General features: G+C 41.2%; 2 protein-coding genes across 2 annotated transcripts; one reads left to right on the forward strand and one right to left on the reverse strand.

The window, feature by feature from the left end:
* Positions 1-12,647: 12,647 nt before the first annotated feature.
* On the forward strand, positions 12,648-31,489 carry POU1F1 (POU class 1 homeobox 1). The gene is made up of 6 exons (XM_048494600.1): positions 12,648-12,789; positions 18,001-18,150; positions 22,271-22,516; positions 26,897-27,061; positions 28,710-28,770; positions 30,396-31,489. The coding sequence occupies exons 1-6, from the start codon at positions 12,648-12,650 to the stop codon at positions 30,604-30,606; spliced, it is 975 nt and encodes a 324-aa protein (XP_048350557.1). The 3' UTR covers positions 30,607-31,489.
* A 1,876-nt stretch (positions 31,490-33,365) lies between these two features.
* On the reverse strand, positions 33,366-55,203 carry CHMP2B (charged multivesicular body protein 2B). Its single transcript, XM_048494792.1, has 6 exons — positions 54,765-55,203; positions 40,325-40,416; positions 39,728-39,922; positions 38,757-38,859; positions 36,649-36,755; positions 33,366-36,453 (listed from the first exon to the last, which is right to left on the reverse strand). Exons 1-6 carry the CDS (start codon positions 55,186-55,188, stop codon positions 36,340-36,342), a joined length of 1,035 nt encoding a protein of 344 aa, XP_048350749.1. The 5' UTR covers positions 55,189-55,203; the 3' UTR covers positions 33,366-36,339.
* Positions 55,204-72,089: the final 16,886 nt, after the last annotated feature.

The raw sequence follows: 72,089 nt of genomic DNA on the forward strand, positions 1-72,089 counted from the left end.
AGCACTCATCCATTCAGGTACTGTTTTTGTCAGTTATGGACAAGGGGTATAACAGACATGTACTAGGTTTTTTCTGTAACACAATTCTTAGTAAGATATCTTTAGGTTCCTTGTAGCAGACATGAGGCTTGGTGATCTTAATAATCTTATAAAACATTCACTAGCTGCTTATTGCAGTCTCACAGTTGGGACTTTAATTCATGAAGTGGAATTGTTTGTCTATGTTTGACAGTCTGTCTGAGGATAAAGTAATAAACAATAATGTCAACTGCTAACCACATGAGGCTAGCCACGTAAAGGCACAGTGGTAAATCTAGCATGGATTTCCTTGTTTCCTTTGGGACTCTGATACCTACCTACCTGGTTTCTGGTTTCATAATGCAGAGACATAAATATCTTGGGTTTTTTTTCCATATACAGAAAAATAAATCTGTGTTTTAGGGTTTTTTTTAATAAAATGAAAATGGAGCATGAGCTTTCCATTTGTGGAAAAGCAGACATTTAACATTCATTTCAGTGGTAGTGAACTGCCTGCTCTGAGGGGCCTCTTAAGAACATTTATTAAAGTAGTGTATCCTAATATGAGGTTCAGATATGCAGTTTTCTTAATGGTCAAATTCATACTTATGATAAACAAAATTTATATGTAGTGAAAATCTAGTGGATGAAAAAGAAGAGTTTTGGATTTATGCTCTGCCTTTCTCTCCGGTAAGGAGTCTCAAAGCAGCTTATGAACTAATTCCCTTCTTCTCCCCACAACAGATACCTTGTGAGGTAGATTAGGCTAAGAGAGGTCTGAAGAACTGTGTGTAACCAAAGGTCACCCAGCAGTCTTCATGTGGAGGAGCAGGGAAACAAATCTAGTTCACCAGATTAGAGTCCACTGCTCTTAACCACTACACCACACTGGTTTCCAATAAAAACAGTATTTTGGGATGCTCAAAATATTTGATAGTTACCATTGTTACCATTATTACCATTATCTGTATATGAATTGCATACTGCAGGTTACAAGGAAGATGAAACACTCATATGGGGAATTTTCACAAATACATATTCAGACATGTTGATAGTTGTTATATCATCCAGTAACTGAAGCTGGATTTTCCAAAATATTACATGTCTATTGTAGAACATCAAAGTTATTAATTAGCTGTTGTAGGAATCTAACATTATCCAGATTCCAAGAAAGCTATGAAAATGATTGATTTTAATGTACTTTGAGATCACATGAAATTTTTTTGAGGAGTACCAAATATTATTTAGTGAGAACTCTGTCATAAATAAAATTCTGCAACATTATACAGTTTTCTTCTTTTCTGAAGCAGAAACACTTTCAAAGTTTAGAGTGTTGTTAGTGTGCCACTTTCTCTAGAGTGCCGCAGTGGGGATTTCTAGATCTCATTAGGAAGATAAATGGAAGGCAATATATCTCCCAGTTGGGTTTCTTACTGAGAATAACTTTCTTTCAATAATAGCTGCACTGACAGGTTTTAAATTATAACCTAAAGTCTTGCAACCAGCTTACTGTTCTGTCTCCCCAGTTCCCGTTTCTCCCCCCTGCTTATCTGTTTATTTGTCCACGCTTAATGATTCAAATATTCATTACATTGCCCCCAATTTACCAGAAAATATTATGTACAAACTTGGGATCCAGCTGTTGTACAAACTAGGGGCGAAAAGAAACTTACCTGGCTCTTTGCTTCTCTCTGCTTTTGTTCTCAATTTTTTTGTCATATCTTATGGATTGATAAGGATTATTGATAAAGAGCAATGATAAGACTTCTGAGTGAGAAAGAACTGCTGATTTAGGATCAAAGGTTATCTCAGACAACTTTATCATACCTGTCATTTGGGAAACTAATATATGTTGGTCAGTTTGTAAAAGTTGACTCAAAAATGATTTTTTTAAAAAAAAATGTGGTAAAAGGGGGAGAAAAATGGAGAAATGGAGAAAAAAAAATAAGGAGAAAATATTTCTGGAACCAAATGAAAGGGAGGCATGTGGCATTCAAAGAAACAAACATAGCATTTGCCAGCAAGATTTGTTGTAAACAACTCGTGTGAAAAAGACCAAAGTCATCTGCAGTTCTAAAATCTGGAAATAAATTTTAATATGTCAAATTTCAGTAGCATGTATTGATCATTCCAGTCTAAGAGTTTCTAGGAAGAATGTAAATTCTAATATTATCATGAAATGGGATGTTCTCATTTAAACCACTTCAGTTCTGGAAAATTATTCAGTGATTATTTCTATGGACTTAATGCTTCTGCAAAGCATCCTGTGTATTAAAGCCTATTAAAACCTAGAACTTGTATCCTTGTGCAGCTTCTGATAGATACACAGTGGAGGTCATTTCAGCAGGCAAAATTGTTCTTCCCCTTGCATGGCAATTCACACGACTAAAATTCTCTTTTCCATGCAAAGGGGCAGGTGTCCTGCTTGCTTTGTATCAGGTCATTCTAGAAACATGAATATAAATAATTGAAATTTGGTCCCATGTTGCCTGTTGTGATTAAAGGCAGTTCTTGAGTTAAGTAAGGTTGAAGACATCTGTCTTAGGTGACCAATGTGTATTATTCATCTGTTTCTTCACTGAACCCAGTGCAGATTATGATTATATAGAACAAGATGAGATCTTTGCATGGAAGACTTAATACATTGTTATTCTTTAATTCTGAAAAAAAGGTTTCTAAATTCAATTGCTATGAGTTGTAGAAATGTATAATGATTAGCATACTTTGATGGACTCCGCTAGTCCTTTTTTTAAAAAAAGAAAAAGATAGTCTTGTCTCCTCAGAATGAAAAAATAAAATATTACTGGATTAAACAAAACCGTTCTGTTTTAAAAGGTATCTGAATGACCTTCAGACTGAGATTATTTGGAGTCTGAATATGCTGATGAAATCATTTTGGTTGTGTGATGTTTTGTTTGATAATGAAATTCTAAACTACCAACCCTGCTGAACAGATGATGTTTGCTTCCTTGTACCCTAATATTCATGAAAGCAATGTGTAACCAAAGTTCAAATATGAATATAGATGACAACAAGATTTACAGAGTGCTTGTGTGATATTCTCTTTTAGGTTTTGATCCCTTTCATAACCACCCCCCCCCCCAAAAAAAAACCCATCATGACCTTTCTTTTCTACAGGGATTGGAAAAGAGGAATCACTATCATATCACTGTCATTTTAACAGCTTGGTTCTCTTCTGATTAAAGTCCATTTACTAAATTAAAACTTCTATTAGGGACTAGTTCTCAAAATGTTACTAATAATATTCAACTTGTTAGGTTACTGGCCCATCATGAAAGATTTCACTAAAGTTAAGTTTGAGCAGATATTCATCAAAGACTGGAAGCATCCAAATGCTACTTCTGGCTACCATGTTTTCCATTTTGTTCATGATGAATGAGTTACCAGATGCAACAAACCTGGACTTACCAGAGGGTGTTTGTAGCCATGGGCAAGGACGTAGGTAAGGGGGTTCTTGGGTTCAGACCCCCCCATTGCATGTCCGAAGCTCCGCCCCCCCCCCCCGTTTGTGAGTTTTTGTATTTTTAAAGGTTTTTTTGTTTTTGGCCTGCAGGGGGTGCAGTTTTTAGGCTAGCGTCAGGTGACACTCCTGATGATACCAGCCAAGTTTGGTGAAGTTTGGTTCAGGGGTCCAAAGTTATGGACCCCCAAAAGGGGTGCCCTATCCCCCATTGTTTCCAATGGGAGCTAATAGTAGATGGGTCTACCCATTTGAGGGTCCATATCTTTGGACTCCCTGAATCAAACTTCACTAAACCTAGGTGGTATCATCAGGATAGTCTGCTGCTGATACCACCCTGGTTTGGTGAAGGTTGGTCCAGGGGGTACTGTTATGGACTCCCAAAGCTGGTGTCTCCATCCCACATTGTTTCCAATGGAAGCTAATAGGAGATGGGGGCTACACCTTTGAGAGTCCATAATTTTGGACCTCCTGAACCAAACTTCACCAAACCTGGGTGGTATCATCAGGAGAGTCTCCCAAAGATACCCTGAAAGTTTGGTGCTGCTAGCTTAAAAATTGTACCTCTGACAGCAGGCACCCCCCAATTTTCCCAGATTCTCTTTTTAAATCCACCCCCTTCGGCATGAATTTAAAGGGAGAATCTGAGGTCCCCAGCTTAAACATTGAAAGTGATGTTTCAGGGTGGGGGATAATCCACCCCAAAACAGTATCACTTTCAATATTGTTTTATCTAGTGACCTCAGATACTCCCTTTAAGTTGGATTTAAAAGGAGAATCTGGGGTCCCTAGTTAAACATCATTGAAAGTGATACTGTTTGGGGGTGGATTCCAGCATCACAGCGGTCGCCCATGGGGGGGGGGTGCGCAAAACTCATATTTTGCACTGAGCTCCATTTTCCCTAGCTACCCTTCTGTCTGGAGGGGAGAGAGAAGGGACTGCCAGCTGCCAGCTGGGAGCCCAGCTGGTGGGGGAGGAGGGGTGGGCGGGTCACAGGAGTCTGCCATCCCTTGCCTCGGAGAGCTGCTTTTATAAGCACTTATGCTGGGGGTGGGGCTTGGGGAGGTGTGGCCACGCCCCAAATGCAGGTGGGGCATGGCCTCACCCCGAACCCCTCCCCATAAAAAATCTATACCTATGTCACTGGCCATGGGGGTCGGAGGAAAAGAAGGAAAGAGTTTTTGCTGGCTCCGAGGTGCCAGGTAGGCAGGCTTCTACAGCAGGTCTGAACTGGCCAGTTAGCTCCTCTGGCAGCTGGCTGGGGAAGGGTAGCACTCCAGGCTGACCTAGGTTTCAGAGGTGTCCCTCTGGTCTGCCCATTTGTTATTTGGTTGGGCTGCTCCTTGTTCCATATTGTCTCTGACTACCCATTTCTCCCTGTTTTGGATTTGTGGTTTGGCCTGGTTGCATCATGGTATAGTTTGTTGTATACTATTAATGGAGAGGTTTAGGCATTGAGCTGTATCCGTCTGAGGGGAGACCATTTTGGGGACTCCCTTAAAGGGTCCAGGATGTGGAGCCATAAAGTGACATGCCCAGTGCAGGCTGGCTTTCTCACCACCAGGTGGCAAGGGAAACATGCAGTGGCTTGTGCTCATGTGGGACCCTGGGATTACTAAACTCATTCAGCCTTGATTAGAATTATAGAATCATAGAATTGGAAGAGACCCCAAGGGCCATCAAGGCCAACCCTATGTAATGCAGGAACACGCAGGAACACGCAGGAACACTGGCCCATCCAGCCTCTCTTTAAAAACCTCCAAAGAAAATTTGAAGATTACCACAGATCAGGCATTGTGGATATCTCTACAAGAACATTGAATGTATTTCACCATTGCATTCCTATTTTCGAGTGTGTGTTTTGGTGTCTTCAAGTAGCTATCCTCTCATCATTACGATGTAGGGTTTTCTTTGCCTATCCCCTTCTTGTTTTAAATGAATTGAAGGCTTGCTCACTTCAAGCAGGTGGCCACCACAAACCACCAAACAAAACCAGCCATCCCACAAAAACTACTTGGTCACGTTCTTTTGGCTGTTATGGATTACCACAAAGATACACTTTTAATTTTAAAATGAAATGATAAATATAATTAATATTGACATATGAAAAGCATGTATATCGCTTCAGATGTCCATCAAAATTTCAACTGCCTAGGATTTATATTTTTGAATTAATTGGGTTTCAGAGGGTAGTGTTGCTCTGCAGTAGAATAATTGGATTTTAATCCAATAGCAATTTAATGACCACCAACAAGATTTTCATAGTATAAGTTTTCAAGACTCAAAGCTTATTTTGTCAGATATCTAATGAAGGGAGCTTTGCCTCTTGATAGCTTATGACCCAAAAAAATCATACTGGTCTCCTAGATGCTGCTGGATTCAAATCTATCTGTTCTGTTTATTTGGAGCAAACTAGAAACGGTAGAAATGCCACTGAAATTAATGGGATTAGCAGTAACGACCTGAACAGAGTTATACCCTGTCCTTTCTAAATGCTCTTGGTGGTAACGTGACTTAAGGTGGCCCTGTAAGGTTCAGAGGTGATTTGCCATTGTCTGCTACTGTGTAGCAATTCTGGACTTCATTGTTGTTCCCCCATCCAAGCACTAATAAGGGCTGACCAAGTTTAGCTTCCAAGATCTGATGAAATTAGGCTAGCCTGGGCCATCCAAATCAGTGTCCAATGGGCTTGGAAGTATATAACTGTGCTTAGGATGTATTTGAGGTCCTGAGCTTAACTGATCACTTAAATCCAATTGAATGGATCCAATTAACTATGAACAGAAGGAAGTCACAAAATGATTCTCTCCCTCCTCTTTTTCCCCAAACAGCACATGGAACCTCCAAAACACTGCTGTCAAGAGTCTGAAAACCTTCAGAAATAGAAGAGTGCAACTCATGGGCTCTTCATTTTAAAGGAAAATCATCAATTTTGGAGTTCTGTTAAGTCTTTGCGGGATTAAGGGGAAGGCCATTTCTGTCAAAGTTTCCCTCTTGTTTCCCTCTCTGATGCTCTACACTCTGTCCCAGAAGATATGTCAGTGCTAAGATAAGCTTTTAGGAAAATAGAGAAGAGTAAACAGGAATGTAGGGGCAAAAGGAAAGTCCCCTTATATGAATTCCTTTTCTCCAGTAAGGAAACAATTTTTCCGGTAAGGCACTTGGATATACTCCGGCTGAAATTAAAACTGAAGATAGCTGTTTCAGGAAGGCTCAGGGATATCCAAAATGAGTGTAGTGTACCAAGGGGTGTAGGGAAAAATGGTCTTGAGCTTTCAAAAGCACTTTGCAAAAAAAAATCCTAAAATTGTAATGAAGGTCTGGAAACATCAAGTAACAAAAAACTTGCCATCCCCAATATTCCAATCTAAAATTATTTGAATGAAACACCACTAATTGTTAGCAATGAGTATTGTGAAAAAAAATCTTGATTTTCTAGAGTATATGAGAGATCTAACAAATTTTTAAGAAGAGGGGAGAAGACAATATTAAAAATGGAAAAAAATCTGACTTTGTCAGATATTTTACAGACAATAGTTTCTTGAAATAACATTTCTTGTGCACATTCCTCAAACTCATGAGAAAACTGACCTTATAGACTCATCCCTTAATTCACCTGTGTTTTGAGAACCGTGGGAACCCTTTTTTCTGATCACATGAGATGCTCTCTGCTATATACATTCAGAGATTGTTTTTCAGAAATCTGGTACTAGGGCAGGTGTCCTGAAAACAAATTATCTTAATTTTTTATCCCTATCAAGTAGTCTCTTTCCCCCCACAATTCAGCTTGAAAGCTATTGTAGACCTTAATGAAGTTATACCTTTCTTAGTCCAAGCCCAATGAACCAGAGCTTGGCAACAAGAGATAATATGCCTTCTGTACGTTTTTAAAAGCCATCCACTCTGTGTTAGTCCATGGGAAAGTATCTTCCTCTAAAATCTCCTAATCCTTTTTTAAAATCAGTTTTCTTTGCTACGCTGACTATGTTTACATATGATACAAACAGTTCAGGGAATTGTTTTGTTTGTTTCAGAGGTGTCAAATATTAATTGCAGTTGGTTGTTATGGGTTTTCTGGGCTGTGTGGCTGTGGTCTGGTAGATCTTGTTCCTAACGTTTCGCATGCATTTGTGGCTGGCATCTTCAGAAGTGTTTCACAAAGGGAAGTCTGTTGCACACTGTGTCCAGACTTCCCTCTGTGATGCACCTCTGAAGATGACAGCCACAGATGCAGGCAAAACATTAGGAACAGGGTCTACCAGACCACAGCCACACAGCCCAGAAAACCCACTAGAACCAGTTGAATCCAGCTGTGAAAGCCTTCAACAATATATTAATTGCAGTATTTTACACATATAATAACTAAGGAATCTTACCTATAGTTTCTCCCCAAAAAATTAATGATATTTTCCAAACTTTACTATAAGTTGCTACCACTGTGCTCCAGAACTCTGCCTCCCAGTCCTTGGGGACCCAAAACAAGTTCACCTGTAAGCTCCCTAGCTATCATGACCCTAGTTTTGACCATTTTCTCATGCCCATTCTGATAACATTATTCTCTGCTAGCTTCATCCCAGGCATCCTGAGGGGTGGGGAGCTTCATCCCAGGCATCCTGAGGGGTCTTTTGTAAACCAAAAAATCGTACTGATATATTTTCTCTCAAGCAGCATTTTTAGACACTACTCCAAATATATAATTTGTAGGTCCACACAAATTTTGTTCTTCATGGCATAATAGTAAGTATTTACTAGAGCTCTCCAGCTAGTATGACGGTATCCAGTAGTGTGATTCAGCAGGTTCTCACAACTTCGGTAGAACCAGTTGTTAAAATGGTGCTTGTAAACAACCAGTTGTTAAGTTATTTGAATCCCACCACTGGAATCGGTTATTAAATTATTTGAATCCTACCACTGACAGTATCTCCATAGTTATGTTGTCCTCACAAATTCTGCAACATGTGGCTTAACGTTTTTAACATGCTTTTGTCAGACATGGTACATTCATCTCATACTATGAGTATAATCTTGTAAGATTGTAGCTTTTACTGTTTCTCTACCAATATTGCTAGCTAGTCAGCAGTTGACACATGTAACAGTAATTTGAATACTGAATGAGCAGTTCTGCTTCCTGTCCAAAGAATTTCAGCAATATCTAATGCAATAAAAGCAAGATCAATTGTCCTTTTTTTGGCAAACTTTAGCAAAAAATAGATTTATAAGAAATGTCTTTTGTGTTCCACCTGGAGCATCGATGAAAATGGCTCCAGCATTAATAATATATTTGAGCATGTTCCTTTGGTCCAATATAATGTATGGCTCATTTTTTTTTCATTTAAATTCTCTAAGCTATTCATGATTATATGTAATCTCCATTTCATATTCCTTCACACATGCATAAAATCATCTCATTGTAGTTCTTTCTGAATTTACAAAATATTTTAAAATGATTCTAACCTACCCAATTGTTAGAATACTAGCTTCAATCATTCAGTATTTGTTTTTTTAAATGCATTATTAGACGTCATTTGTACATCTGTGTTTTGTATTTTGGCTTGATGCAAAATATAGATATACATATATTTCCCTAGATGATAAGGATTTGAAATAGAACAAACCTGTAGCATAATAGCAAATATATTTCATAACATTCATAATATATTTGCAAAACTACTGCTTCATCTACAGAATTATTCCAATGAGCTTTATCCTCAAGATCTCTTAACTTGCAAGCTTGTCTGAAGATTAGTTTTGTAAGGGAGGGAATATATTTCACTGTCCCTATCTGTGCTGCATCCAACTACCTGACTTCTAGTGAGTAAACTCTTGCATCCATTGCAAATAGAAGACGAGGTTTTGGAGATAAGCTGGGCCAGAATGTGCCAGAATGTTTTGATTGCTTCATTTTTGGCACTGCAACTCCCAAATCATCCTGAAATTGGTGGCCAGTTTTGAAACTCATAGCTTTATTTTTGATGAGTTATGCCTGCTGCATACAGACATCATTGAATTATTACAGATTTACACAAGTTTTTAACCAAATTCAACATTAAGGGAAACTTTGCTTAGACTTTTCCCCCAATGCCTTCTCTATGTGGAATGACAAAAAAATTTTAAAGTTGCAAAGCTGAAATACTTTGTTACAAAATGAAGTCCCAGATTCAGAATCTTACTAAAGCATTGTCAATGTATGTTTAAAATAATTGTTTCTAGTAAGGTTCCCCATCAAAATCTTAATGAACAGATTCTTTACTCAGTAATTCATATATGGAATGAGAAATGCCAGATATTCAAGCTGCATCCAGAAAAGGAAGAGGCACTAGAGATCATATTGCAAATTTATCTTGGTTACTGGAGCATACAAAATTTTTTTAGAAGAAAATCAGATTGTGTTTCATAAATTACTGCAAAGGTTTTTTTACTAGAAAAAAACGGCACTAGAGTCAGCAAGGCCATAATTGCAATGGGCAGGGCACATGATGAGCTCCGGAGCAGTGAGCATGTGTGCCCTGGGTCGGCCGGGCAGTTGAGCCATACCTGGCCTGATGGCGTTGGTGCACGAGTGCAAAGGGCAGAGCATGGTCCCTGTTTATTAGGCAGCATGCGGTTGCTTCGGACTTCTTCGACGCCTGGAGCAAATAGACCCACCCTCCCTCCCTATTTGGGTAGGGTTTTTTGCTGCTCATTTTGTCGCAGCCTTAGCGGTTTGGGCAGAGGAGTGCATCCTTATGGGGAAGCCGAGCTTGCACACTGGACCTCCCCATGGTTGGGGGCCTCCATAAGAGGCTCAGGGTGGGGCGGACTCATGGCACATGCCGCAGAGGCCTCTGCAATCGAGCCTGACACCCCAGCAGGAAGGGGGCCACAATGGGCAGGCACCCAGGTGGCCAATACCTTCTCTGTTCTCCCCAATATGGATTGGGGTTGGTGCCGGGGTTCAGCCATGGGTACTGACCGGCTGCTGAGTGGATGTGTTCCTCTTGCTTGCCCAGCTTCTGCCTCAATAAAAAAGGCTGTGGCCCATTTTAATTCCAAGACGTGTCCTGTGGTTATTCACCAGATAAAACCTCTGCACATCTGGGCGCAAATGGGTGTTCCAGAATATTTGTTTCATTTTGATGTGCAACCTATACTCTAGAAGAAGACCATTAGGGCAGAATATTGAGAAAAAGAATGGTTTCCAATTGACAAGAGTATCTGACAAGGATGTAGTTTATTTTCCTTTGTGCTCAATCTATATGCAACACTTTATTTTTCCCACCCCATTGCCTATTCTCCCACCTTATGTCATGTCAGTTTCATTTCTGCTGAGCTTCCAACTGGTGTGATAACCTGCCTTTTCAGAAAAATTTCCCAAGCATGTTTTCTCCTCATGGTAGTGACTGTGAGTGCTATTTCACCCAAATGTGTACAGTAGCAAATTCACATCAAATGTGTACAGCAGCAGATTCACATTGTGAGCAATGGCCCCCTTTCCTTTCCTTTTTATTTTTTGGGTGCTCAGAACACATAGCTAAGCAGATGCACACTTTGGATGTGAATGGGACATATTGCTTTGCTCCCTTTTTGGACAGATTTTATTATTTTGTATATCACAATGTTAAGGGGGGGGAGTTTATATGTATCATGGTTTCAAAGCCCTAAACTTTTTTCCCACACTGGAGAAATGGGAGGGAAAGGTTCTGCTTGGGCTCCCATGGTTGCTAGTAGATTCTACAACAATCAGAAATGTTCGCTTAGGGCAGGAGTGGGCAGAAGGGGGACTGTGGTGATGGAAAAGCCAATCAGAATGCAGGAAAAATGGGATGTTTGCACCTGCGCAGCTCCATTTGCATTGTGAAAAAAAAGCAGGTTCATGCAAAGGGGCAGAAAGAAAATGGATTGTTTCCTTCAAGGAAAATAGGCACCTATGCAAGGACAAAATCAGAATAAAATAGACCTGGATTCAGAAATAACAGATGCAACCCATTATTATTATGCTGTGCGGAATCCACCTATCTCAACCTAACCTAACTTGCTGTGAGGATAAAATGGTGGAGAAGAAAACACTGTAAGCTACTTAGGCACCCTATCAAGGAGAAAGGCAGTGTACAAATAAATACAATAAAATAAATAAAAACCAGTTGATATAAGAAGTCACTTGACAGCACTTGCTTTTTTATCACTGAAACTCTGTTGAAACATCTAAAACAAACTGGAATTTGTTCTGAGCATGAGCCTATTTTTTGTGGGGAGGGGTTCTCATGTTTCCTGTCTTTTTCCTCCTTCCCTTCTTTGTATGCTGAAGATTCCTGGTTTAAGTTTTCCATGATGCTTTAATGAACTGGCATTATTTCTTTCTCAGTAGCTAGGATTCTAAATGGCATCAAACCATGATCTGAAATCCCAGTGACTGGGAAAGAAACAAACCCCACAATGCATCAGAATTAGACCAAGGACCTCCTAGAGTAATCTTCAGTCATTGTTCCACGTGCAAATGAAGGAAGACAGAGGTAGGAGCAAATTGTCCTAACTCTCTTTTGTTTGTGATATCTGAATGCAGCCTCAATAATATTTATTGCTTAATCTAATTTTGACTTAATATTTTAAAAATCAAATCACATCCATATAGTTCTTATGCTTACTTTTCTTACATATTTTTTACCTTGAAAGATGTTAGTTTTTCAGCCATTATCTCCTATGAAAAAAATTGCTGTGGAGACCTGCCTCCCCCTTCTTGTTTTAGACAGGTGTTACTAAGATAAATAACACTAGGTTTCTGCAACTACCTTGTGAGCAGAAACTGGGATAAAGGAACTGCTTCCAGCTACCTATCCAATGTTGTTACTATACAAAGGGTAGCTTTAAAAAATCTTCAAAATCACGTCTCTGGTTTCCCCTCATTAATTTGGTGTCCATTATGTTTGGGTGGGAAGGAAGGAGGTTCTAGAATGATCTAGCAATACAGCCCAGCAAAGCACATTAAAATGGATCAAAAGATTTTCACACAGTATAAATACCTGCACACGACCACCCTGTGCATCATAGTTCAGGTCATGTATATATGCAAGTGAGGGAGTTGCAGTAGGAGTTGAACTTCACTGAACCTCACAGGATAAACTTGGAAGAAAGCAAGGCACAACATCTCTTTATTGCTCCTTTTTGGTGGGAATGAGTTGTCAAGCCTTTCCTTCAGCTGACACTTTCATCCCTTTGAATGCTGAGTCGTCTCCCACTCTGCCTCTGATAATGCACCATAGTGCTGCAGAGTGTTTACCCGTCTCCAATCATGCCACTAATGTGGTATCTGCAGGTACTTATTATAATAACAATTCTGTTCTTGTCTATGTTTTATTTCACTATCTCAGCATTTTTCTCATGCCTGGAAAGTACTGTAAGAAAAAAGATATTCAGAATTTTTTTTAAAGTGCTCTTTAGGATACTGCAGATAATTATAATACAAGATTTAATAATTATATAAATAAATGGTTCCAGGAAAAACTTTTAAAAAATGACTGTGCTAGGTTTGTAGTTATTTATGCAATATAAATAAGTTTTGGACTTTTCATTGTCATGTACACCTTCTGTTAATTTTTTCCTATCAATCACCCCGAACAATCAATTTTATTCCATGCTGGAAAAGCTATTGTGTCCACTGAAAAGTAATTTTCATCAGTATAAAACTGATTTCTTTTTTTAAAAATCTGTGTAAAAATCCTGGGGAAGGAGAAAAAAAAATATGTTTTCTGTTTTATGAAGTAGAGGCTTCAAAATTTAAACATATGCAAAGCTGCATGGCATTCAAGACCAAATTTCTGAGAAATCAATTTCCTTTGATTTCAATGGCTGGTTATTTTATTTTAATTTTCGTTGGCCAAAAATCCAAGTGCCATGAAATATTTGTATTTAACTAGTACATGGCTTTATTGGCGTGTCTTAATTCAAACAATTGCAAGTCAAAGAAAATAGAACAGAATATTATCTTCATTTATGCTCATTGTGTCAAAGACTTTGATAGAGTCAGAAAGCAACAAGTACCGGTACTGCAATTTTGGAAGAGAAACGTGTTCATTAAGAGAGAGAAAAAACTAATTTTAAAAATTAGTATTTTTAAAAGATAGTTGTGTTGCTCCATTAAGTCAAAACAATAGTAATGTGATACCTTTTTCACAGTGTAAACCAAAATATCTCAGAATAGTATGCAGACTTTTATCTAGATAATCAATATACCAAAAAAGAAAGAAAGAAAAAGGATAGGGAAGGGAAGAGAAGAATAGGTTTTGGGCATGAGGCAGAAGCCCTTTATCATCAGAAGTTCTTCTGCATCATGACAGAAAAGAAAGCAGACTTCCTATGAGTGTAAGTTAAAAGAACAATCTGGATTGAGTTTTCAAACTGAAACAAAATTTAAAGTCTTAATAATGATAGAATGAGACATGTTTAAAATCCTAAGGATATATAACCATTAAACTTTAGGAAAGAAATATAAAAACATGCTGACAAATATTTTCTGGAAAATGCTATTTGGTCTGTATATTTTTAAAAATGGTAGCCTTTTTTATCCTAGGATTTTATTTTTCACTACCGCCAGAGGCAGTCTGTGTGTAGCTTCACATTGTTATATTGCAGTTAATGGTTTCAGTAACAACTGGGAGGTATAGCTTTGTAACATTTGCATAGAGTTTTTATGTGCACTTATACAGAAAGACATTCCACTGAAACCTATTTCTAGGGAACAGTGTTCACTATAAGGGTGCTAAAATATAAACATCATTAAGAATAAGAATTATCCTTTTGTAATTAGGTAAACCTTCATTGTCTCCTAATTTATTGCTGTCTAGTGGAACAAGGTTGCACCTAAAACATGTCTGACAAAAAGTCAAATGTATTTATGGTGGTGTGCTTTTTAGGAGCAGAGACTATACCATCAGATATACCACCAGCTAGTGTATGTTCGTGTGTGTTACCAACACATGGCGACCCTGTGAATCAATATCCTCCAAAATGTTCTATTAGTCACAGCCTTGTTCAGATCTTGCAAGCTGAAGACCATGGCTTACTTTGTAGAGTACCTGGAGGTACCATCTTCCAACACTATATTCATGTACAAAATGTCAACAGGCAAGGAGATTTTATTTTACAAAGAGGGACAAGAAGGTCACTGACATGAATATTTAAAAATGTTGGTTGAGGTTCCTATATCTCCCTTCATGTTGAATCAATTAAATAACATAAAATATTATCATAATATCATTTCCCTCTATGTCGTAGCTGCTCCATTAAAAAAAACACTCAAAGATTAAAGGTGCCCTGTTTTCATAATAGTTCAATCACACAATCCTCAAGGCTGAAATGTGAGCTGAATTAATTTGGTCTGGTGATGCTCACACAGCAGCTTCGTTGCATGCTTGTAGTCCTAATGTGTTGGTGTATCATGCCACAGTGTATCACTGCAAAGATGCTATGGAATTGCTCACAGTAGCAGGGCAAAAAATCAGCCCCATGCTAAGCATTCTTTGCTTAACTCACTTTTCTGTTTGTCTGCAATCTGTCACAGAATTGGATTTTGTCTGCAATCTGTCACAGAATTGGTCATGCAATCTGTCACAGAATTGGATTTTTAAAAATAAGTTTTCAAAAGAAGGCAAGTTGGTTGATTACCAGAGGTTTCTTTCCATGAAGATCAATGGACAACAAAACTCATGACAATTACTTGAGCTGAGCACCATCTTAGCAGTTTTTATTTGAAGCACTGCATAATTTGGATTTCTCTGAGTATTCCATGAAAAGACTCGATCAAATGGAACCTCACTGACAGAAAATTTTACTATGTTTGGATCCTATAGTCTACCGGTGAGGCTACCCCCTCCCCCCCCCCACTATAGTTGTTTGTACTCCATTAAATAGTAAGGGTCTCCAGAGCCACAGTAATAACACTGAGCATGATGTTGGGGTTTGCAATAGGACAACCAGTGAAAATTGCCCCCATTCTCCATTGGGATGTGCCATTGCACCAGCAGAAATAGGCTATAGGATCCTATGAGGTTCTTCTGCTTTCTATTTACTCAAGGAATAAGAGGGGAAGTCCTCCTATGGATTAAAAACTGGTTGAGAAACAGGAAGCAAAGAGTGGGTGTAAATGGGAAGTTCTCACAATATAGAGATGTAGGGAGTGGTGTCCCCAGGGATCCGTTTTGGGACCAGTGCTCTTTAACCTATTCATAAATGACCTGGAAGTAGGGGTGGGTAGCATGGTGGCCAAGTTTGCAGATGATACCAAATTATGTAGGGTGGTGAGAACCACAAAGGATTGCGAAGAGCTCCAAGCGGACCTTGATCAATTAGGTAGAATATGGGCCTAGAAATGGCAAATGCAGTTCCAATGTAGCAAAATGCAAAAGTGTTGCACTTTATAGGGGCAAAACATCCAAACTTCACATACAAGCTACACGGGTCAGTGCTATCAGTCACAGACCAGGAAAGGGATTTGGGCGTCTTAGTTGATAGTTCCATGGGAATGTCAACTCAATGCATGGCAGCTGTGAAAAAGGCAAACTCTATGCTGGGGATCATTAGGAAAGGAATTGAGAATAAAACTGCAAAGATTGTCATGCCCTTACCTATAAAAGCAGTGAAGTGCGACCGCACTTGCCAGAGTACTGTGTCCAGTTCTGGTAGCCGCGATCTCAAAAAAAGGGATATTGAGGGAGATAGAAAAAAAAAGAAGAAGAGATTGCAGAGAAAGGGGCAACAAGGATGATTGAGGGAACTGGGAGCACCTTTCCCTATGAGGAGAAGGCTGCAAGCATTTGGGACTCTTTAGTTTTGGATAGAGGAGACTGCTGAGGGAATATGATTTGAAGTCTATAAAATTATGCATGGGGTAGAAAATGTTGACAGAGAGAATTTTTTTCTCTCTTTCTCACAATACTAGAACCAGGGGGCATTCATTGAAAATGCTGGGGGGAAGAATTAGGACTAATAAAAGGAAACACTTCTTCATATGCGACGTGTGATTGGTGTTTGGAATATGCTGCCACAGGAGGTGGTGCATGGCCACCTAACCTGGATAGCTTTAAAAGGGGCTTGGACAGATTTATGGAGAGAGTCGATTTATGGCTACCAATCTTAGATCCCTCTTTGCTCTGGAGATGGTGCAAATGCCTTAACAGACCAGGTGCTCGGGAGCAACAGCCGCAGAAGGCCATTGCTTTCACATCCTGCATGTGAGCTCCCAAAGGCACCTGGTGGGCCACTGCGAGTAGCAGAGAGCTGGACTAGATGGACTCTGGTCTGATCCAGCTGGCTTGTTCTTATGTTCTTATGTTCTTAGATGATTACACCATGGATACATGAAAGTCAGTGACAAAGAACTACAACTGTCTTTTCCAGATTTTGTACCAGTATATATTTGTTGTTTTAATTTTAGAGTCATATCAGGACATATCATATGACAAGGAAAGTATATTATTTTATGTACAACTCTTAACTGCTTCCAAAACCGTTAACCTTTGGGCATTGTGGTAGACCCTGATTTATGAATTCCATAGAATTGAAACAACTAGTGCTGAGTTATTAATTAAATGTGAAATAGAATATTTCCAATAAGTGTATCTATTTTAATGATTTGAAAAAAAGCCTGAAAGAATGGAAAAACTGAAACTGGTCTGGATCTACCAAAGCATTCCCATGGGTGGAAATATTTTGAACTGTAGAGTGCAGTTTTCATATTTCTCCCCATATTTTTGCAGTCCAAAATGCTCTGTGCTGCTTGCGAAAGTTCTCATCTTCCAGGAGCACTGTCTGAAGGGAATTTTGGGCTGCAATTATGGGGAGGGGCAGAAAGTTACACTTCACATGCAGAAATATTTCTGTCCACAGAAACACTCTGGTGGATCTAAATTGCTATTGCAGATTTTTCCCCCCTACCAGGGTTCTTTTGTTTTGCACTAGCATCACTAGCATTTTTAATGTATTTATTCTACTGACTTGACTTGTTTTTTACATGATTTGTTTTGCTGGCTTATTGCTATCAATTTTATTTTGATTTCATTGTGAACTTCCTGGAGTACTTCTGGAGATGCCACAAACAGATTTCCTAAATAAATAATAAATATTGAGTATGAAAGAGATAGGGGAAAAATAATTATAGTCCAGATGATGAATTTGATTGTGGAAGCCATGTGGGGCTACCTTGCTTGATATAAACGATATGTGAGAATGAAGGATGAATTGATACATTCAAAATTCAACATTTATAAAGGTGTTTGTTTGATTGCTTCACTATGTATCCAACCCACATTTATTGTACGTTTTTTCCAACAGCAGGTTTCTTTTGTCCTGATTTGCAAATGTAATCTAACTTAAAAACTGAGTCTATATAGCCATACATTTGGATCTCTACTTTACCATATTTCTGGTTGTGAGAACAGATTCTTTGGTGGGTTGACTCAGACAGATCCAAAATGTCAAGACAGTAGTCTACCTTTTGACTGAAAAGATGTATCTTGAATTTTTTTGCCAGTCTCATCTGTTTTGTTTCTGTTCCCAACTCCTAAATGTTCCCACTTATACTTCTTCCTGGAAATTTTGGGAGTTACTCTATCAGGTTTGCATTATTCCGTCCCTTCTTGTCATTATGGAAACCAGCAGACTACATATGGGGTGATGGCAGGTAAGAAATTCTTTCTTAAACATATATATTTTTAAAAAATGGATCTATAAGCTCCCTCCCCTGTTGCCGCCTTCAGTCTGAAAACACAACAAAAGATTCTTCCTATCAATCACATACTTAACTTTATCTGAGTTTTTTTTAAAGAACCCCAAATTTACCAAGCACAAGATGTGTTGTTGTGGGCTTTCCAGGCTGTGTGGCTGTGGTCTGGCAGATCTTGTTCCTTGTTTTGCCTACATCTGTGGCTGTCATCTTCAGAGGTGAATCACAGAGAGAAGTTTGTTACACACTGTGTAACACACTTCTCTTTGTGATACACCTCTGAAGATACACCTCTGGAGATGCCAGCCACAGATGCAGATGAAACATTAGGAACAAGATCTACCAGACCATGGCCACACAGCCCGGAAAGCCCACAACAACCAGTTGAGTCCAGCTGCAAAAGCCTTTGAAAATAAAAGATATTGTGCACATCCCTATCCTTCCTATTCCTTGATGGTGTCCCATCCAAATAGTAGCTGTGGTTGACACTACTTACATTTCAGGATCTGATAAGATCCAGCTAGCCTGGGCTGTACAGATGAGAGCAATATCACAAAACTGTGCACTGTCAGTTTTTCAAGTTATACAGTATTTTGTGAGGTGGTTAGTAAAATATGGTTTTGGGTCTGCACATATTGGCAATTCATATTCAAATTTGTATTCAGAATTCCTGCTTTTTCTGTCAAGCAGCTGGTTTCCACTGGCATGTGCGTTTATGTGTTTGCAGTATTCCATTTTTCAACCAAAGTTGGCACCTAAGAATAATTTTAAAAGTAAAATTCAGTACAATGTTTCTGGGAGGTGGGTCTCATCTGGAGTTGAACTAATTAAAGAGGTGCCTGGATATTTCTGCCCTCTTTCCACCTAAGCAATGCCAATGTGATTTGGAATTTATGCTCCAGCAAACCAGCATGTTGTAGTGGTTAAGATTGGCAGATTCTAATCTGGAGATCCAGGTTTGATTCCCTACTTTTCCACATGAAGCTTGCTGGATGAAATTAAGCCAGTTATAGTTCTCTCAGAACTTTCTTGCTTGTTGTGGGGGTGAAGGAAAGGCAATTGTAAGCCACCATAAGACTCCTTAGGAGAGAGAAAAGCAGGGTGTAAAAACCAACTCAGCTTTTTCACACTAAGGCCCCTTCTGCACAGGCCGGGGAGGCAGGGTCACACTGGGGCACTTGACTCTGGTGGAGCTCCGGAATGATTCACACATGCTCGTGCTAGCGGCCTCGCAGCTACCGAGGGCTACACATGCGCCTTCGCATGGAGGCGCATCCATGGTTCACTTCCCTGTCACCTCCCATCTCATCCCTGCTTGCCTGAGAAGCTGTGCTGACCCCCTGGGCCATAGGACGGCCCCTTTTCTCCCTGGTGGCTCTGTGAATGGGAGCCAGAGAGGGGTAATACGAGAATTGCTCAATGAGCTATCCGTCTGTTTAAAGCGACTGACAGCGGCTAATTCTTGTATAACCCAGGTTGGGGGCAGTTTAGAGTCGTGTTCAGGACAGGAACCGTGTGAAGTTCTCACCCAAAATGGTGTTTTTACCACCCCCAACCCGACTTTATTGGCCAGTAGGGAGTGGGCCTGAGTTTCAGTTGACAATCCTTCAAGGTTATATTGTGATATTAAGCACAGAGCAATACAGCTTAAAGTGCTTATGCAAAGAATTCTACACGAATTTAATTTTAAAAAATAAGGTTTCCTAATGTATCAAAATTAAAGTTTGTATGAAGTAATTTGGAATGCCAAAAGATGAAGTAATTGGGAAAGCTAAAATCCAGGGAGAATTTTTCTATTTATTTTCCAGTTATGTTCTGTTTATATAGACATTTATTAATATTTGTTTTAACAACTGTCTATCTTACCTTTCTCCTGAAAAGAACTCAAGGCAGCTTTACATCCTCTTCTTTTGTTTCCTCCCCCCACCTGCTTCTATCAATAGGCATCAAGCCTGCAGCTTCTGATATGTTAGCAGCTAGTCTCTCTCAAAGTCGCATTTTGCAGACCTGCACTATGTCTCATCCCAATGTTATGAATGGAGTTGGTGGATTACAAGGCAAGTCCACCCATTTTTGTGCAATCTTGCTTGTTTGAGTATGGATTCATGAGATGTTATATATTTTTTTCAATATGTGATACTTTGTGCAATAGGAGAAGCGTCCTTTTGTGGAAGACAAACTTTAAAATTTAGAGTTAGACTTGTTTGAGAATCAAATAAAGGGACCTGATGCCAGCGTGGTGTAGTGGTTAAGAGTAGGTGGACTCTAATCTGGAGAATCAGGTTTAATTCTCCACTCCTACATTCCTGCTGGGTGATCTTGGGCTAGTGACTAGTCACAGTACTCTTCGAACTCCTTCACCCCCATCTGCCTCAAAAGGCATCTGTTATGGGGAGAGGAAGGGAAAGGACTTTGTAGGCTGCCTAGAGTCACCCTACAGGAGAGAAAGGCAGGGTAGAAATTCAAATTCTTAAACTCTTATATTCTGCAGTTATTTTTCACAGCACAGAAAGATAAAACATCTCAGACTGTTCTTTATAAGAAGTCAGCACAGAGATAAGTGCCAATAAATTTTTGTATTTATATATGTGACTATTGTTAAAAAATCTTGGAAAAATCTTCTATAAAATAAAATATAAACTTTTCAAATATATTAAACTTCCATTAAAACCAGCTTAAGGAAAAAAGTCAACACATTTACATTTTATTTATTGCTTTTGTTTAAAACATTTTTATGTTGACTTTCCACCCAAATAGGATCTCCAGAGCAGACATGCAGCTGCCTTATACTGAATCAGTCTTTTGGTTTGTCAAAGTCAGGACTGCTTACTCTGACAGAGGCTCTCCAAGGTCTCAAGCATAGAGATTTTTCGCAACACTACCAGATCATGTAACAGGAGATGCAGGGGACTGAGCATAGGCATACAAGCAGATACTGTACCACTGGGCCATACTCTAACAACTATGCATTTGACTTGTCTTTCTTGTTTTCTGAAGTATTTGCTAAGTAAATGCAAATCAGGAAGAAAAGGGCAAGAGGTGAAATCAAGAGAAGGTTTTGTTGAAATGAATGACACTCCTATGCATAACACAAACTGTTCTCTCCACAGTGGTGAGTGTAATAGAACAGTGTAAGTAGAGAATAAAAACAGAAAGGGCCCAACCACAATTTTAATGTAACCTTAGTGTGAACTGAAATTAAATTGATTATCTTAGGCTGTTTCCACACGGCCCAAAAACAGCGCCCTAGGGATGGAAAAAAACACCGTCCCTGGGGTGCTGTTGGCACAGGAGGGGCTGCTGCATCGTAGCAGTGCCATCCTCGCCCCCCCTCCCCCAAGCGGATCTATCTATGTTGGTTTCAGTAGAACTGATGATCTGGTTGTAGGTCATTGGACGTTACAACTGCCCATGTGAGCGAATTACTAGCATGGGCACAGGGATGTCAGAAAGACTAAATTTGTGAAAAACATTGTTTTGTGAATTGCTTATATAAAAACAAACGCTAGTATGAATAATTAAAATATTTAAAAGATCTAAATTTACCACAGCTGCAATTTTCTATGGGAGGGAAGTTGTGATTCTCAACCTCCATCAAAACAGTCCATATATTATCATAACCCTGGTCTTGGTAAAAGCAAGAAAATACTGGGTTTCGTTTCAATTTTTTGATCAGACCAAATTTCCAGAATTCATTCATGGATCTGTACTATGCAGAATAATTGACAGCTGCGGTAAAATCTTCACTCTATCCTATTTTACACAGAGGAATGGCCGCATAAACAAATGAAGCTGCCTTATATTTACTTAGATCACTGGTCTATTCAGGTCAGTATTGTCTATTCTGACTGGCAGCAGTTCTCCAAAGTTTCATTTTTAACTAGACATGCCAAAGACTGAACCAGGGACATTCTGGATGCAAAACATGTGCTCTGTCACTGAACCATGATTCTACTCCACATGGCCTATTATAAAGAATGTTCTGATGATAATTTGTCTAGCCAAGAATAGTCCACTGAAAATGGTTTGAAATAGTGGTATTTGATTCCAACCCCCTCTTTTTTCTGGTTTCTCACAGGTGGCCTTACCCCTTGCCTTTATAAGTTCCCTGACCACACACTAAGTGCCAGTTCATGTGCTCTAGGGCACACCTTTACCTCCATGCATGCCTCCATTCTTGGAGAGGACCCTTCCACTGTTGATTTTAAGCAGGAGTTCCGCAAGAAAAACAAGTCAATTGAAGAACCAATAGACATGGATTCTCCTGAAATCAGAGAACTGGAAAAATTTGCCAACGAGTTCAAACTGAGAAGAATTAAGCTGGGTATGTTAATTATCTTCCTTTCATTTTGCTTCTGTTACACTACATGGCTCAGTGACAAAATATTAATAAGCATTATCCAGTCTTGCAGTCTTCTAGCTGAATTAAAGAAAAATGTCTATTAGATTGAGTGACTGAGTTCATACAGTACACCAAAATGAGCTGGGACCCTATTTAAAATACATATATGCTGTAAAGGGCCATCTGAAGCTCAGAGGTCTGAATATCTCTGGCTACATTCCTGAATGTACCTTGAGACGGGATCTTCAGATGTTACTAGTGTAGTGCTATTCTTCACTGGAAAAATATATGCTTTTCATTCAGGAGTTCCTAGATTCAACCTTGGCAACATTAGGTAGAGGACCTCAGGAAACATCATTGGATCCCAACCTGAGACCAACACCAGTCAAGGAAATAAAATTTAGTATGATAGACTAATGATATAGTTTAATACAAGGCAACTTCCGTATACAGATATGCAATTATATATGTATATCTAATTTATGGAAAGGAATAACACCCAGGAAAAAAACCCACTCTGTAGCATTCCTCCATGAGCAGTTTCTGAATATTCTCAGAAAATGGTTTTTCAGAATTATACATTTACTTTCTCTTTCAGCGCTGCATGTCCACGGAGTGCTGACACTGGAAAAGCATTTTTAACTTTGCATTCTAATCTGTGAAGATCTAACCACCAAGGGTTAGAGAGAATATTGTTAATCCAGGAGTAAATGTCCTGTTTTGATCAACATGATCCATGTGGCGATTCCCCTCCCCCTCCTGTGGCCGCGGCTGACAAGCCGTCCCACCGTCCCTTTCCGAGGTGATGGACTCCTCGTCTGTGGCCCCGGTCTTTGGGGCTCTCAATGCGGTCAGCTGCCTAAACCACAGGGTGCTCCTCGAGGGGTGAGGGCAGCCCTCACTCCCTGGGGTTTCTTCCTACTGGTGTTTGGGAGTGGCTGCCCCCCTACTGGGGTCTGCTGCCCTCTTCCCAGCCAGCTGCTCTCCCCTCCTTGGACTCCTCTCTTCCCTCACCAAGGCACCTCCACACTCCCCTTCGCGCTCTCTCGCTCCTCCCCCTCCTGCTTCTCCACTCTCTCTCACTCCTCCTCCTTCTGCTCCTCCACTCTCTCTCACTCCTCCTCTTTCTGCTCCTCCTCTCTCTCTCACTCCTCCTCCTTCTGCTCCCCCACTCTCTCTCACTCCTCTTTCCTCTGCTTCGTCGCTCTTTCTCTTTCTGGTCCACCTCCCTTCCCCCACGATGCTTTCTTCGACCTCCCTGGGCTCCCGCACAACCCTCCCACGCCCTGCTGCGGCCAAGCCTCGCTCTCCCGGCGGTTCTCACCTTTTGAAGGCTTCCCGGGTCTTCGGGGGCGTTCCCAGCCGCACCATCGTCCCGGCCGCGCCCCGGTGATTGCGAGAGGCACGGCAGCTGCCGGCTAAGCCGCAGCTGCTCCTCGTCTTGCCCGTCGTCCGCCGGCTCCACCCCCCGCTGGCGCTTCTGCCGCGGGTTGGGGCGTTGCGCCAGCCGGCTGTCGTCGCGCTGGCGGCCCCGCCCCCAGGCCATCGAAGTCCGGGGCGAGCCGGCGCGGCGACCCCCGGACAATCCATGTTCTGCTAGTTGCTCAGACTGCTGATGAGAAAGTAACAGCACTAATTATCCATGTGCCACTCCAAGTACTCTATAAACATTATCTGAGTAATTCCTACACCAAAATTCCCATAGATATTACTTCATTGCAACATCATATTACAGATTGATAGCTGAGACCCCTGAAATAAGATGTTTGATAAGGTTATATTTGAACCAGGGACCTCTGGATTACTGCAAAAACTCCATTGCACTATAATAACTCTTAGTGGTAGGCATGGACCCTGATTATCCTCCATGTTATTATCCTTAAATGTTTAAAAGGTGCTATACTATTTCTACCGTACTATATTTTTTTTGCTTACAATCTTGCACTTGAATCTAAGGCTCATTCCGCACATGCAGAATAATGCACTTTCAAACTGCTTTCAGTGCTCTTTGAAGCTGTTGGGAATAGCAAAATCCACTTGCAAACAGTTGTGAAAGTGGTTTGAAAACGCATTATTTTGCGTCTGCGGAAGGGGCCTAACAGTAAATCCTGCCATAGAAAGCATTCTGTCCTGGCCTGCTAGGCTCACAGAGAGTCAGGTTCCAGTGATAGCAGGCACAGATGTGAGAGAGGGAGAAAGCAGTCTTACTCTGAGTCCAGAGAAAGAGTCCAACAGGTCTGGTAAGAAGGAGTCAGGGGTCTAAGAGAGATCAGGTCAGGCAATCCGGTCAGAGTTCCAAGGAATCAGTCTTCAAGCGGGTACGGCAGAAACCTGTCAGTGTTTCAACAACGTTGCCCCTGCAACTTCCACTTTCTAAAACAGTCTCTTATAAGCCTGTGCTGTGGCTCAGTCTTCATCCTGAGCATTCTCTGCGCTGCCTTAGGGATTCCAATCGTGCACTGCACCCTTTAAAGTGCATTTTCTGCCAGGTGTAAATCCTCAGCAGCCTTACAGGCTCAGGTGAACTGGGTGGACTGCTAGGCTGACCCTCAGTGGCTGGAAGTGTTTCTGCAAACACTCTGACTCCTAACTCTTGACTTCGGCCAGCTCTGCCTGCATCTTGTGAAGTTTCTGGCTGTGCTTGAGGTTCAGTTGACTTGGGTTCCAGCACAGTGGGGTCATCCTGTCAGTGCTCCTCATTAGAGAACTTCTGGCTGACTGATTCAGAAGTAATGACAAGCAATTATTTTGTTCCAGTGACCTCTGGTTTGTGCACTACATCCTCCTTTCTGTGTTCCCCTCACTCAAGACCAACTTATTGAAGGTTTACAGTTTTATGGCAAATCACAATTTGTTGTTATGTTAAAATGATAAACTGTGGTTTGTATCCCATGATAATTTCCACAGATGGAAAGAGAAAGATTTTCACTAATTCTCCCCTCCTGTTACAGACCTCCAACTTCTCTAGACTATTCTTGGGCATGTCCCCAGCAGCAGCATTTCAGGGGATATTTTGAGCAGTAATGGGAGGTAGAAATCATCCCCTCTGGATGGAAATTCCTTTTGTCCACAGAAATCCTCTGCTAGATTCAATATATCAGTTTGTTGTCTCCCTATAAGTACTGAATAGAATTTAAAATCCTGGTTGAAAGGAAAAGAAAAATCATACATTGTGGTTCAGAAGTAACATTACATTGTAGTTTGGCACAAATATGGACATCTTTCATTGGGTGCTCATCACATGCAAGTAGAGAAGAGATCAGAAGGAATGAAGGCCAACATTTCCCCAAACTTGGCTGCTTTGAGACCAAAGATTTTCTGCGTTTCAGCCAGATGACTTGTTCATGATTGAGCATGATGCCATCTTCTGTCCATGTACAGACCATTAACAGATCGTTCCTTCTGCTTTATTTTAGTGAAACTCTGTTTTATTTTAAACCTTTGGAAAATGGGTTTCCCAACGCGGTGCACTATGAGCATGAGCAGTTTCATGAGTCTGAAAAGGAAACAGCTCATTTGAATTACCTCTGTGAAGGGCTTCTCAATTGCAACAATTAGTGTAAACGATGGGAATTGCCTAACCTGTTTTTTGGTGCAAGGAGGGAAGAAATTGTGGAGATTAAAAGGTTTTTAATGCTATTGCATTGTTTCTATGCAATGTTTTCCATACTCCTGATTTTTAAAAATAAAACAAAACAGAGTGCAGGAGACTCCTGGTGGTTATAAGTGAACACAGCATGGAGAGAGCTTCAATGCAAAGCAAGTATGGAAAGAAAGCAATGGTTGTCAGTTGAAAGTAAATAGATTATTCTCTGATGTCTAGGATCCCTATTGGAAGGGCAATTTAATACCAGATTGCATTAGCAACCTGAGTACCACAGAAAAACATCCTGGTATTAAAAAAACCTGCTGTTTACACATGGACAACTCATAGTAATACCTGAATCAAGCCATTCATATTTTAAATTTCAGTGAAGTGATATAGAATGGCCATATTTAAAAAAATATAAATATGAATGTGTGCTTTCTTCATCACAAGTAATGTATATTTCAAATTTATTTCAAACATGGTAATGCGGATATGATGCCAAGTCTCCAGGAAATAGTTCATTTTTTAAAGTTTACTTCTATTCTACAATCTGTTTGATCACTGAGTAAGAAAGTAAGAATATAAATCGGTTTTCTTCTGTGCATTTGGCTAACTGGTTTACAATTAGAATGAGATGAGTACTAATGCAGGAAAAATATCAGAAGAGTTTCAAAATAATTGGTATGAGCAAAAATGAAGGGAAATGTGCTTCAGACATTAACACGGTCATTACCTCTTTGGTTGAAACTTGTAGTTTTGTTTTCTTTCGGCAGGTTACACACAAACAAATGTTGGAGAAGCTCTGGCTGCTGTGCATGGCTCTGAATTCAGCCAAACTACTATTTGCCGCTTTGAAAACTTGCAGCTAAGTTTCAAGAACGCTTGCAAACTAAAATCAATCCTGACAAAGTGGCTGGAGGAGGCAGAACAAGTTGGAGGTACAGCAAAAATCTAGTCAATTTTTTTCAGGAAGTTTCTAATTAACGTATGTATAGATCACCATAAAGTAGTAAAGACTTGTGAAAAGTATACAAATATCAGAACTGTCTCCATGTATCATCTCTCTTTGCTATGTTAACCCTTGATAGACATAATGCCTAGTCTACACAGTTCCGCAACAGTATTAGAAATACATGACTTGCCTGTACATAAAAGCTTTTACTTAAAAAAAAATCAGTCCAGACATAATGGTGCTTCCACAAGAGCAATCTGAGACCATATAGACCACAGATTCAGTCTGGCGTTTATTTTGTAGAGACATTATTTGGGAAAGCCACTGACTCATTACAGATGCTGTACATATTGCAGTGGCTCACATTATGACAGTCTCACCCCAAATCACCTGGGAAACTGTGCAGTAGTATCTCAGATTCTTGTCCAAGGAGCTAATCAGTACAAAGCATTAAATTATTATACTATTATAGTGACAAGCAGGGACCTGCAAGAAACTCACAAAGGGAGAACCTTGGTGATATTAGTGCCCTTCTGCTGCCGATTTGCTCACTCGCTCTTCCCCTCTGCTTTCTGCCAACCCTCTACTTGGTCCACCTACCTGCTCTCTGCTGCTGCTTATCAATGTTGCTGGTAAGGGGAACACAAGTTCTCAAGCCTCTCATTCCTCTTCCCCGATGCACTTGCAATATCACTGTCTCTGTGACAGGAGGAAGCAGTAGCTTCCCATTCCATCACTACCACCCATCCATCTGCAGCATCACTGCCCTTTCCTCTTTCTCCTCCACCTGCCTTGCCTGCTTGCTGCAGTGTTTTCCCTATAGCCTGCTTTCTTCTCTGTTTGGTCTTTCCCTTCTCTAGCATCCCCATATTGTCACCTTTCCTTATTTCCTTCTCTCCTTCCTACCCATCACACAAACTTCCCTCTATTTACCCTTTCTATCTTGCACTGTGCCTTTCCCCTCAACTAGGCTCAATGCTGCTCACATCATTCTCACTTCAATGCTGCTCACATCATTTACTTGCCTTTAACCTGACAAGTTTGAAAGTTTGGCAATTTACCAAACTTTATCTATGCTTTATTAATCAGATTGTAATACATTATCAGTTTTATTTTTTTTACAGTTTTATTTATCTTTTTACAGTAACTATTTGCAGTAAAACCATATTAAGAGGTTAAAGAGAAACAAAGCATTATAAAAGAACAGCTTGAGGCTTCTTCTGTAGTTTATAATTTACCATCAGATTAATTTCTAATTTCTTCTGTCCATCTTCAGAAAATAATGAGCAGCTGTGAAAAATATCTGCTGAGATCTGGCTTCATTTCTAACTTTATGTATTTTATTTAATCTATGAGGAATCATTATCAGAAAGATTCTCTCTTTATAATGATTCTTTCTCATATGCTGCATCAGCTGATCCTTGTTGTGAATATGGTGTTTTATACCAGTCAGTTGCTGTAATTTATTCTTGTTAAATTGCTAGCATAGAATGTGATTGCATTCTTTTAGGCATGTAAGCACAGAATACAAGGGCAAATATAGAAGGCTACTACTAACACACAGGTAGCACTTGCTCCAATTTTTTTCATTAGCCACTGAAAGTAACTTTCTCTCAACATTGCCCTTTATACAGCTTTATACAATGAAAAGGTTGGCATGAATGAACGGAAAAGAAAGCGTAGAACAACTATAAGGTAATAACTATTGCTGCTGGATTGGAATTTTCAGCCCCAGAAAATTCACATTAAGCATCCATTTAAATGTATATTTTTTTGCGTTGGACCAGGGTTCTAAGTTTTTGTACACTGAATGCCTCAGCACTAGAGATCCAATAAAAAACCTAATCTTTCAACTAAGTATCCCCACTCATTTTAATAGACATACTTTTGGGGGGAAAAACAACTATGGAGTTTACATAAACAAAAGTCATGCAAGTAAACCAAGAACAACATTTTTTATTTTCACTTTTATACAAAGTGAAACATCATTTACCTGTTAGAGGCAAAATGTGACTGATTCTTTAAAAAGAGCCTGCAAATCCAGACTCCTCACTTCTTTTTCATCAAAAGGAGAATTTCCAGATGCTGCAGATGAATACCCTTTCAATAGCCAATGCTACTTTTGGGGCAAGCATAAGGCAAACTACTGCCCTCTTGAGGTCAAAACTAAAACTAACTACAGATGCCAGTACATCCACTTCTCAAAAGCAAATCTGAATAGTTTTTCTTTAGTTTAGAAGAGTTTTTAAAAAGCACACAAATGTTTAGAAACAATTTCAACTTTAAAAACATAATTTTTCTGTATGCAACACAGATTTTAATAACCAGGAATGAGGAAGAGGAAGCTGCACTATTTGTGCAGATTTTCAGCGGCAACAAGAAGTGCTCCTCTTTTACTTGTTTTTTTTGGGGGGAGGGGGGGTTGGAAAAGGGACAAAAGTGTCAGTCCTATCATAGTTGAGCCAATGCTGATTCAAGAAGCATTGCTCTAAAAGTTAGCTTCACTGTCACTTGGCAATGACATCATCTGATTGGCTAAATACAGTAATGATATCAAGTGACAGTCTATTGCAATCAGTCATGTATAACAGAAAAATGCGGTGCAAGCCGAATTCAAACTGCAGACAATATGGATAAGTGATGAATGATGATCTTTCACAAAAAAATTGTGCTTTTCTACCCAACAGAACTATTTCTGCCTGTTAAAATGTGTGACTCTTCAGCATAGTGGTAATCTCAGCATAGAACCATCTAAGCGCAATCAGCGTGATCCCACTAAAACCTCTGATGTGGATTCTTGTTCTTTGAACCCAGCCACATTATCTCAGGATACTAGCATAACTCTGACACCACATACAGGATCAAGTGAATGAGCACTGCTAATACTGTTTAGCAGCTGATACTATTTTGTTTGCACACAGTGTTAATGTAGTATTTATTTGCTCCGTAGAATATATTGAGATGTGTCCAATCAGGCTGTTTTTCATTTGAAGACTAAAGATTTATACCTGGTAGAAAAGGAAGCGGGAGTCACAGAAAAGTTTGGTCAAGAGATAGTGAAATCAGTGCTTTTCCAGAAGTACCGGTACCCATTTGTCTAAAACAATAAAGAGGGGCAGTAGTTTTTTTTTTTTTGTAGTGTAGTATCTTGATGATATTGCATAACTCTTCTTTTCCTGTCCACATGTATGATACCACATGTATCACAGCTAGCAGATATTTCTGTATCGCTTTCCTACATGAACATGCCATTCACATATAAAAAACACCTGATATCCTGAGATACTGTTATGATAGGACTGTTACATTCTTCTTTCTAGTATCGCTGCTAAAGAAGCTCTAGAAAGTCATTTTGCTGAACAAAGCAAGCCGTCTTCTCAAGAGATCATGAGGATGGCCGAGGGACTTAATCTGGAAAAAGAAGTTGTGAGAGTTTGGTTCTGCAATCGAAGGCAAAGAGAAAAGAGAGTGAAGACCAGTTTACATCAGAACACCTTTCATTCCATTAAGGACCATCCAGAGTGCCAGTAATTTTTTTCCTACAGACTCTTCCAGAATTATTCTTCAGTACTTTTAATATTTTTTTCTCCATGAAAGAAAAAGAAATATGGTTGATGAACTAAAATCAGGGCCTGTGATGTTTGTCACTGTTGCAAGCCCAGTGCAGTCAAGCGATCATCTTCAGTCATCATTTGTGATGCTGCATGAAGCACTTCCTCCTCCAAGGGGCTCAGTGCTTTTGCCAGTGAAAGCTGCTTGCACTTGTCACTTAGCATATGAATTTAATACTAGACATGAGGAAAGTCATCAAAGGAGCTTTCTCTAGACAGTTTGATACAAGGTGGAATTGCAGGGTGGAAAGGTGGAATTGGCCAGTGGTCACTGGGTATTTGGCAGAAATTAGATGGGCATCTAACCTTCTTAAAACTGACACGTATCCATACAATACCTTTATTTTATGTATTTACTCATCAGTACTTGTGCTTCTAGCAAATCATCTTTTGTTATTTTGATACAGACACCAGCTCTTAAACATTGTTGAGACTCAAAAGCTGCTTTACAGTGTCGTTAACTTTAAATAAAGGTCACAACCCAACTTTGTAATATGACTGAGCAATTCACAAACACACTGGTCCAGTGGACCCTAAAGGATTCCCTACAAAGCCACCACTATTCAGAATACCAGTAGCACAGTATGCGTATCACTCTGCAACCAGCACGTTTAGGGATAACAAAACCATGAGAACTTAACTTACAGCAGCCTGGAGGCTCACTGGTGGCCAGGAGCAATCAGGGCCACATCTCTGCTGGAGCTTCAGAGCCACTTGCCTTCGATCCTTCCGTGCCAAGGAAGATTAGTGTCAGCTCACCAACTGCCTCCTTGCCTCCCCCTTCAGTTGCCAGTTTGTGGGATGTGGTGATGAGTGAGTGCTGGCATTCAAATGACTCCGGCAGCACTGGATTGTAGCGTTGCAGGGACCGCTCAAATTGGCTTATCTCCAGGGCCATTTGAACTTCTCAGCCAACCCATGCAGTGAGTTACTATTGCACATTACTGGATAGGGTGACAGGGCATGGACATCCTGTGTGGAAAGCATAGTATCATTGTGTCTGTAGTATTCAGTGACCAGCACAAGCTAGAAGTACCAAGATATGCATGAGATACTGTACCTTGTCCTTGTGCTTGTCTTGTTTGCCTGTTTGCCAGTCTCAGTGTTTGTGTCTCTCTCTTGCAACCTGCATTTATGAAGATCCAGGGATGCTTTTAGTGTCAACTGGTCTTCTTGAGACTCATAGATGGTTAAATCCTGTGTAACTCATAATGTCTTTCTAACCACCGCATGCCTGTTCTGGAAAGGTATATTGCAATATCGGCAAAAGCGCCGCGAAAAATTGCTGATTTCTAAGGAATGGAGTCCTGCCAAAATCCAACTGCTCTATTAGCAGCATGGAGACTAAATCAACAAGCTAAATAACTTAAGCATGGAGTCTTTTCAAGACTGTGAACAGACTACAAGTATTAAGAGATTTTAGAGTGGAAAAATGGAAAATCTGTCAACTCGCACAGTGACTGAGTTTATCTGACAGTTGATGAGAATACCCTTCCTTGACAAGATCCTCCATGCAAAAGCAGCTTAAATTGGGGGCAGCCTAATGAGGAGCAAACTTTAGAAACAGTGAGTGTCCCTGCTGGTTAAAATATTGGCAACAGCTTTAACATGGGAAAGGCTTATAGGGAAGACGTTAACAGGGTTCCTTCAACTCACATTTAAGCTACTTTAGTCTATCTCTGCCTTTTTCTGTTTAATGCTACTTAGAAAAGCCCTCTGAGGATTAAAAGATTGCTGTTACCAAAGGAACCTGGCCTAGTGAGAGATACTGCTTAACCTACTTTGTGCTATACTTCAGCATCAAAGGAGCAATTACCACTACGACAGTTTACTTAGGGAAATCACAGATACCTCAACTCAAATGCAAGGATGAACAAAATGTAGTATATAGAGAGGTCTTTTGCAAAAAATCAGCAAGCCCTTCTTAATAAAATAAGAATAATGAGCCTGAAAGCAGATGACCCACTTTGAGAAGCTAGTCACGGCAGCAAAAGGAAAGAGGTACAGCACTTGGCATAAACTGGACTTTTAATACACTGGTATGGTTCCATGGGCAACAGCTAGCCATGCTTTGTCATTCTGTGAATGGGGCTGAAGGATTCTGGAGCTCCTTCATTCCTCCCTCATCTCACTATTTTGGTGAAAAAAGAAACTGAGGCGGTGGTGGTGGGGCAGACATGCACTAACAAAAACCATGTGGGTCAGGGAAGGGAATAAGTAAATGAAAGGTGACTGGATCCAACATAACATGCCATTTTCACTTTTGCAACTAATCTTTCTTTTGTCATTAACTCCAAACCAGCAAACTTCAATTTTCATTTTTCCTGTAAAGCAGCCCTCCCAATAATCCTGGTTTGGAAGAAGACAAACCATTGTTTGCTAGTTATAACAGAAAACTGTGCTTTACCCCAAAAGCAGAAATATTTCAGTAGCTGGTCACATGTAAGGAGAGAAGGAAACATGCAATCCACAGAGCAACCTAGACTTGTTCATGAAACAGTAATCAGCTTGTCACTAGGCTGGAAGAATGCCACTGTTACCAAAGTTGTACTTCCCGGATCTGCTGAGTGGATGAAGTCAGTTTAAAAAGCATCATCAAAAACCAAAGGAATGAGATAGTACCTGAAAGATGTGCATTTATTGGGTGTAGTTTTTTGTGTGATATACTAGGCATTTTAAAACATGGTAGACTGACTTTATTTATTGGTTTAAGTTATTCAACAATGTTCAAACCTAAAAATACATTTTTGGGTGGGGGCCGCCCAAGAGAATAGGGGATAGAGAGAAAGAGTTGTATTACACATATATTTGTTCTTATTTTATTGTGCTATTTTTATTTAGTTTCAAAATGCAGCTACTATTCAATGAATTCTTTATATGGTCTGGGCTGTGTTTTGTGGTACCATATGTAGTCCAAGGAGCACAAAATCAAGCAACCACATACAAAAGCCATGATTCTGCCATTACTTTTCACAGCAGGTCTCCTGTGTCCACTTTGGTGTCTGTTCAGGAAACCATGTTTTTCTGTGGAATGGCATGACGCCACAGCAAGCTCTTCCACCTGAAAAATGTCTGACTTGTACCAGTTACTAAAAAGAACAGCAGGTCTGGAACAACAATAAAATGAGCTGGGAACACCATTCACAAGTAAAAAAATTTTTTTCTTAAGGCTCATTCCGCACATGCAGAATAATGCACTTTCAAACTGCTTTCAGTGCTCTTTGAAGCTGTGCGGAATAGCAAAATCCACTTGCAAACAGTTGTGAAAGTGGTTTGAAAACGCATTATTTTGCGTGTGCGGAAGGGGCCTAAGATTCAACAGATGAGAGAGGTAGATTCTAATAAGGCTGCAATGCTGTGCTTATTTACTTGAGAGTAAATGTATATTTAACTCTTTGTATATGACTGGGTTTTAAATATATCCTTAACAGAAAAGATGGTTGTCTAGCTGACTGATTTCCTCCCCTTTCAAGAGCAGCAGCTTGCCTTCTTCATGCTTGCCACACTACTTTGCTTACACGGATACCTTCATTTCCTTCCCTGTATCATAGACAAGAGCTCAGGAAACATTAATACCAATTCAATATTGTTTAATGAATGAACAGCTCCATTAGCTATGGTTCCTGATATGTCAGTGCAACTTAGTATCCATCAGGGGCAAACTTGCTTTCATGTTTTGGTTGAATCACTAGTCTTGAATAAAATGTGAACAGATGCTGCAGCTAGTTTAACTTATATAAGTATAAGGCAACCATTTTGACTCTGTGGCGCCTTTGAAATTCAGACACAGGGTGGTTGGTGCAACCACAGAATTTCTGTCACGAGAGGAAAAGCAAACTGCAAACTGGTTGCCATAAGAGGTGAGAACCACACTCAAAAAGGAAGCCCAAGTGTTGAGAGAAGATAAATAATTTAATAAATACTCTGAAAAAAAATTAGGCCAACACTGTGTTGGCAGCTGCTACCATAACCATGTTATTTTAATCTGCCCAGTCAATCAGAAGCCCTGCTGGGAAAGTGCCCCACCCTCTAGTTAAAAACACCTGATGGGTCCCAGAAAAGGAGTCAGAGCTCACAGGCACCATGTTGGATACGCACTCTAGGCAAACTATAAAATAATATCTTGCAAGTGGCAATAACATTGGAGGAACTAAAAGCTTTTATTTATTTGATATTTATAAAGTCCATAAAAAGAAAGGGTCACCCAGGTAGCCTTACTGCCACCTGTCCTGTAAAATGATAAACCCCAATTAAATGTGTAACGCAGATTGCTCTGACCTTATGTTTATCCAGCCAAGAATTGGAGCTCCAGGCTCTCAAAACTGTTGCTGATGCCCTACTTTAATGCAGTATATGGCCAGAACCACAGTAGTTGCTTTCCTGTCCTTTTCTTCAAGGACAATCAGCAGATGCATTTCCAAAGTCTAGATTATTTCCACAAGGCAGCGAAAAGAAGCATAACTCCTTTTCACTTCCCACTGTAAATACTGATATAGAGTCCCAGTATACCCCATTTCCTATAATATGTCAAGATATCCAGTCTTTTATTTAAGTTGTGATTTTAAACTCCCAAGTAAATCCATTAACTTTAAATAGACAGACATAATTATTTCTGTTAATGTGCAAGAAATCAGTTCAACATAAACTTACTACATCAGACAATTTCTCCCCCAAAGATAGCACTTTTTGCTGGAAAAAATGATGCATCACAATATGTACACAAGAAAAAGTGTTTTCTCCAGACATTAAATTAACATACTTTGCAGCAGTTGCTGTTGAGTCTGTGTAACTCTTTCAGTGCTGTATAAGTTGAGAGAATGGCTTTAACATTAATTTTCCACAATTCAAAAGCTTAATAAGAAAGTATGGGCTATGTACACAAAGGCACACAATTCTCTTCAAGTTAGCTAAGTTACAGTACAATGGAGTTTGTTTAGTACTTTCCTTACAGACAATCTGCTACACCAAAATACCGATGGCACACAAGCTTGCTTTCAGGAAGGTTCCACTCACTATAGCAGAACTGCACTCAGATCTTGGGATAATCGGAAATGCATGTATCATTCCAAAACAAGGCTGAATGAACAACAATGTGCTAGAAAGGCGCTTATAAAAAGGCCCTCTGAACAGTTAAAACACATCCTTCACCTGAAGAAAATAAATGCCACCTCCCATTTGAAAGAAACAACAGTCTCATTTAAAATGTAATATATTACATCAAGAAACCTCACTCTTTGCTTGCAGGATACTTAGTTTACCTTTTCTGCCTCCAGACAGGGCTGCCAGCAATAACTTCAGAAAATTTACAAATGTGAAAGAAAATGAATGCTGGTCAAGCAAGGCATTTTGGGAGAAACAGATAACTATAACCAATTCAAATTAAGATTCCCACATAACGGAAGCTCTTACATGCCTACCAAATTGGGCTGTACAGAAACAGCGTCTGCATTATGCATGATGCTTTGTACATAATCATTTTGTATTGTTCTCTTGCAATAGATTCCATCTGATTTCTCCAACTGCCTCTAGAATTCGTTATCACCAGAGATAGCTGTGGCAAGATAGATAAGAGGAATTTGGCTTTTATTGAAACCTGCGATGAAAGTTCATATGCATGCCTGCACTGGAGTAACTGCAGAAGGCAGGCAGCAAATTAATCTACTCCCAGGGCTTTGAGCTGCCGCTCGATCTCTTCATCTGAAATTGTTGCACTTTGGGATGTTGATGCAGATGGCATGCCTCTGGCAGCGGAAGGAGCCTTGGCCATCTATTAAAAAGGAGGGAAAAATTGAGAAGCTTCGTTTAGGCAAGCAAAGCAACACTTGGTGGCTGAGACAACAATCAGAATGCAGACAAAAGAGAGCTACTGCAAAAGGTGTTCAAAATTATCAGAGCAAAGAGAGATTCGTTTTTGTCATGCTTCTTCTGCCCGCCACATTTTTGAAAAGCAATTTTCTCATACCTTTCCAGATATTTCAATTCCAATTTCATCAAGGACTTGATTCACAATATCCTGACTTTCTTCTTCTTCCTCAGAATCATTGAAAATGTCATCCAAAGTATCATTAACTTGGAACAGAAAGAAAGACCCAAATTAGAACCATCGAAGCAAAAGTTGCATTCCTATTCCGCAACTTGTATTTTCCACATATAGCAGGTAGTTTCTTGGTTTCCCAATCTACCAATATATTAACTTCAAAGAGAAAGCAATTTCAGCAACATAATATACCTCCAAAGGGCTCATAATTGTGTAGAACTGAATGTTAGCACCCTGTAGCTAGGAATTGTCTTTTACTTGATCCTGAGGACTCATTAATTTTCTGATCCAAACTAAAATGGGCAGAATGGTGACAAAGTTACTGTGAAAATGAACTATGCAAGAACCGTGAAGCACCTGTAGGAGTTGGGAAAATATGATAATATTTTCAGATATTAAGAAACAGACAACAAAAATGGACCTGAATCATTCTGCAAAGAATTATCTGTCCTGTATAATTTTTAGATTTCTAAATAAGATTTCAAATTATCATAGCATTATTTGTTTCCATAAAAATGAGCAGCCTAATCCAGAGAGGGGTGAACTCGCCCTACCAGGCAGTGCAGCCCTTCACTGATGCATTTGCCTCCTCTGCCAGCACAAGAGGCAAATACACCAGCAGAGAGAGGAGATATGTGGGCAGATGCCTCTCAGCCCCACAACCGCAAAAACTGGAAGTCACGGCAGTGGTGAAGCTGTGCTGCCATCTGGAGCAGCTGCTAGCATGGGAGGGCGGGTGGGCTGTTCCTAAGGGCAGAGCCAACATTAGTTGGCTCCCATCACAGTTTTGCGGCCAGTTGTGAGGACTTGGACTTATACCACCCTTTTGAGTAGTGTAAATCCTCTGGCCCCAATGGAGGGCTTTCTGGCAGCAAGGAGGATTTTCACTGTTCTCTCCCTCCCTGTGCCTCTGGAAAGCCCTCTGGAGGTGGCAGGGTTGTACGGCAGCAGTGCTGTCCCCCTCCACTTTCTGGATTGCACTGTTTATCTTTGTGAAATGTTATGACTGGAAGGTTATACACATTCTGAAGTAAAACTATTCATTCTGTTCTTTAAAAATAGCAAGGAATTTACTCTGAAGAGAATATAATATCATGTGCCACTCCTTTTTAGATCAAGCATTAAAAACTTAACTTTTAAAAGTCACTTTTATTTAATTCCACACACACACACACCATGTCTTTGTTGCGAGTAAGGCATGCTTGAAAACTGGCCTTTGCACTTCATGAACAAAGTCAAGACACACAATTAAAATTTAGAGCCAAGAAGAACTTCAACATATTGGCTTGGGTTCTTTGAATGAGTTCCTTGTATACTAGTTGGAAAAGAAGTGTGGTCTGTGGCAGAGACTAGCTAGAGGCCAGCTAGGATGCTCAGAACTTGTTCAAAGGATCTATGTCACAGTAATTAAAACTAACTGGTGTAAGTACCACCAACCCCCCCATGAAGCAATTATTCACTTGTTGGTAACAAAGCAGAAAAAACAATCAGAATGTACAGGCAGCCTCACCCCACAAAGCTGATGTTTTAATGACACTGAATACTGATGCTGAAAGAATTGCCGGCAGAGGCAAGAACCTTTGTAGCTATTTGGTCAGGCCCAGTTATAAATCTACAACACAGTCTGTTCATGGCCTCTTGTATTGAAGGCTCCAACAGGGTTCAGGTGCAACCAAGGTAAAGATTTGGTGCTATATGAACAAAGACTAGTAACCATAATTTACTTCCAGGCATATGACAAAGTATGCATCTAAACTGGTAAATAGCAGCATATGTTTGCCACACAAACCAGAAAAAAACTATGCTAATGGAAGGATCTTCCAGACTTACCCTTCTGTCTACAGCCCCAAATATTGCCCCATGTTTTCCCCATGGGACAGAGGACATTCCAAAATGTTGCTGCAAACTGCAGATACACTCCAAACTAAAGATATTACGCAAACAGCAAAATCAAACTATACTCAGTTCTGTTAGTAATGAACAGTAATGAACAAAGGAATGTTTGGGGTGTAATGTGAACAGTTTAAACTTACTCATTTCTTCAGTCATTTCCATTTTCATGTTTTCTTTCTGGAAATTCTGCATTGTTTGCAATGTCTTCTGTGGATCCATCTTTTTATTAACAGCTTGCATTGTCTAAAAATAGAAAATATAATATTATGATTTTGGAAAGGTATCCAAGACAGCAGAGTTGGCATGGGCTTAACTGACAATATAGCACTATTTGCTGAGTTTGCCCTTTCCTTTAACTTCGCAGTAGGAGGAAGTGGATGTCCAAACCCCACTCGGCTGATGCAAGGGGGATAAACTGGTGGTGGAAGCTGATGCAGCTCAGGGTGACAGGGAAGCATCAGAGGAGAGCTGGGTCTGCAGCTGGCCATCTGCAGAGCTTTACAGCAGCCGGGCACCAGCGCAAGTGCCCTTCCACTGGTTTAAGTGCCCCATGGAGGGGACTTACACCAGTGTAAGCCCATGCAGCATCCAGAGAGGGATTTGCCCGCCTCGCCCCACCCCCAGATTGGGTTGCCTGTGGCAAAATGGTATTCCTCAACTCCCAGCCTTACACCTATCATTATAAAAAAAGAATCATCCCCTTCTGAAACCTTTAATGCTTGGAGCAGCTAGGAGATAGCTCCTACAATTACATGGTGGTTGCTTGTACACAAAGCCTCTTCCCACCTACTGTTAAAGAGTTAAGAAGGAAAACAGTTGTTCATATGCACGTATAACAACCTATGTTTACAGAACTAAGTGATACTGAGGGATTAAGGTCAGAAGAGGAAACACTTCAGGAGTGTACAGCACTCTTGAAACACTTACTTCAAAAGCCATACAAACATACACATTACACTCTCTTTGCATAGCAATGTATTAGACAGTTACATAAACTGGATTTAATTTTCTCAAAGAAATAGTGACCAATTGTTGCCAAGATAGTTATCTTACACATCTTACATTACCATCAATTAAGAATATGAACTACATCTAGCATATTGTGGATTACCTTTGCTGTTGTTGACATTGCTCCTGCCATCTTCATCTGAGAGTTCATCAGTTTTGTTTGAGTAGACATGGATGTAACTTTTGAACTAACGGCATACGTTCGAGTTTTCTGTTTCCTTAGCTGCACAAGTTGTTTGGCTAGAACCTTACAGGCTTCTTTGTTTCCTGTTTTAGCCATTTTCTTTATTTCCAATTCCTATTTATTAAAAAGAGATCTACTTTTAGTTTGCCTATATATATCTCACCCTTTAGCATGATTTACTTATTTAAGTAAAATAAGCAACAAAGGAAAAAAAACACACACATCCAGTGACTCTGAGAATCAAGTAATATTAAACAACTGAGCCTGCTTTCAATGGCTTGTGTGAGGGTAGATTGGATCCAAAAGGTTCCATTCTGTTGCTGGTGGAACCTTTCCTCGGATGCAAGGAGGCTTGAGCTGGCCACAGAAAATAATTTTTAGATTCAGTCCAATGTTCCAAAAAATCTAGTGGTAAAGAAGGACAGCAGGCATGTTCTGATAGCAGGCATGATATTTACCACAATCAATTTGGCCACCTACTGTGAAAGGTGAACTAAAATTATGTGATCTACTTACCAGTTGCTTTTCCTGTTTTTCCAAAGCTGCTCGATCTCTGACTATGGCCCTCTGTGTACCTCGCAATTCTCGATTCTGTTCTTTAATTATATCTGTGATGGAAGACAGCATATTTTCAGTTAGCATCATTGGTATAGGACCGTGGTGGCGAACCTTTGGCACTCCAGATATTATGACTACAATTGGCCATGCTAGCTGGGGCTGATGGGAATTGTAGTCCAGCCGCTTTCTCCCTGGGGCAAAGGGGGTTCCCTGCACAGAGCAGGGTGCCGCCGCCGCCATTCCCCTTCTGCCCCAGGGAGAACGCAGCTGCCTTTTCTCTGGAGCAGAGAGGGTTCCCTGCTCAGCGCCCCCCGCCCCCACCGTGCCCCCCACAGTTACTTTAACAACAGAGCAGGCTTAAGAAGAGGCCTTCTGCCTGTGTTCCCTTCCAGGAAGTCGTTTGGACTTGGTGGAAACTACATTTCCCAGGGTCTCCTGGGAAATGTAGTTCCCAGCAGGCCATTTCAGCCTGGAAGGGAACACAGGCAAGGCCTCTTCTCAAGCCTGCTGCGTTTGTTAAAGTAAGTATGGGGGGGGGGGGTGCGCCGTGGTGGTGGGAAATCACTGACTCACGTATAAGTCGAGGGGGGCATTTTTCAGCCTTAAAAAAGGGCTGAAAAACTTGACTTATCTGCGAGTATATATGGTATATTAATTTTTGCTCCAAAAGATGTGTTAGGGTTCATTTTCAGTGGATGTCTTATTTTTTTCCTATGATTTTGTTCCCCCTACATGACCAGACCACCTGCACCAGGGAATATGTAACTAGGGCTTATTTTTGGAGTAGGGCTTATATTTCAAGCATCCCCCAAAAGCCAAAAAAAAAACATGCTATGTCTTATTTTCGGGGTAGGTCTTATTTTTGGGAAAACAGTACGTTAGCACTCCGCTACAACACACATTGTATTATAACCCCTCTTTAGTTAAATTGACTCAAAAGCAACACTGGCTCATTGGTATTGGTTTTGGACACCCAGAAAAACAACAACAAAAAATATTGTGATAGTATGTAGGAAATACTCTAATATATGCCATTTTTTCAAAATGATATACAGCAGTAGTCTATTGTGGAGCAAGGTAGCTTACAGTTAATGACCATAATTTTGACTCACATATACACAAACAAAATAAAAGGAAAATTGTCATGTGCAGCTTTCTCAACCACTTTACCACACTAATAGCAGAAGCCACTATCTCATGACATTTTCCCTTCTATGCCTCCTTTAAAGATACAGAAGCCTGCCAAGGACCATCACAGCAATTCTTACCAAAAGACTGTCAAAGACTGATCATCTATATCTAGGTCTTGAGACCAGAGATCTCCACTACAATAGGATGGCGGAACATACACACAAGGTACAATCAACTTTCATTCACCACACATCTAAGCACCAACACACTTTCATCTCACTCTTGCTCTGAGGGGCTCACCGTAAGGTTGTTGCCCCCAGTTTTATCCTTACAAATCTTCCTGTGATCTGTATTAGAGAGACAAAGAAAGAGGTATCTCTAGTCAAATTTCAGCCTTCTTGTTCATCAATCCTAGTTATGTTCAGATACCCTGAATGGAGTAAGCACTTAAAAAGAACATTCTGACAAATTGGGAAAGGGTGGCAACTAATACATATTGTTTACTCTTTAGACATAAATTACTATGTCAATGCACAGAGGCATTCAATGATGACAGTGTGTCTGTGTGTATACATACACACGCACATATATACGAACCTATGGTTATTATTTGAACTATTTATATTATCCTCATAATTACTCAAGCACAGCTTGTCCCACTAGCTCACAAAAATACAGGCACCCCTTAAACCACTGACCCATGGGGTGATATCACATCATGATGTTTATTAAGCAGTTTGCTTATGAGGTGGTTTGCTATCGCCTTCCCCAGTCACCTTCACTTTACCCCCAGCAGGCAGGGTTTTACCAACCCTGGAAGGATGAAAGGCTGAGTCAACTTTGAGCTGGGTACCTGAACCCGACAACTGTTGGGATCAAACTCAGGTCAGGAGCAGAGCTTTGCTGCAGTACTGCAGCTCGCCTCTTTGCACCACAGGGCTCCATACCCCCAATCTTACGGGAACAATACCTTTTCAATAGCATCTATTCTCAAAATCTCAGTTCAAACTATTATTGATTCTCCTGTAATTTATTGCAGAAAGGTTGCTCCCTAAACCATTAGCCTTTTGAGTAAGTGTTACGCTTTACATTAGTACATATCCCCCACTCTGATGATATACCAACAAACTTTCAGTGAGCTATGGGGAGAAAAAAACTGGTCTACTGCCAACCTTTCCTGCCCAAAACATTTAGTTATACTTGCAGCAGAAGCTTGCCACTGCCAAACAGATGAGTAGAAGAATATTAAATCTAGTGCATCCATGGGAGAGCCAGCGTGGTATAGTGGTTAAGAGCAGGTGTACTCTAATCTCTGCCACTTGAGCTGTGGAGGCTTATCTGGTGAACCAGATTAGCTTGTGCACTCCAACACATGCCAACTGGGTGACCTTGGGCTAGTCACAGTTCTTTGGAGCTCTCTCAGCTCCACCCACCTCACAGGGTATTCATTGCGAGGGAGGAAGGAAAAGGCGTTTGTAACCCCTTTGAGTCTCCTTACAGGAGAGAAAGGGGGATATAAATCCAACTCTTCTTCTACTCTTCTGTAAGCAAACTGCATTAGCCAAATATACCTCATTGTAATATTTCGATATTGATTATTTCAGAGGCCTATTTGTGAGCTTATCTGTGGTTGGCAGTAACATTTCTAAACTAATTGGGAGACATAATTGTACAGTCGTTCAGATATGGTTAGTTTTGTAAGTTTCAAATTGGGTTGGCATGTTTCATCCAATAAGAATACATGCAATTAGTAATTTGAAAGGATGCTTTAAAAATGATCAGAAATACTGAATAATTTAGGATGGAAACTTACCACTCCAAGAGAAACAAACAATATTTTCCTGTACTACAGATGGCACTATGGCTTTTGAATGGCAATGAAGTTTTTAAATTATGGGATTGACAGACAAAAATAGATAAGATGTATCTATTCCTTCATAATCACAAGGTACAGTTTATGTTTTGACTCCTGGGGTCATTTCGAAGCAGCACACAAGAAGGCCAAATAATTTATTTGGGTTGTTCAGAATACGGCTCCCCCCTCCCCACCCCCGCTTATACGCAGAAATCTTATTCTATTAAAAATCCCATTTCTTTTCAGAATGAAACATTTTCAAAAGTAAGTTTCCATCTTGGCTTCACAATCTGAAGGAACAGAGAAACCATAATAAATAGAATGCTTCCGCTTTTCACAGTCTAGACTGCAAAAATGAATAAGACATGAAATGGTGCCAGAGATTTATTTTAATGCTTATAGTAATCTTCTTCAAAGATTCGTATATCTACACAGTTCCAAGTAATACCAGAATAAAATTATTTCAGAGGCATAAGGGGTTTAAACAGATGGTGTTTTAATAAGAGAGATGGGAAAAACCTTTTAATCTATACATCTAATTTTAAAGTGTGCCCCCTGCCCGAGGATATTAAATTCCAGGATAGGAATTACACTCACCCCAAACAAATGTTTCTGTAGACTTGGGAAACCTCCTAGGTTTGCAGAAAAAAAATGAAATTTAAAATAGGAGTTAATTCCCCCTAATTAAAAAATTACTGATAAGGTGAGAAGGACATGGCAGCCTCACTAGTCCCAGGATCATTGGTGGTGATGGGGGAGTGGGGAGGAAGCCAGAGCAGACTCACCAGGAGAGGCTAGGAGCCTAGCTGGACCCTGAACTCTGGCAGCAGCAATGGGAGAGGAGGAAGGAAGCGGGGGTGGGGGGTGGGGGGAGAGACAGACATCATAGCAGGCTGAGCAGCAGAGGCTGGGAGCCTCTCTGGGCCAGTAATCATTGTCAGGGATGATGGGAGAATATGGGATTCTCCCCCTCAAGGGGAATATGGGATCCCCTTCATGAGTTTCATAAGTTCTCACTTCTTATCTATAAATGTTTTAAAGATAGTCAGCTGCCCTGAGAAAAACTGAACGAATGTTTCATGACCTGGTCTGAGCACTCAAATTAGTGCAACATTAATCAGCAGCAAAATTATGAGATGAACAACAGTGGAATTCACAAACTACAGAAATCAGCAAAAGGACACTTTGTGTGGCCCTATGATCCTAATGAACTAAGTTTAACAAAACCTACCTCCAAGTAAAGACGTTTTCATATGTAATATGAATAACCTGATCCAAATGTTTTTTAGCAAAAACGTATGCAAAAGTCACTTCAAACTAGCCCTCAAAATTATCCCTCATCCAGTAATGTTTCTGCACGGGGAAAAGGCTTGGGAGTGGGGATACAGGAGCCCTTTCTCCCCCAGTTGTGGTGTTCTGAGCCTAAGCCAAAAGTGGGGACCTGTAATATTCATGGGAATGCCTTCTTCCTCTTAACTTTAACCCCTCTGCTCAGTACCAGGTAAGAGATAGAAGAGATCCCTTCAGGAGTACTGTGGCCTCCTCTGCTGCAGCCTGGTGGGGCTCCCAGTCTCTGCCATGGGCCACCACACCCCTCAACTGCCCCACTAACAAAGTGGCTAGTAAGTCCAAGCCTGCACTGCGGGACCCACTGTGGGTCCCAAAGTACTCAATCACAGCTTCTGCTGGTAAGCTAATGTGGCTGCTCCCTCCCCAACATCAATGTTGGTGAGTCCTACCATCACTGCTGAGACTCAACTGAGGTAGGTGTGCTGTCAGCACATGCAAAGACAACAATTTTGTTTGAGGGGGGATTGAAAGCCCTCCAGTTTTATTTTATTTTCGTTTTCAGATTTTTCCACATTTGCAGAAAATCTCCTTTTTCTCAATATGAGCCAGACTGTGGATTAAGACATCTGCAGATCTGCTCACACTTAAGAAAAAGATATATAGATTCCCCATAGCTGTTGTACAGTGGTGGGAGTACAGTGGTGTTGTACAGTGAACTCAACTCTTAAAAACTTTACCATGTAATTTGGCCCTCAGTATCTGTAACTTTTCAAATACTGTCTGTGCATAATTTCATATATCATTTAAGCAATCAATATATCTAATTCTTGGCACAATCAAACAAGGGATATTTAAATCCAGAGACTGGCACTATATGAACATAAGAACAAGCCAGCTGGATCAGACCAGAGTCCATCTAGTCCAGCTCTCTGCTACTCGCAGTGGCCCACCAGGTGCCTTTGGGAGTTCACATGTAGGATGTGAAAGCAATGGCCTTCTGCGGCTGTTGCTCCCGAGCACCTGGACTGTTAAGGCATTTGCAATCTCAGATCAAAGAGGATCAAGATTGGTAGCCATAAATTGACTTCTCCTCCATAAATCTGTCCAAGCCCCTTTTAAAGCTATCCAGGTTAGTGGCCATCACCACCTCCTGTGGCAGCATATTCCAAACACCAAATCACACGTTGTGTGAAGAAGTGTTTCCTTTTATTAGTTCTAATTCTTCCCCCCAGCATTTTCAATGAATGCCCCCTGGTTCTAGTATTGTGAGAAAGAGAGAACAATTTCTCTCTGTCAACATTTTCTACCCCATGCATAATTTTATAGACTTCAATCATATCCCCCCTCAGACGTCTCCTCTCCAAACTTCAGAGTCCCAAGCGCTGCAGCCTTTCCTCATAAGGAAGGTGCTCCAGTCCCTCAATCATCCTCAGGTGCTTCCTTCTCTGCACTTCTTTCTATCTCTTCAATATCCTTTTGAGATGGTGGTGACCAGAACTGAACACAGTACTCAAGTGTGGTGCACCACGGCTTTATATAAAGAGACATGACATCTTTGCAGTTTTATTATAAAATCCTTCTTTCTAGTTTATCCCAGCATAGAGTTTGCCTTTTTTCACAGCTGCCATACATTGAGTTGACATTCCCATGGAAATATCGATTTAAGGCGTAAAGAATCCTTTCCTGGTCTGGCTTGTGCTGAAGCCCTGGCGATAATAATGTGAAGTTTGGATTTTTTTACTTCTATATTGCATCACTTTACATTTTGCTACATTGAACTGCATTTTGCCATTTCTTAGCCCACTCACCCTGAATTTATCAAGGTCGGCTTGGAGCTCCTAGCAATCCTTTGTGGTTCTCACCACCCTACATGGTGGTATCATCTGCAGAGAGCTTGGCCTGCACGCTACCCACCCCTACTTCCAGGTCATTTTATGAATGGAGTTAAAGAGCACTGGATTATCCCAATTTGGATCAGCAAGGGGACACCACTCCCCACATCTCTCCATTGTGAGAATTTCCCATTTACACCCACTCTTTGCTTCCTGTTTCCTCAGCCAGTTTTTTAATCCATGGGAGGACTTCCCCTCTTATTCCTTCATTGCTGAGTTTTCTCAATAGTCTCTGGTGAGGAACTTTGTCAAAAGCCTTTTGGAAATCCAAGTAGAACCAATGTCCACTGGTTCCCCCTTATCCACATGCATACTGCAGCACATCCTCAAAGAACTCTAAAATGAAGTTTGTAAGACAGGATTTGCCTCTGCAAAAGCCATGCTGACTCTTTCTCAGCGAGTTTTTTTTTTTTGCTTTTGTACATGTGTTATAATGTTATCTTTAGTGACAGCTTCTACTAGTTTAGCAGGAACAGATGTCAAACTGACTGGCCTGTAATTTCCCGGAGTCCCCCCTAGATCCTTTCTTAAAGGTGGTGTGATTTTAATATCTTCCAGTCTTCAGGGATGGAGCCTGATTTCAAGGATAAGTTGCATATTAAAGTGAGAACATCAGCAATTTCATGCTTGAGCTCTTTAAGAACTCTTGGGTGAATGCAATCTGGGCCAGGGGATTTGGTAGCATTTAGTTTATCAATGGCTGCCAGAACTTCTTCCTTGTCTACCACTATCTTCGTTAGTTCCTCGGATTCGCCTCCTAAGAAGCTTGGTTCAGGTGCAGGAATTTTCCTCACCTCCTCTTGGGTGAAGACAGATGCAAAGAATTCATTCAGCTTTTCTGCAATCTCCCTGTCATCTTGGCCAGTCTCAGCCCAGCGACGGCCTGCCACAGCTGCTGGAGGCGGTGGCTGAGTGGGCGTTGCGATTCCCTCAACTTATTGTCTTGGGAGACTTCAACGTCCATGTGGACGCCGCCTCATGTTCAGCAGCAGTGGACCTGGTGTCATCCATGGCGACGCTGGGACTCTCCCTATTAAACACCGGCGCCACTCATGAGGCTGGTCACACTTTGGATCTGGTCTTTGGGGCAGGAGTGAATATGGTTGTATCCTCTGTTAGCAGAGTGCCATGGTCAGACTATTTTGCCTTGAAGGTCCGGGTGGATTCGCCGCGCCAACCTTGTCTAGGCGACGGACCTATTTATGTCCACCTGCGGAGACTTATGGAACCGGTTGGGTTCCTGAATGCTCTGCGGGACCCTGAGCCTCCTGGCACCCTCAATGAGCAGGTGACAGACTGGAACTCCAGACTTTCCGATGCCATTGAGGAAATTGCTCCCAAGCGCCCTCTGCGCCCCCGCTCACGGCGGGCTCCTTGGTATACCGGGGAGCTACACCAAATGAAACGGGAACTCAGACGGCTAGAGCGAGGGTGGAGGAAGTCTCGCGACGAAGTGGCGCGAACAACTTTTAGGACGTTTATGAAGGCCTATGAGTTGGCGATACGGAGGCTGAAGAATGTCCATTTCTCGTCCTCCCTCGCATCTGCTAACTTTCGCCCAGCACAACTATTTCAGATTGTTCGATCCCTCACCTCTTTGGTGGAGGGGTCTACAAATTCTCAATTGGCCATTGGCTGTGAGGCATTTCAGAGCTTTTTTGTAGATAAAATCGCGTCACTCCGCCAGGAGCTTCCAGCCACACTTGATACAGTAAGGGAACTCGAGGCTCCTTCGCCATCTTCGGGTCCAAGCTTGGACCGGTTTTCCCTACTCTGCGAGTCCGATGTTGACAGGGTCCTAGCTGCTCTTAGACCTACTACCTGTCCTCTGGATCCGTGCCCCTCCTGGCTGATAAAAGCTTGCCGGGAGGAGTTACGACCCCACCTGTTGAATATAGTCAATATAGTTGAATATAGTCCCTTGAGCAAGGAGTGTTTCCAGGTGGGTTGAAGGAGGCAGTGGTCCGCACACTCTTGAAAAGACCATCTTTAGATCCTGGTGATCTGGCCAATTACCGCCCCATTTCGAATTTGTCGTTCCTGGGGAAGGTAATTGAGAGAGTGGTATTGGAGCAGCTTCAGGGCTTCCTGGAGGACGCATCGGTGCTTGATCCCTTCCAGTCCGGCTTCCGTGCTGGGCATGGGACGGAGACCATCCTCATTGCCATCACAGACATACTCCGCATGCAGCTAGACCGAGGCGGATCGGTGCTGCTGGTGTTACTTGATCTCACAGCAGCGTTTGATATGGTTGATCACGACCTTTTGATCCACTGCCTGGCTGCCTCTGGAATGCAGGGCACTGACCTTCAATGGATTGCTTCATTTCTCCAGAGTCGTGGTCAGCAGCTATGGTGCGGGGATGAGGCCTCCCATAGAGCCCCACTTAGTTGTGGGTTCCTCAGGGGGCCTTGCTTTCCCCGCTCTTATTTAATATCTGCATGCGACCCCTTGCTCAGCTGGTGCGGAGTTTTGGGCTGGTCTGTCACCAATATGCAGATGAAAACCCAGCTCATTCTGTTGATGGAGAGGGGGGCGGCCTCTGCCCCTGCAGCTCTACAGCACTGTTTGGAGTCGGTCGCTGGCTGGTTGAGGCAGAGTAGGTTAAAACTTAATCCAACGAAGACGGAGGTCTTTTGGCTGGGCTGGGGGGAGATACCGGGGGAATTTCAGCCGCCTATTTTGGAGGGGGTTGCGTTGGCCCCGACATCCCTGGCTCGCAGCCTGGGGGTCCGCCTGGACTCTTCATTATCAATGGAGGGCTAGGTGGCCCATGTCACCCAGATTGCGTTTTTTCATCTTCGCCAGGCACGGCAGCTGGCTCCCTATCTCTCCCAGTCTGACCTGGCTACTGTGATCCCTGCGACGGTCACCTCAAGGTTGGATTACTGCAACTCGCTCTATGCAGTCCTTCCCTTGCGACTGATCCGGAAGCTGAAGCTGATCCAGAATGCAGCGGCCCGGCTTCTGACAGGTGGTGATTATTCAGATCATATCACCCCTGTGCTACGCCATCTGCACTGGCTCCCAGTGGAGTTCTGGATCGTTTTCAAGGTGTTGGTATTGACCTTTAAGGCCTTATGCGGCATGGGGCTCTCATACCTATGGGATTGCATCACCCCTTATGTCCCACATAGGCCGCTGCGTTCGGCGACGGCAGAACTGCTGATGACCCCTGGCCCTGCGACGATACGGCTGGCCTCGACCCGGGCCAGGGCCTTTACAGCTCTGGCCCCTGCCTGGGGAAATGCTCTACCTCCAACTGTCCGGTCCCTGCGGGACCTTGGTGAGCTCCACAGGGCTTGTAAGATGGAGCTATTCCACCGAGCTTTCGGAGGGGCTGGCCGCGGTTCTACTGCCCCCCACTGAAACTGAGGCTGCCTGTTTTCCATCTTGGTTGGGCCTGATTCCCTAATTCCATTGCGGGCCCTGCCTACTCCCTCCCTTTCTTTTGGCCTTTAGATCGGGCGCCTGTTTTAAACAACTTCTGTTTTAAACAACTTTTGTTATTTTAATCTATATCTGTTGTTCGTAACTGCTGTGTAAGTTTTAATGGGCTTAAGTTATGTTGTTGTGATTTGCTGTCTTGGAGAACAGCCATACTGTGAGCCGCTTCGAGCCCTTTGGGGATGAGGCGGCCTATAAGTTTAATAAATAAATAAACATAAATACAGATTCATCAAAACACATGAAAAACTCAGTGGGATTAACATCCCGCCCCCAGTGATAGAAACGGCTTCTTAAGAAACAAAACCCGACAGGCTATGGTTAGAAACTGTATTTCCAGCCTTCAAACCTTAGTTTCTTTCAGTAAAAAGTGCACGTGGAGGGGTGTGGGGGAGAAGGGGCAAAGCTCATTCCAGCATCGTTTTGGCCTCTGAGGGAGGACTCACTGGGACCAGGCCTCACAGCAACCGCTAGGATACCTGCTACCACTCACATTACTTTCCCGGGTCTGCTAGCTTGCTACTGTTCAACAGCAGTCATGCCATGAAAGCCAGCATGGGATAGCGGTTAAAGTTTCAGACTAGCATATGGGAGAACCAGGTTGGATTCCCTGCTATGCCTTCAAAGCTCACTGGGTCACCCTGGGCCAATTACTCCTCCTCAAGATGGTAGTGAGAAGTAAGTGGAGGAGAGAAGAATGATGTACACTGTACTGGATACCCACTGTAGAGAGATACAGATATAAATGAAGTAAATAAATAATAAACATAGACCATTTCCCCACTGAGAAATTAAATCCAGATACAACCAAGTATCAAAAGAAATGACACCTTTTCATCGCGGTTTCACCCTCCCCACTGCAGCGTGTGTGTGATGAGGACATCGATGTCTATCACACTTTCAAACAGTGCAGAAATCCCCACGATGACGAACTCGAACACGCAATCTGCTCAACGGCTCTTTCTTCCTCGTTCTGATTGGCTGTTGCGCTGTATTGGGATGGGAATTTTTTTAACCTTTTTTGCGCAGCTACGTCACCACATGCATGCGTAGATTAGATGGTAGCTGTTTTTTGTGCTAAGCTATGTTTATGCGCAGCTTCGGCACTCATTACCCACGCAGCTGCGCTGGCACAAAAGTCTAGTGTACAATTGGCACAGAAATCACGGTCCGCGTAGCCACGTTTCAACGAACCCTCTGCCGGCGCGAAATTAAAAAGGGGGCTATGTGCGCTTTGCGCACAGCCCACTGCGCTCTGATTGGCTGGAAGGCTCCGCATCACTCCCTATGGTGGGAAAATAAATGTAGATTCAACCCCCAAACCTCCCCACTGATCTGGGTTTGGTGCATGTTTTTTAAAAAGGTGCACTTCCATGCTGGTTCTTAAAAAACACGTGATAAGGAGGAGCAGGAGTGAAAGAACCAGGATGAATCCGTGTTCGGCAGTTGAACAGTAGGGAATTCTTGCTGAAACCTGGATATTTCGCATGAGTATCACGTGATAGTTATGTTAGATGGTGAGTGAAAAGGAGAGAAGGAAACAGAAAAAGGTAAAGTTATGGGGGTTGCTGGGAGGAAAGAAGGGAAAGTAGTATAGATAAAGGAATTCAAGGCAAAATAATGTGTCCTCACTAGTCCTTTTGAGCTTCCTGCTTATTATAACTAAATTATATCTACTGCCATAGTTATCATTGTTCTTAGGGCTGGTACTATAACTGTTGTTTAGAACTCTTACTCATTCAAGTTGGTCAGTTCTCAGAGAATAGAAGGAAGGGGTAAAGTAAGGAATTTACCTAGTGAAAATCTATATTTATCTATTATATTTTTAGCCTAGTCTTCCTACAACGAACTCAGGACAGCATCCACCTAAGCATCTTATCCTCATTTTATTATTCTCCGTTCATTTTATCCTCATAACAACCTGGTTAGGTAGGTTAGGGAGACAGTGAATGCCCCAAGGACACACAGTGAACTTTGGGCTGTCATGCCACAGATATTCTGGCATAATAAATGCTGGGCAGTTCCATCCAAGCAGCTGGGCGCCCAGACATGGCACTGCAGCCACCCCACCCCACCATTTCCAAAGGGTTTTCTGGTAGCTTGGGGAAGCCAGAAACAGAAAAAGTCTCCCTGCTGCTGGAAAGTCCCCATTGGGCTTAATGGACTTAAGCCACCAAAAAGTGGAGGAAGTTGACAGCTGTGGTTGCTGGAAGTTGACAGCTCTGGCTGGGAAGAAGTAGAGTAGTGTTGGCTCCTCCCCAGACCACACCTCTAGACCGTCCCTCCTACGCTGACAGCGGGGTGGGGGCACAGGGATGGTGGCATGGTATTCCACTGTCCTAGAGGACTGCAGCAGTCACCCGCAGGCAGATCCAACCCCCACCCCCCTGGAAAAGAGCTCCAGGGAGAGCAAATCTGCCCACATGGCTCCAGGTCATCCCCAGCAGCAGATCTCTCCCTTGCACAATTGTGAAGCTGTCAATCATAACTGTGTACCTAGTTGAGCAACAGCTATTTTTATCAGTTCTATAGACGCAAGATTTCCTCAAAAAAACAGCATCTTAAAACAGGCACCAATTTCTATTATAACCCGCAGCATTTTTTACAATGTATTGTTAGAATGCACATGCATACTAACCATGCAATGTGATAAAATGGTAAAGAACCAATAAATATAAACAGTGCACGCAGAAAACAAATTAAGCTTCTGAAAGAAATATATTCATCACTCAATGACAAACAGCTATCACAGTTGCAACTACTGTGCATCCAATAGTAAAGTGGGTGGCTCATATTAATTATTAATATTTTTTAATTTTTTAAATAATTAATTATTAAAGAAAAACCTGGCCAGTCACAATACGGCAGTATTTTCTGAACACTCAAGGGATTCCCTTGGACATCAAAAATTATGACTTTGTGCAGAACAACTCTCCTCCCCAAACACCCTGATAAGAACGAAACCTCTAGGGGGCACACAATGTAGAGACCAGTGAAAGGCTCTTTGCTATGCCAAGTGATTCCTCATAGACACTGACTTGTGACATATATAAGTGGAACATGACTTACTATTTTATAAATTCACCACGCAGAAGAATGCATCTAAAAAACCTAACATTACTACTATGCACTTATACAGATTAACAAGCAACAACCTGAGTAAACCAGCACTGCCATTACAATTTTGCACTCAATTTTTTTTTCAGACAAGAAATGGGGGGATGGATTGTCAAGTGCTTAAACTCTTGCCGTGCAATGCAATTAGTGGAATTTTCCTCCATGATATATTTGAATAAAATAACATAACCAACAATAATGTTTCAAAGAGGGAACAGATAAACAATACAGATTCTGTACAATTCTTCCAAAAAAAAATCTCACACAAAAATCACCAAAAAGTCTCGATAGTATGATACTATACTTCAGAGGTATGCAAGTAAACAAATCGCTCCAACAGAATTAATGTTTCAAATGAATCACAACACAAAGTTTTGCCTGGGAATGTTCTTTTAAAAATTTGTTATAAATTAAAATGCAAGGCCCCCACACACCAATCCCCCAAGACAATAATAAAACATTTTATACCAGTAAAAGTAAAAAAATAACATCATTTAGAACAGAACACTAACAGCCTTTGTTAAATCTGGGAACCAGACCTCAATGCCAATGCTGAGCAGCCCATCTGTTCCAAACAGAAAAGAAAGTATTTCCTTGGTATGTATGTTTAAACTTTATAAATTGTTTTCAAATAATTTCTAACCATTTCTAAAATCAGCGGACGAAAGAACCATTTCTTACGACCTCTGACATATTTTTAAAACAGTGAACTTGCTCTGGTTTTAATCACCAAGTATATAATTGTCATAGTGCATCAGTTCCTTATGGTGCTTTGGTATGTGTGTGACAGTATCCTATCTAGCCCTCATAGGATATGGATGAGTCATGGTCATTTTCTCTCTTCCTTTCTTGCATAATAGTCACCTTAACCAAAGCAGATCTCATATGAAAACACACATATGCACACATATTTAGAAGAGGTTTGGAATTGATTTATACCCCCCCTTTCTCTCTGGTAAGAAGCCTCAAAGTGGCTTATCTCCTTCCTCTCCCCACAACAGACACCTTGTGAGGTAGGTGGGGTTGAAAGAGTTCTGAGAAAACTGTGACTAGCTCTGAGTGTAGGAGTGGGAAAACAAATCCAGTGCACCAGAAAAGAGTCCGGTTCTCCAGATTAGAGCACACCACTGCCAACTACTGCACCACGGTGCCTTATTTCCCCACTCGATGCACCATTGCATGGGGAAACTAGCGAAAGCAGTCCTTGGAAAACGTAGACTTGAGTGTGGGGAAAGGGCGAGCTACAGACAGAAACTTTTTGTGGGGGATGCTGAAAACTAACCACGGGAAAGAGAAGGTATCTGGGGGAAACCGAGGCGTGTAATAAATTCGTTCATCCAAACCCTTAAATCTGAGGTTCATTCCACACAGCATATTTATAAAAAGGGAAAACGAATTCATTTGTAACGATTGCAACCCGTCACAAATATGCTGTGTCGAATGAACCTGAGACAGCCCCCCCCCCGCCCCCGCCCCCGCCCCCCGGTCAGTGTTGCAGATATAAGTTAGACTTCCTGGGATGCTGGGCAACAGGGTGGCAGAGCCAGGGGGCTGCTCCATGGGGTCTTTGAACTTGCGCCTGCCCATTAAGGGAGGAGGGGAGCTCTGTCTCCTGAGGGGACCGCGGACCTCCCATCCTCCGCCCCGCAGCCTTCTCCCTACTCACCGTCCACCGTCTTCTTCTTAAAGAGCGAGGCCATCTTCGCGACGCTTCTTGGCGGCGAGTCGGGCTCCTTCCTCCTTCTCAGCTGACCAGGAAGCAGCTTCGCCCTCGCAGTCCCGCCTCCCGCGCTCGGGAGAGGCGGAGGCCGCCGCCGGGAAAACGGAGCGCTGGGGAGGAGCAGCAGCAGCAACAACAGCAGCCCCGCGCAGGAGGCCGGCCCTGGCGACGGGATCTGTCCAGCCGCCGTCACCTCGGCCCTGCTGGCCTCCTCATTCGCTAACAGAGTTCGGCTGCACACGTGGATGGGACGGGTCACGTGAGGACAGTGTTTATTGGGCGAGGGGCGCGCGGCGGCGGCGGCGGCGGCTTCCCTGGGCAGGGCAGTTGGGACTGGGCTTCTTGGTCCATGAACGCATCTGTCAGGCATCCATCCGCTCAGACTACGAGAGGTGGGTTCAGATCCCCACTCAGTTAGGAAGGGGGCAGGATAACCCTTCTCCGATCCCTTCCTCGAAGCTTATTGCGAGGATAAAACGGAGAAGGGGAAAAGCAGAAGGCGGGAGTTCCCACTTCCCACGTTTAATACTTTTAAAACCAGTACTCCATACTGATCTTTACAAACTGCTTTCACTCCTGGAGTCCTGCCATTTTTAACGGGGATTGTTTTGTTCAGTGACAGGAGTGGATTTTAACAATCCTGTTTTTGATACCCAATTTGATCAGCTGTTAGGGTGATGGTAGAGTGTGAAGGACACAAGAGCGCAATTGTATCCTGCCCCCACTTATTCTGAAATCGTCTTTGGCACTGGCTTCCATAAATAAGACCACAGGGGTCTGTAAAAAACATAAGGTAACATATCACAAAACATAAGGTTGGGCAAAGCTACATGGGTCAATAAATACAGTAAATAAAACACTGCAGTGCACAGACTTCTTGTTCCAGTGTGAATTATGATGGCTAAGGACTTAACAGTCATTCTGAATTGTGGCACGAAAAGTACAGTTCTGCCAAAGCAGTGAATATAACCAGTGAATGTAAACTTAATACTTTGAAAGAGCTACCAAATATAAACTGAAAGAGACAAGATACTTTAAAAAAAGAGCAAGGTAGAATTTTAGAAAGGAGCAGCAGGTTTATACACACCATTTTCAAAAGTTATATTGCTTGTACATATTTTTTAAACAAGCACAGCAATAAATTGTGTGCCATTCGAAGATCCATATGCACTCTGAAACAGCTATCTTTCATGCTATTAATAGCCTTGTCAATCTTTTATAGTATTATCTATCTGTTGTAATTTTATATCATAATCACACCCCACCCAGTAATGCACACTAAGATATATAGTCACATGCCAAAAAATCATGAAATGTAATCTAATTTTCCTAAAAGTCATATGGTGTGGCTTGAAAGAATAATAGGTAGTAAGCTTTGTTTATTCTTTCCTTTGAATTTAGTACTTAGAACTGCTAAAACAAGATACAACAATGAAGAATATCTCATTACTAGTACATACCTTGAAAATGAGAGGTCCTCTGATAAATAGGCTTCAGTTGCTCATTCTTTTTCATGTAGCAATGTTGATTTTGTAAAGTATATTACTGGCATTTAGTTAGCCAGATGGTAAGTATTTGGAGGAATAGTTCTCATTTTCGACTTTGGCAAGTTCTCATTTTATAATTTTACAGCTTTGGAAGACTTTATGAGCAGATATCTCAACTTCTTAGCCACCCTCGTTTTGCCCAGTTTTGTTCATAGTCATGTCTCCAGTTATCCTTGCAAGTGAATGTCTGTGTAGCTGTCACTGCACATGGCAAAGTGGAATGCTGAAGAAAGTTGGATCCTTCTGCATATGACTTGTAATCCCATGAAGACACGTCACTGCCTGCACAAGTCAGGCACATAGTGTTGACTCCTTGTTGACTGAAGCAGCTTCTCTGTGCCATATGCAATGGATCTGTTTTATTCATTTTGTTCCATACCCTGAGTCTTCAGTGTGGGGTGGGCTTTACGTTAAAGTCAAAGGAGTTTCTTAGTTCCTGTTCTGCTCCTTCTCCACCCAATACCATTGTGCCACACCACAATACTGCATCTGGTGACGGTGGCTGTCAAAGTGATGCAGTGCTGCGCCTTCCTGATGTTCTGGCATAGGGTGCCTATGCAGAGCAACATCACATGCAATGAAATTGTTGCACTGAGGTTGTAATTACTGAATCCTATCTTAAAGCATCTTTTTCTGGGGGAAGCAGGGTACTTACTGTACTCTTGTTCATTGCAGCCATATGTCTCACCCTTATTTCCATATTAGGAATTTTTTAAATGAACAATAGTGCTATCCCTTTCACCTGTACATTCAAGAATTGTTCTTTACATATCTTTCACTATGTGAGTACTTTTTGTTGTGTCTCTTTTTATCTCATCTCTAGATTTTTAAACTATTTTCTCTGTTTTTTCTTAGTTACTGTCATTGCAATAAAATACTCATGAATACAGACTTCAAACACTTTCCATTCTATATTATTAAGCTGAAGAAGCAACCTGATCTTTTTTTTCTGTTACTGTTTTATGCAGTAGATTTTGTATTCATTCATTCATTTTCTAAATCATATATGGATAAGCAGGCATGGTTGAAAACACGTGTGTGTGTGAGTTGTGTATATACATATGAGTTGCCTTCATTAATAATCTTGCTGTAATACATACCATATGAGCTGGATTGCCTTGAATGCAAACAAGAAAAATATGTATCTATCTGGCATCTTCTTGGCATCTTCCAAAATCTGCTTGGATAAATTGGATAAATTGCATTTATATGCTCTGTCTGACATTTTTCATTCTGAACTGATTACATTATTAATACCTCCCTCTATAATTTTGCAAAGCTGGAAAAATGTTTATAGTCTAATTACAAGCACACAGTGTATATAAAACTGAACAAGGAAGATACATCCCAGGACATCTTCACAGAAATGTGTAAGCTGGGTAAAACAAAATATGAATTATCTATAAATTTAGTTTGATCTGAAATGTTTAGAGCTATGGTTATTGCTATTTAATCCACAATCACCCACCAAATATGCAGTTATCTCTGAATGCCTCTAAAACTTCATACAAAAAAAGAAGTCTAGACAAGGAACTGGAAACCGCTCCAAACCCAAGAGGTGGTATGGTGGTTTACAAGGTGCTTAGCCATGGCAGCTCACCAGTTTGTGCATGCCTTCATGGCCCAAGGTATCTTGAATGAGTGCACTGTGGAAGAAGTTCTGCCTGGTGCCATGGTCATGCTGCACAAAGTGATCCCACCTATCATGGCAGGTGGCTGCGGCATCAAGATCCTGCCCATTGAGTGTATGGTCTTATGGACCACAGAGCACCTTGGGCGGCAGCCAGCCACCACTCTTGTCATTTTATCTGTAGGTGACTTGTTCAGCAGAAGGCCAGTACTAGGTCGTTGGATCCTGAGGTTGTCAAGGAGACCAAGCCACACAGAAGCTTAGGGATTGTGGACCTAAGTGAAGAGGACATCACTGCCATTGTGTGCCTATCAACCTCTCTGGCTGATCCTTGTGTGGGGCTCCCATATCACAGCAGAAAAGAAATAGAAATCAACATTGGGGCAGCCAGTCCCATTGCAGAGGCTGCAGAGGAGGACATGGACTGAGATGAGGAGGATGTGGGCATACACTAAGTATGGATGGGCCCTACCAAATCACAAGTTGCTCTGTCTTTCATAGGCACACTCTGGCTCCTTCTCAGTTACTTCCACCACAGTTTTGGAGAATCTTCACATATCACACCTGTAATATGGCAATGTTAGAGTTAATCTACAGGGTCGTTATAAGGGTAATCTTCAGATAATTTACATGAAGTGCTGCAGACAATAGAGTACTCAGAGGCAAAAATTAAATTGTTTTTGATCTAATAATGATAATATGATGTTTGATACAAGGGGAAGAATCATTTGTTAAAATGAAAAGCAACAATTTAATCTTTGCATTTTTAAAAAAAGATCCAGATGTTTTGGCTCTTAATTTTGATCTCTTAATTTTTTTAAAAAAAAATTGCAAGCTATTCAAATTTGGTGTTCAGATTTGCAAGCACATGGATTTTCTTTCTAAATAATTATCCATTGGCAGACACCTACATCTTTGTTTTTATCTCTTGACATTAATCTACTTGCACAGTTGGTTTCCCTGCAGCTGTATATATGTATTCGAAAGAAAAGTTTAAGATATGTCCATCATCAGAAGAAAAAAACCCAATATTTGAAGGCCTATAGTTTTTATTTGTTGAAATTAAGTTGTTTCGCTATTATTTAGCTATTAACAAAAATATCTATGTGAAATATTATTCCATCATAAACTCCCAACATCATTTGTTCACTTTTCATTTTCTCAGTATTATACTTGTGGTGTTTATCAAGAACAGCTAGGAAAACCTGAAAATAACAATTTCACATTTTTGTAGCTACAAATTAAAGATCTTAAAAGTTCCTATGGGTGCAGATGCTGTTAATTAAGTCCAGACCAGCACTATACATTTTATACATTATACTAATGAGGATCTCAATTAAATACTTCAGTGGAGATCACTCTGACTTCTGCAAACCACGGCACCTTTTTTGTGCTCCCTTACAATTTCGGAAAGCTCTTTTAAGACCTCCTTTTCTATTGGGCTTTCATGTTGAGCCTTCTTGCATGCTGTTCCATCAAGTATTGTTCTTAATTTCATAATCTGTTTTATGAAGGCAGTATAAAGATCTTGAAAACAAATGAAAATGTTCAATGATAGAGTTTTCTTTGTTGATACCATCCTGTTATAGAAAACCTGCCATCTCACAAAACAACAGTGGAGTCAAATATATGGATTTCAAACCAAGTATCTTTGCAAAGTAGGTATTACATTACTGGCATTGGGGGATTTTCTCCCCAAATACCATAGGCAGTTTCCGCACGGGCCAAAAACGGCGGCCTGGGGACGGTAAAAATGCCGCCCCCAGGCCGCTGTTCGCACAGGCGGCGCTGCTGAAACGCAGCAGCGCCGACCTGGCTCCCCTTCCCCTCCCCCTCCCTCAGGGCGGCGTCAGGCCGTCCTCAAAAACACCCCTTTAAAGGGGTGTTTTTGAGAAAACAGTATGTTCCCTGCGGCACGGTGCGAACGGCACCGCCGGGAACACGCTGTTTCCCATTTCGCCAGCCGTTGTCGCCCTGCTGTCTTCCTAAGCCCCGCCCACGCTGTCCTCCGACTCCTGGAGGTCGGAGGGTAGCGTGGGCGGGGCTTAGGAAGACAGCAGGGCGACGACGGGGACAAGGCAAGTAAGCGAGGGACAGGGAAGAGGCGGCTCCACGCGGAGCCGGCTCTCCTCAGCCGGCCTCTGCTGGGGCCGCTCGCACGCTTGCGTGCGAACGGCCTCCACCCCCACGCCGGCAGAATTCTTGCCGGCGTGAGGGCGCCCAGAGGCCTGTGCGGAAAGGGCCTAACATTGCACCAGAAAAGAGTCCAGTTCTCCAGATTAGAGCTCGCCACTCCCTCAGCTGCTCAAAAAGGTGGTTTATCTTGCAGCTGTAATGATATCACTTCTTTTGATTGTTGAATTTGCAAGTTCTGAGAGTTTACGCACCCATTGCTTAGATTTGCCTTTATCTTGGGCAATTAGCTGGACCAATGTCTTTTAAAAGAGTTGTGATTGGTCTTATTTTGCTACATCAAGTGTATCTCATATGCACTTGCTGATTGGCTATTTGTAAATTATGTTACATATCTCTTATTTAGTGGTAATCAATCAGATATCTAGAAAAAACATGATCATAGTAATTCAAATTTAGAGAAAGATAAAAGTGATATTTTCTATAAATGAGCACTCTTGTGAAAGACAAGTCAGGTTCTCTGTCTGAGCATCTTGAAAGGAGAAGTGAGATCACTTGGTGAGATTTTGGATAACTTGGGCTTTTTTGATAATCCCTAAAAGGAGTGACACAAAAGCTGAACCCAGAGGCGTAACGAGGCAAACTGTAGCCCTGGGCAAAACCTGAGTTGGATGCCCCCCCCCCCCATGAGCGGCCACTCCACCACAACCAAAAATCTTTTTTGCACCATGACATTGGTGCCTGTATGGGGTGCATTTTTAGACATATCAGCACCAAAATTTCAGCATATCATCAGGAGACTGCCCTTATGCTACCTCCCAAGTTTGGTGAGGTTTGTTTCAAGGAGTCCAAAGTTATGGACTCCCAAAGGGGGTGCCCCAACCCCCATTGTTTCCAATGGGAGCTAATAGGACATGGGGGCTACAGTTTTGAGGGACCATAACTTTGGCCCCCTGAACCAAACTGCACCAAACCTGGGGGGGCGGGTATCATCAGGGCAGTCTCCTGATGAGACCCTGAAAGTTTTGAGACTGTGCCTTCAGAAATGTGCCCCCCCCCCCAGCCTGCAACCCCCATTGACAGCAATACAGAAAACTCAATGCAGAACAAAGATTCTTGGGCAAATTTCTGGGATGTTCCTGCAGCGGGCACAGTTTTGGATGTATCGACACCAAAATTTTAGGTTATCATCTGGAAACTTGGGGGGTCCTGATGGGACCCCCCCAAGTTTGGTGCAGTTTGGTTTAGAGGGTCCAAAGTTATGGACCCTCAAAGGGGGTGCCCCATTCCCCATTCTTTGCTGAGGAGATAGCGGCTACCCATCTCCTATTAGCTCCCATTGGAAACAATGGGGGATGGGGCACCCCCTTTGGGAATCCATAACTTTGGACTCCCTGAACCAAACCTCACCAAACTTGGGAGGTAGCATAAGGGCTGTCTCCTGATGATACACTGAAATTTTGGTGTTTTAGCTCAGGAACCCTGCGGCTCTCCAGATGTTCAGGAACTACAATTCCCATCAGCCTCTGTCAGCATGGCCAATTGGCCATGCTGGTAGGGGCTGATGGGAATTGTAGTTCCTGAACATCTGGAGAGCCGCAGGTTCCCTACCCCTGCGCTAGCCTAAAAACTGCGCCCCCTGCAGGCCAAAAATGGAAAACCACTAAAAATACCCAAAAACGAACCCTGCATTTTGATGCTCCCCAAAAGGTGGTGCCCTGGGCAGCTGCCCACCTTGCCCAATGGGCATTACACCTCTGGCTGAACCTATGCTATAAGTAAGCAATGCTAGGAATGCTGATAATTTTAGCATTTATTTCCACAGTAATTCTGGGGTCAATTTTTGTGCCTTTATTTTTTCTGTCTTGCTAAAAAAAAGGGATTTTTTTTGTTCAATAGAAGCTAGAAATGTATGCAGGTGTTCTGTCTGGCTGACTAATAGTTCAAAACAATAGAACTCACTACTTAATTTTATGTTATTAAATTAAAGGTTGTTCGTCTCCTTTGATAAGTCCTATAGAATTCTGTGGCTAATCAGTTTTTGTACAGGCATAGCCTTGAAAATTATTACTGCAGAGTTTCTAATAAGGTGGGAGAGTAGTCTTTCGCTACACCCTTTCTAACACTAGTTAATTACCTTCATCAGAATGTAGACAAAGTCAGTACTTCCTTGTTACCCCTCCTGGATCTATCTGCAGCCTTTGATACAGTATATCATGCCATTCTATTGAGACTTTTGGAGGCAGAAATAGGTAATCAGGGGCTACGCTTTGGAGTACTTTAATCCTTCCTCATGCAACAAACTCAAAGGGTTGCTGTTGAAGCCCAGCTATCACCAGTGTGGGATTTGCCTTGTGGGATGTTCCATATGATGCCGTCTTCTCCATCCCCACCCCATGTTCTTCAATCTCTCAATAACGCCTCTAGGAGAAATCATTCATAGTTTTGGAATTTGATGTCATGTCATCAATATGCAGGCAATACCCAGTTCTGTATCCCCTGGTGATGCAGTAGAAGTATTGAGCCACAGCCTAACTGCTGTTGTCAAATGGCTGAAACAAAAAAAATTGAAACAGGATCCAAACAAGGCAGAAATAATGCTGGTTGGAAAGATGAACATCTAGAAGAGCATTATGCTTCTCCCTTTCTGTGAGGGACAGCTGACCCTTGTTGGCTTGGTTAACATCTTAAGAGTTTATCCTGGATCCTGCAATGCTGCTGGGGAAGCAAATCAGTGCAGCTCCCCTTCCTCTGCAAAAAAATAAATAAAAATCTTTCATCTCAGTCTAGCCACAGGATGACATTGACATGATCTATCTGGCCATCTGAATCCACATCATGATAATACTGAGACTAGACTACTGTAATACACTGCACATAGATCTCCCCTTGAAGTCCATTTAGAGACCCCAGTTGGTATAGAATGTTACCCATTGGTTATGATCAGGAACTAGGTTTAGCATGCCCACTGTTCCCATTTTGTAGTCACACCACTGAAAATTGCTACTACTGGGGTCAATTCAAGGTATTGGCTATCACATAAAAACTCTCTATGGTTTTGGTTCCTCAAATCTGAGCCGGCCTTCTCCCTATGCTCGACTACAGCACCTTCACTCCTCTGAGCAGGACCTTCTGCAGATACCATCCTACAAATGGGCAAAATCAGTAACTGCCTGTGCACATACGTTCCCTGTTGTGGCTCCTAAATTATCGAATGGCTTGCCTGGTGAAGTTAGAAAAGGGCCTATTCTCCTAGCTTTCTCTAAACAGTGCAAAGCTGGATTATTCAGGAGGACATTTTTACACATGTGATAGGGTTGTACTATAATGAAATGGTTCAGAAATACACGTTGGTAGAGAGTTAGGAATTGTAGACTATACTACTATGCTCTGTTGCTGCAAGTATGCTCTTAATGTCCTCATACTATATACGTACAAAATTGTAAAATGCATGAGAACTACTTTTTTTAATATTCATTGTGCTACCAACAAAATATTTGTTTTGTATGTGCTGGATAATATAAAGAAAGGCTTATATCTTTTTTAAAATATATATATTTATTAAGAGTTTTTAATACATTAAAGTAAAATCTTCCAATACATGCCATTATGAGGCAATACCACCATCTTCTATCTTGATCATAATGTCACCTTGGCTTCAGCAACTTCTAGAAACATTGCTTGTCATCATGTTTATTTTAAGAGATACATGGCACTTTTGTTCCATCTTATACTATGGTTGAGTTGAAACCAACCCCACATGTAAAAGAAAAACAATCTGGAATTCTGTGTAAGTCCTTCAGAGATGTGATAGATGTTTTTTTTTACCATTTAGTCATACTTTCCTTTTTCTTTAAGAAGCATAGAGGACAGAGAAATTGCTTTCTACTGCTCTTCCTAGAATATTTTGTATGTCAAGAAAGAAGGCACAAAAAGATGAATAAGCTATTGTAGTATTTCTTAAAAATAAGTACAAGACAAGTCTAGAAGGCTACATTAGTGTATGATACTCTGTAAGGTACATGATTTAATGTTTATTTAATTAATTAGGGGCAGAAAAGCATATCAGTCTTGCTCTTCTGATTTTATACAAGAACTCATATTTGGAAAAGATGAGTGGAATGGAAGGTAAATTGTTGATTTTTTATTTTCTTTAGAAGGCATATCACTTCATTGAGCACCTATACATTTAATATAGACATCTTTTAATATTCATGGAAAAGGGGAACCGTGAACTATGAAAAATGTACTTGGTATAACCTTTAGAATGCAAGTTTCTTCGGCCCAAGAGGCACATTTTTGAAGTATGATTTCCCTGATTCCCAACATACTGAACTGTTGCAAGCTATTGAAATAAATGGGGCCAGCCATGGTAAGGTTGTGTGAGGTTTTCAACCAAAGTCTAGCTTCATCAACCAGGTAAAGGGGCTATATGTATTTCTTAAGGGTGTTCATAAAGCTACGGCTGTTATTTTTGAAGCCATTTAACTTGCAAACCCTGTATCTTTCTATGACTTTGCCCCAGGTGGAACAGATACCAGGGAGTATCACCTCAGAAACTGAGTGCTTTTGGTATTTTATCATGAGCTTCAAGATTTCCTTAAGGCATGGTGTTTAAAAATATGAGAGAGGGGGAGATTAGATGAGGGTATTTATTATTACAAACTGCAGAGTCAACAGGGATTGCTGCTAAATGCTCTTACGATCATAATAGCCAATCTTGTGTTAATTCTAGCCTGAAGCTCCTTGACTTTTTATGTGCAGAGATAATGGGGGGTAAAACTACAAATTTTTGGTTGTACAGCAGATTCTTCCCAACCATGCCAAATAAATTATGCAGGCTTGCAAATAAAAATGGTTTGGGCATTGAAAGAATTCCCAGCAATAATATGCAAAAGTTATTACCCTTGATAGTTAGAGGATGTTGTTATATTTTATAGTTGATGCTATTTCAATGAACTATTGGCTGAACAGTATAACAGATTCCTTTCAGACATACACTATAACAGATTCCTTTCAAACATACTGCTTTTATTGCTGGACACATATATTTTGTGTTCCTTTATGTGTGCTGCTGTATTAAATGCACACATTCATACAGAGTTATTATTCTTTGTTTTATTCATGCACTTTCAATGAATAATTATTTTGATTATCTGAAGTAATACAATTTATGCTACAACTTTTAAAACTGGCTTGCCCTTCATTAGCACAACTACTGTTCAAGATCAGCAAATGATTAGTGTTCTCAATAACACCATTATTTAAGACAAATTCAGTTTCCTGTCATTGTTTAAAAGTGTGGACATTCATGTTAAATTGTAGAGGAATTCTTATGGGATTAATTTTTTTAAAAAAATCTTGCTTACAATAGTGTCTCATCAAAATGGTGATGAGATAGAAATGTGACTCCCTTTCTGTTGCTTACAATAGTGTATAACAACGCTGAATTCTAAACGCAAGTTAGTGTTATTAGGATTGTAGTTATGTAGCCTGGCTTGTTTGATTTATGACTATTTGTAAGTAAAACCTTGACTAAATAATGTGGGACTTGCAAGTAATGGGAGTGCAATCTTAATAAATGCCCATTAAATTTTGTTCTTAATTAATTGTGTGAATATGACAATAATACATCCTATTCTTCCATCATATACTTCCTTTGACAATACAATACTTCCTATTGCTGAGTCCCGTGCTAACTGGAAGTCTGAACTTTACAGCATTAAGAGTACTAACACGCTTCATAACTAAAGCATCGTTTCTGATCCTTATTTACTTTTGTTTTCACAAGTAAACTGATCCTTGTCAGTTTTATATCCTGTTAAGAGTGAAAAAAGCAGCCTGTGGAGCCAGTCTGACAAAAATATGTTTCATGTTTACACTACAAAATTGATGAAAAGCCACAGAAGTCACTAAAAATCTGTGTCCATGGCATGTACAGACAGAACTTAGGTCATATTTTGTTCTGGCTTAGACTCCCGAGTGTCATAAAAAAAATAGCTGTTTCTCCTCCTCCCTTGTCTTGCTTTTTCATCACAGCAAATACATGTGGGCAGAATCAAACCACTTATGGCAAATCTATTGTTCAAGCCTTGCAGCACTGATGTTCAGTAGGCCCTTGTGCACTATTTTTTTCTAAGTACCGTGGAAATGCTATCATTTTTATTTCCCTTCTACCTTCCCTTTGTTTTCTGCTTTGAGTTCACTTTTTTCCTAAATTAAATTTCAAAATCAAATTAAAATGAGGCCTCCAGTGTCTTTGCTATGAATGATATACTATGATATTTTCTCTTACATTTGACTGTTCTTCCTCTGCTATATTTGCTAGATTTAAACATGTTCCACTATGCATAATTTATTTATTTATTTATTTATTTATTGTTTCGGCTTTTATACCGCCCCATCCCCAAGGGGCTCTGGGCGGTGTACAGCACAAGCATAAATAAAATGAATTACTAAAATCTTTAAAACAGCGATACAAACATAATGATAATAATAATAATAACAAACATAATGATAATAATAATAATGATGATACAGAAGAATACAAGATTTAAAAGGTAAGAATATAACTCCACTTGTTTAATGTACTTTACTCCGAGATGGTCCCTTGATCAATTGTGGTGAAGTCTAAAATCCTAGACCTATTCCCATGCTTGGGAGTAAGATCCACTGAATTCAGTGGAACATAGTAGCAAACATTCGCAGAAGAGAGATGTATGTTCCATTTATTAGCTCCCTGATCACCACTAGTAGGCAGAATGTGAGCTAAACCTAATCAACCTAACCTGATTACTGTGGCACAGTTCTACTTGAGTTGGTGGGTTTTAAAGGTGGAAAAACCACAGTAGAACGCATGCCTGGAATATATTAAAACATATCTTGCAGCAGATGTAGGAAAAGAGTTGTCTGATATCCGAAGGAGACACTGTCATATTCAATGTTACTGAGATAGATGGACCAATGATCTGACATAATACAAGGCAGCTTCATATGTTTATATGTGGTTTTAAGTAAACTGATCAAGAAGCTTAACAAAGTCTTTTAACTAAAGACATTAGATACGGTACTCCTGTTTACATTAGCCTGTCAGATACTGGACAGTCTTTATGCTTATGTTTTCTCTGTTGATACACATAGTTCAGTTTTTTTAACAAATGAAAAAGCCTGTTAAGTATTTTTACCTGGGGCAACATGAGATGACTGTGCACAATTTTGTCGCATTCAGACTTTCAAACCAATTTGCTGGGTGGTGGGGGGAATCTATCTTGTATTCTGACCACAGATAGTAACAGCAACATCTGATACCCACAACAAAATAGCCCAGTATAAGGAAATGACCTTTCTTCCAGTTTAAGTTCAGAAGTTCCTTCTACTGATTCTGTGAGTGGGTGTGAGTTACCACCAACTCTTACCTTGCAAGTCTTCAGTAATCTGCTTTCAGAGGGTAGCCAATTTTGTCTTCAGTAGAAGAGCTAATTTGAAGCCAGTAGCACCTTAGAGACCAATAGGAGGTGACCTCTTCTGCACTGCACAAATAAAACATTATTAGGAAGGGGGAAAAGTGTTTTGGGGTGGAGTTCCACACAGGTTTTTCCCAAAAAATATTTAGAAAATGGTTTATTTGTGCTCAAAATGGGTTATTCTGAAAATGCTAAACTAGTGGATTTTTTTCTGAAGCCATTTTTAAAACGTTTCCTGCTTGTGCAGAGAGCAGGAAGCATTTTATTTTTCCCGTCCAAATGTAAAGCTCTTGCTTTTGTTTTCTCAGCCGCTCTCACCTGCCATTTTTTGCCACTTCAGTTTGATTTCCATACCACTTGCCATTTTCTGATTCTTTCCCACAGATATTTCCTCTGCTGTGATCACAGCTGGGCACCATTTCAGTTATTAAAGTACACGAATGAACTCAATTGTGCCTGCTGATTATGGCACTGGGTTGTTTCCCTCTTTTGAAAAATTTTCAGTAATATATCTTTGAAGACTCAATATGAGAATCTGTGATGATTCTCATATCAATGATCAAAACTTCAGAAATACCTCGTAGAAAATTAAAAGGGAAAAACAACATGTTGCTGTTATCAACAGGCACAACTGAATTCGTTCATGTATTTCAATTACTGAAATGGCACCCAGCTGCAAAGCTAGTGGATGAAATGTCTGTGGGAAAGAATCAGAAGACGGCAGGTGGCATGGAGAATCAACCTGATGCAACAGAAAATGACAGCAAAAGAACTGTTTCCCCCTGAAACGCTTAATTTTTCCATGTTATGTGGACAAAAAAAGCCAAAATGGTTATTTGAAAAACATCTCCCAAATATTTTAAATGGTCTGTGTGGAGAGGGACTTTCAGGGCATAAACTCTTGAGAATCAAAGCTCCCTTCATCTGGGGTAGTGCGTGTTCATACAGAAGAAGGAAGAGAAGGAAAGTCCAAAGTCCTGGAATAGTTCCAAATTAAGTAAAGGGAGTGAGATGTTCAGAGATAGATTTACCCTGGAAAAAGAAGGGTATTTGCAGTCCAGAGGTGTAAAATGAAGTAACTTGGACTCTTTATTTTGGCAATGCAAATGCTAATGATGATGGGATTTGCTACTGGCTAAAGGCATTTCACTGGGAGTCCATGATTAATTATCAAAATGCTAGGAACTGGACAAGGTGAGGTTTCTTCCTAGTGGACTCCCTGGGATGTCTGTTCAGCTCCAGTGCCTAGCATCACTGCAGCAAGTGTGCTTGTGCTTTCTCTGTTGGCTGTCTTCCTGTTGTTCTGTGCTGGCCAGGACAGCTGCTCACTTATTCTCTTTAGTATTTGGAGTTTGCTTAGCCCTTTACACAGCTCTTAATAGAAATATCTCTGTATAAAACATACAGAAATTAGTAAGTATTCCACTAATTCGCATAACTTCAACTTCACAGAAACCATGTTGACTTAAAGTGTAGGAAGATGGTGAAGGGAGTTTGGGGCTGTGTTAAGGCAAACAGTTTAGAGCGGGCTCTGCATTGACAGATCATTCAGATTTTTTTATTAGAAGACGCCATGCAAACTACTTTGATGAGATCTAATTATTATTTATTAGCCATGTTTTCTAGGGTGATATTAGAACAGAGTAGAACAGAGCATTTCATTCACATTTCCACTGAGTAGGATATTTAACACAATAGTTATCTTGTTGATAATTGTCTAATCAGTGCCATTATAATTTGCAAAGCTAGCTACATTCTGAAATCAGTGATGGGTTTGAAATAATGATTGCTAGATCTATTATGGTTAATTCTCATGTTCGGTCTCATTTTGTCTTATGTTAATAATGTGCCATTTATACCATTATTGTCACTGTGATACCTCTTTTCCATTAACTCCGAGTGCCTCCCTCCCTCTATCCCTCTCTTTCGCAGGTTCAGGGTTATCAATGGGTCAGAAGTCACATTTGTGACCCTTCTCAGATCTTTTAAACTATAGAGAGCCTTGAGCATTTCCCCTCTCAGGTTATCTCTTTCACTTACAGAGACATTTGCAGATAGAATACCTCACTCCCTTTCAGCAAGAGCCCCTCAGTCACACACAGTTATCTGGGTTGGGGCCTTCAACACTATATCATTCACATGCTGCCACCATTTATTCATATTGCATATTATATATGTTTATTAACCCGTGTGTGCTTCTTTTCCTTAGACATGCAACTCATAGGATAAGCAAAGCAAGAAGTTAACTTTTATTTATGGTATGAACATAGCAATGAAGAAAGTAAAGTAAAAGTTACAATATTGTACTTTTATTGAACGTTATTGAATTTTTGAACAGTGGTCCTGTTCTCTCAACTGGGATCCTTTAGTTACAAACTGAGTACTTTCAGCCCAACTTAATCAGTTCTCTACATAGCTTCACTCAGTAAGACATCCTCCTTTTCCCTCTCAACTTTCCAGCTGTCCAACTCCCTGCTGCAGTTCTTAATTGCTGTTTTCCAACAATCTCCCCAACATACCATCAGCATTCACTGGTTGCTCTTAGGGAGAGGTGGAAGCTAGCCTGTCTGCCATAATTACAAATGAAAACCAGCCCTGCATTTTCAGGGCCCTGTTCTGTTGTCCAAAGCACAGCCATTTTAGAATCCTGTATGCCTCTTTATCATTCTAAGAAGAAAAAGATGGTGCCTGTCTCTGAAAAACAAGTGTATCTGTTACACCAACTGAAGATAGCAAGGAGGACCAGGTTATTGGTTCCGAAGGTCAGTTGTTTGTTTGAAGAAATAAGGATCCCAAAGACACAACCAATGAGAAGATACCATTTCTGAGGTTCAGATGAGTTCTACTCTGTGTACTCATATTAGCTGCACTTCTAACATGTAATTATGCATATTCATTGTGACACACTGTGGTGCCATAAGCCATTGTTTTGAACCAGGTATAAGAAGGGACCCCAAAGTACGGAAAGGATGCTCCGTTCTCCAGAGGGGATCCTACTTGAACACTCTCTCATCCATGGAAACTAAGAGGCCTGTCAAGTAATTACCTTATCTGCACGTGCATGAGTTGCTTTGTACTCTAGCCCAATCTGGGATTCAGTCATCTGTTACTGAATAAATTCTTCTTTGAGTGTGAGTTTGTTTTATGAATGTAAGACACATATTCCACCAGGCATTCTACTAATGTAACTATGGTGGTCTCTACTATCTGTGTTGATTCTTTATGCCAAAAGCATTAATTTGCTGTGTTCTGAGTTTTTAATAGGATTTTATTAAAATTATGGCTTTATTATTGTTATGGTCCTACCATGTTGTTAGTCATCTCAAGTCCCATTCTGGGGAAAGGGTGAGATAAAAACATAATTAGATGGATACATTGATGGATGTCAACAATTCCTGTCCTACCCCTCTTGGAGAAGTGTCTGAGCCACCTTTCCATGGCGGATTCCGCATGGGGAAAAAACAGCGCACCTGGAACAGTAAAAACACCATTCCAGGGGCGCAGTTTGCACGGCTGCTGCCTCTGAATGGAGGCAGTGCCGTGCTTTTCCCGGGGAAATGCTGTTTTCCTGCCAGCACCACTTTTTGGTGCCTCCACTTCCTTTCCCCACACTCACCTTCTCTCCTTGCCAAGCTCCACAGGGACGGGGAGGCACGCCCACGCTGCCCTTCGGCCCCCAGGGGTTGGAGGGCAGTGTGAGTGTGGCTCCCTGTGGAGCTCAGCAAGGAGAGAAGGTGAGTGTGGGGAAAGAAAATGGAGGAGGCGCCTCCATGGGCAGCGGCCACTCTGGGGTCACTCACATCTCAGCGTGCAAACGACCCCTGGACTCCACCGGCATCATATATGCCGGCGGAAAACCGCTGCCCCCACCCGTGTGGAATCCGCCAAAGACTGGCTGTGGCTAACTAGATCCTTGAGAGGATTTCCCCAGTTAGCCTAGCAGCTTAATTTTGGTGCAGTGTTAACCTCTAGAACTATGTTCTGCAGGAGATCCTGCAATAAGGTAGGACAGGAGCTAAAAATACCAAACCAATTTCCATTTATAACATTATCACAGGCAAGATTTTCCCATACTGTTGTCCTTCCCACTGGATATAAAATAGCGTTGAATCAGTCAAGCAGCATTATTCGATATCTATTGCCTTGATATTCCTGCTGAAGGAAGAAAGAGGCACATGTTGCTATAGGAGAACAGCAATGTTGGTCTTCAAAGACCTAATGACTATTGCAGCAGTGGATTTGCATGGCACTGGAAGACAACATTGCCACCTCCTGCATTCTCTCACTCTCATCTATGGCATTACTATCAGTTTTAAGAAAATGGTTTGGAGGAATACAGCTTCCATATTCCTCAATGATTTCCCCTTATTACTTCAAGCAGGAGTGACCCCAACCTTACCTGCTGTCCTTCATATCTAACATAGTTTAAATGAGTACAAGACTCATCCTTTTGTGCTCTCTTGCACAAAAGCTCAGCTTTTCCTTCTGCCACTGCCGG

The sequence above is a fragment of the Sphaerodactylus townsendi genome, linkage group LG04 (assembly GCF_021028975.2).
Source record: "Sphaerodactylus townsendi isolate TG3544 linkage group LG04, MPM_Stown_v2.3, whole genome shotgun sequence".
Classification (NCBI taxonomy): domain Eukaryota; kingdom Metazoa; phylum Chordata; class Lepidosauria; order Squamata; family Sphaerodactylidae; genus Sphaerodactylus; species Sphaerodactylus townsendi.

Coding starts and splice junctions, on each gene's coding strand:
- POU1F1 (XM_048494600.1), top strand. CDS start 12,648: ATGAGTTGTCAAGCCTTTCCTTCAGCTGACACTTTCATCCCTTTGAAT. Junction 12,790..18,000: donor CACTAATGTGGTATCTGCAG/GTACTTATTATA, acceptor TTTTTTTGCCAG/TCTCATCTGTTTTGTTTCTG. Junction 22,517..26,896: donor ACTGAGAAGAATTAAGCTGG/GTATGTTAATTA, acceptor TTCTTTCGGCAG/GTTACACACAAACAAATGTT.
- CHMP2B (XM_048494792.1), bottom strand. CDS start 55,188: ATGCCTGACAGATGCGTTCATGGACCAAGAAGCCCAGTCCCAACTGCC. Junction 38,860..39,727: donor CAATGTCAACAACAGCAAAG/GTAATCCACAAT, acceptor TTCTATTTTTAG/ACAATGCAAGCTGTTAATAA. Junction 36,756..38,756: donor GGAAATGACTGAAGAAATGA/GTAAGTTTAAAC, acceptor TTCTGTTCCAAG/TTAATGATACTTTGGATGAC.